Below are 72,089 nucleotides of genomic sequence, written 5' to 3'. Positions count from 1 at the left end.
ATACAGGTCTGGAGAACTTTCCCTTCTGACATGCTTCACAAAGAGCATCTGATTTGTATTTCAGATTTGGGAGCACCCAGAGTCCAGGTACCATGACATTTTGTGCTTTGTCTTCTTTGCTGCTAAGGATATCTGCAACAGAAATTATCTTCTCCTTAGGTACCCACAATTTCTTGGGTCCTTTCTTGTTAGTTTTCCTCAAGTTTTGATTGAAATTGGGTTTAACATTATAAGTAACAGGAGGAACAACATGATATTCTTTAGGTTTGGCAGCATGATATTTTTTAGATTGTGTCACTTGCTTTTTGGTGTGTGTAGTGTTAAAGCTTTTGGCATGTGAAGTGAGCCTAATATCATGTGAGTGGCCATATTTGAACTGATCATACAATGGCTTGTATGTGATTTTCAAATCATCAACAGATTCAAATTTGTGTGAGGTATCACCCTCATAGCCAAAACCAAACCTTTTGTTTCCAGAAACACCATATATCATAGAAGCAAGATGACTTCTGCCAATACTTCTAGATAGGAACTTTCTGAAGCTCGAGTCATATTCTTTCAGAATATGATTGAGACTAGGAATGGATTTTTCTGATTCAGAAGGAGATCCAATATCTTTGGATAATTTTAAAACTTTTTCCTTTAGTTCAGAATTTTCCACTTCCAGCTTCTTAGTTTCAAATTCAAATTGCTTTTTCAGCTTTTTGTATTTGATACTAAGATGAGCCTTGAGTTCCAGAAGTTCAGTTAAACTGGAAACTAACTCTTCTCTAGATAGTTCAGAAAATACCTTTTCAGAATCTGATTCTGATGTAGATTCTGAACCATCATCCACTGTGGCCATCAGTGCAAGATTTGCTTGCTCTCCTTCAGAGTATGATTCTGATTCTGATTCAGAATCATCCCATGTTTCCATAAGACCTTTCTTCTTATGAAACTTCTTCTTGGGATTCTCCTTCTGAAGTTTTGGACATTCATTCTTGAAGTGTCCAGGCTCATTGCACTCATAGCAGATGACCTTCTTCTTGTCAGATCTTCTGGCTCTAGAAGATTCTGCTCTTTCAGGCTTCTTTGAACTTCTGAAGCTCTTGAACTTACTTTGCTTGCTCTTCTAGAGATGGTTTACCCTTCTGGAGATCATAGACAGTTCATCTTCTTCTTCTGATTCTGATTCTTCAGAATCTACTTCTTCAGCCTGAAAAGCGTTAGTGCATTTTTTATAATTAGATTTTAATGCAATAGACTTACCTTTCTTCTGAGGCTCATTTGCACCCAGCTCTATCTCATGGCTTCTCAAGGCACTGATTAGCTCTTCCAAAGAGACTTCATTCAGATTCTTTGCTATCTTGAGTGCAGTCACCATTGGACCCCATCTTCTGGGCAAGCTTCTGATAATTTTCTTTACATGATCAGCCTTGGTGTAGCCTTTGTCCAGAACTCTTAATCCAGCAGTTAGTGTTTGAAATCTTGAGAACATCTTCTCAATATTTTCATCATCCTCCATCTTGAAGGCTTCATATTTCTGGATTAGGGCAAGAGCTTTGGTCTCCTTGACTTGAGCATTTCCTTCATGGGTCATTTTCAATGACTCATATATATCATAGGCAGTTTCCCTGTTAGATATCTTCTCATACTCAGCATGAGAGATAGCATTCAGCAAAACAGTCCTACATTTATGATGATTTTTGAATAGCTTCTTTTGATCATCATTCATTTCTTGTCTTGTAAGCCTTACGCCCGTAGCTTTCACTGGATGTTTGTAACCATCCATCAGCAGATCCCACAAGTCACCATCTAGACCAAGGAAGTAACTTTCAAGTTTATCTTTCCAGTATTCAAAGTTTTCACCATCAAATACTGGTGGTCTAGTATAACCATTGTTACCATTTCCATTGTATTGCTCAGCAGAGCCAGATGTAGATGTATTTGTTGGAATTTCACCAGACATCTTGACTTAAGCGTTTTTCTCTTCCTGAATCTTTTCTAAACACGGTTAAGTGCTTGCACCTTAGAACCGGCGCTCTGATGCCAATTGAAGGATAGAAAAACACTTAGAAAGGGGGGGTTTGAATAAGTGTAGCTTTAAAACTTGTAAGATAAAAACAGTTTGCACAATGATTTTTATCCTGGTTCGTTGTTAACTAAACTACTCCAGTCCACCCCCTTGGAGTGATTTACCTCACCTGAGGATTTAATCCGCTAATCACACAAGATTACAATGGTTTTCCACTTAGACAACTTCTAAGTCTTCTAGAGTATACTGATCACAACCTGATCACTCTAGGAACAATCTGCTTAGATACCCTCTAAGACTTTCTAGAGTATTCTGATCAACAACCTGATCACTCTAGTTCTTACAACTTAATGTAAACAAATTATAAGAGTTACAATGCTTCTAATAAAGCTTTTTATCACAACTGTGATTTTCTCTTAAGTTTAAGCTTAATCTCACTAATATATTACAACAGCAATGTAGTGAGTTTGATGAAGTTTGAGAGCTTTTGATTTGAACAGCGTTTCAGCAAGTTGGTTCAGAGTTCGTAAATCGTAACCTTGCTTCTCATCAGAACTTCATATTTATAGGCGTTTAAGAATATGACCGTTGGGAGCATTTAATGCTTTGCGTATTCCGTACAGCATTGCATTTAATGTTTCACTCTTTTGTCAACTACCTCGAGCCTTGCTTTCGCTGTGTCTACTGACGTTGCCTTTAATAGCTTTCAACGTTCCTTTTGTCAGTCAGCGTAGCCTGCCAGCTAGTACTTGCTTCTGATCTGATGTTTGTGTAAACAACGTTTGAATATCATCAGAGTCAAACAGCTTGGTGCAGAGCATCTTCTTGTCTTCTGACCTTGAAGTGCTTCTGAGCTTGATACCATGAGAACTTCAGTGCTTCTGCTTCTGATCTCAAGTCCTTCTGATGCTTCCATAGACCATGTTCTGATTCTGCTTGACCATCTTCTGATGTCTTGCCAGACCATGTTCTGATGTTGCATGCTGAACCTTCTGAGTCAGTGCTTCTTGCGCTGATTTTGTGCATACTCTTTATATAATTCCTGAAATGGAAATTGCATAGTATTATAGTACCACATTATCTCATACAAAATTCATATACATTGTTATCATCAAAACTAAGAATATTGATCAGGACAAATCTTGTTATAACAAAAAGACCTCTGCGAAAAAACATACGCATAGAGTGAGTTAGTATAAGTAATTTAAACACATTATCGTCAAGATAAAGCAAATAATAACAACCATATATGGTACCTTTAGCTCAGTCCAAATCCTATCTTTTTTCTCAACCAAGTTTTTACTTTTCCATGTAGGTACGGAGATTGGAATATGCATACGAACAAGAGTACCAATGTAGCTTGTCACCTTTGTAGCATTAGACCCAACTACTTGGTTATCAAGATTCCATTCTAAATTATATGTTACTCCTCTATCTCTATCACGAATGATTCCCCTCATAATGGTGATGCATCGTACAACATCTCTTTCTGAAGTATCAGCTGGAGGATTTGTATCTGGAGCATGTCTATCTTGTGAGTTTTCTTGATTACTAGCCATTTGACTTGTAAAAAAGAAAAATCTATAATCAATAATCCATAATATAAAAATAAAAATGGATATAAAAATGAAATGAAATGACAAATATAAAAATCTATACAAATTGAATATATATATATATATATATATATGTATAATGACATATATTTAAATTTTATTGAATGATATAGGCTATAATTATACTATTACCTTTTTCACTAACGTCTCTTTCTTTTCTTGGTAGGAATATGTTCTACTCGTCTCTTAACAACGCGGATGGTTGGATTGATCCAAATACCCTCATTATGATCATTTCTAGTACAAGATTCATTCTCATTTTGATTGTTTCTTGTACAAGATTCAATGTCAACACCAATATCACCTTGATCTCCAATGTTTTCATCAATTACTTTGTTAGATAAAAGCACTATAGACCATTTCGTACTTGTCGGATCATTGACATAGAACACTTGTTTAGCTTGAGAGACTAGAATGAAAGGCTCATCTTTGTACCCCATCCTATTGAGATCCACTTGCAAAAATCCTGACTTATCCATTCGTATGCCATTATTATTTTCAACCCACTTGTAACCAAATACAGGAATCTGAAACTTCTCGTAATCAAACACCAAAATGCGCTCGATAACCCCAAAATATGACATATTTGCAAATTTCGAGTTTAAGTCATTCACACTTGATATGTGCATTGCTTCAGCTACCAAGGTAACACCACTATTTTGCATAGTACTTTTATCATCCTGTTATTTGGTATAAAATGTGTATCCATTAATTGCGTATGCGCTATAAGAAAACACAACCATACTTGGACCATATGCTAAACATCTCAACCTTTTTATTACTAAAGCGGGATCTGAATGATACTTTGAATAAATATGTTCCTTAAACCACGGTATGAAACTTCGATTGTGCTCTCGTACTATCCAATTCTCATTTTTATTCGGATTTAAACCTTGGAGAACACCCTTGTGCATTTCAACATACGGCTCAACCTCAATCTCATTGTGCAGAACATACAAATGCACTTGATCCCGTTTGACCCTTGATACTGTCACAACTTTAATTACAATTAGCTTTTTTCCTTATTTTTTTCGACAATATGAGATTTGGGGAGTCCAATTGATTGTACATTTGACAGATATTCAGTACAAAACTCAACCGCTTCTTCAACAACGTATTGTTCAACAATACAACCCTCCGGTCAACTTCGGTTTTTCACGTACTCTTTTAATATTTTCATATAATGTTCAGCGGGGTGCTGTCATACCCCAAATTTTTCCTACCCCTTTCTATTTTATCTGGTTTATAACTTTTGAATCATCTACATACCTCCATTAGGGCATTAACATGGCCTCACATTCATTCATCAATTAACCATCTAAAGAGGCATGGGATCAAGGATTTTGAAAGCTTAGGGCTTCCTATTTAGTTTGAGGTGTGCATGACAATTAAGTTCTGATTCTTCTAGTGCTTCAAGCGGTGAAGTGTGAGATTAGGGTTTATTTCCCTATGGTTGATCCAAGCTACGGTTTTAACCTATTGTGATGGAGCCTAACAAAGTTTCTAACTAAGGATCATTGAATTAAGCTCTCTCATTTGTGGCTTCTTCAGGACATTGCTTTTATGCTGAACACAAGATGTTGAACTCGAAGAGGCAATATGTTAATTGCTTGATGCACAAGTCTGATTTAGACTGATGACTTAAATTGAGTCGGGTCCATTAAAATCACAAGTTGACTGGAGTTTTATTCATTAAGATTTAAGGTGGATTTGCGTTCAAAGATAAGTGTGACGTTCTTAAGTAGTTGCATGGGATTATTGATGAAAGTTGCAACATTCAAGTTCATCATAATGTTATTGCAAGTATCTACCTTTAATTCAAGTTCTATTCATTTCATGAGTCATTGGTTTGCAAAAGAGATTGAAGCTCTAATTGGAAGCCCATTCATGGTTCAAGTGTTATTCAAGTATATTCATGATTCAAAATTTCATGAAAAAAAAATAAAACATCTCTAAAGTCCATTGAAAAAAAAATTCCAAATTAAAATACAAAAGAATTATAAAAAAAGGAAGCCTAAGTTCATCTGCACTTTCTTTATACTTTAAGCTTGCTGCACGAATCGGTTCAACCAAGTAAAAATCAAACTAAGCTGGATCTTGCATCAGACCTGATTCAAAAATTTGATTCAAGAAACCTGCACTGAGCAAAAGAAACCGAAACAATTAAACCAATACAATCTCGCACAAAAAACCGGCACGGATAAATCCAACACAAGAATTTCACAGCATAACAGAAGGAAGAAAAAAGAAGATATCAGAGAAAAATTAATAGCAAGAAAAAAAGAAGAGAAAAAGAATCACTAACAGAATTTTCATAACAGAAAATTGAGAAGAAAAGCCTATAATAGAATCAGGAGAACAAAAAATAGAATGGTAACAAACTTTATAAAAACTCACCGATTCACAAAAACCTTCTTCCATCTTCTTCTCAGCTCTAACTGAAATCCTCCATTCTCCATTCCACCATCAATTGTAACACCCCATATTTTCTTTATATTAATTTAATAAAGATTTAAATTAATTAGTTGGAGTTTTAGTATTTTAATTGAATTAAATGGAGAAAATGAGAAATAGCGTAATTGGGCCAGCGTTGTAGTTAGTAAAGAGGGGGTGTCATTGTTGGGCCTTTTTACTAAAGATTGGTTTATTTTTCATAAAAGAAGGAAATTAGAGAAATTGGTAAAAAAATAGAGGAGAAAGAGCATTTTTGCAAAAAAGTGAAGAACGTGAAAGTTGAAGGAGTTCGAAAGTGCGAAGAAGAGGAAGAACCCTAGATCAACTACGAGGTAAGGGGTGACTCTTCCAATTACTCTCTTTTATCGATTCATAGGTGATAGGATTGATTGTGTTTTATTTGTTTCGAATTGAGTATATGTTAGGTTTGGGGTTTTTGGGAGATTTATGTCCAAATTCATGATTTTGATACAATTGAATGGTTGTGAATGATGTTTGGTGTTAGATAGAATTAATACACGATAGAATGATGTTAAAATGATGGAATTGGATCTGTATTGGTGTTGTTTTCGTATTGGTACGAAATAGAGATCATTGAAATGGCTGAGTTGCTGTCAAATTGTGTTTTTTTGATTCTGGTTACGCTGTAACCGGGTAGCAGTCATGCTGTAACCATTTACAGTGTTGTAAAATAGGCAGATTGGGCATTCTGAAGTCCAGTAACCGGGTAGCTGATCGCGACTTTGCGTGTCTATTAGTCGGGATAACTGCAAGTGCACAGTCGTGTCGTGTAGTTTTAAAAGATATCGAATCCACAGGGACTATAAATCGACCTACCGTTATCTAAAGTTACTATGTAAAGCTAAGGCTAATGATATTTGGGTTTTTTTATAAATGGGGAAACTAAAATCCTAAATCTAAATAAAATATAAATGCGCGGATATCGGTATGTAGTTCATCTGACTTAGGTGATCCGAAGTTCCATTGGCCAGATTCTAATTAAATCAAAGATCTTTACTAACTACATTATTTAAAAGTCCTCCTCTCAAACTGTCGCTCTATTGATTCAGACTACGATCCTAACTCTTAATGTACGCTTTCGCCATCCCACCAGATTTAGAAACGCTTTTTGAAAACAACATAGTTAATAAAATGCTTGTTTTATGAAGTCGTTATCTATTTAAATCTCCTAATCTCAAACTCTCGCTCTGTTGACTCGGAACATGCTAATATCCCTAACGTACGCTTTCGGCATCCCGCGCGGGTTTAAAAACACTTTTTGAAAATAAATAAGTTCTAATCAGTTCTAATATGCTTTCGCCATCCTTAAAACTAATGTCCTATGTCTACTATCCAGTTAAAGATCTCAAACTTTCGCTCTATTGATTTTAACCTTTGACCGTCTTAACCCCTCAAACTTTCGCTCTATTGGTTTTAAGACTTACTAATTAAATTAGACATACAAACCAAAAACAAGTGACATTTAATAAAACATAATTAAGCCAATTTATTTCGGATCCCTACGGTTAAATTACTTTACATACCGACATCTAAATAAATTAGCCAGACATATTAATATGGTTAAACATGCATAAATAAATTCGGTTCATAATATTAGGCATATTAATTGGCATACAATATATCATGCAAATAAATATAAATAAAGGCGGTAAATAATAAACCTGAATAAAATTAATCTGGAATAAATCTTTAGATCTTCAAGTACTCGAACCTCCACCACAAATCGATTGGATTGTTCTTCGATAAATTCTTCGATCAAATAATTATAAAAACAAGGAAATAAAATACTATGATCTAACGTAAGGTTAGATCCAGTAAAAGGTTCACAACAATTTCCGGTGGAGAAATTGTTGTGAGAAAAGATGAACGGGATAGAAAATAATTGTTGGAAATATAACGCTGGAAATAAAATACTGGAATAAAAATAATACGAAAGCTTAAAACTAAAATGTTGATCCTTGCTGAAAAACTCGGACACTGGAAATTGAAGTATCAATCTCCTTTTATAACTAAGCGTAGGCAGTTTCGTTCCGTGAATATAGCACCTTCTGACGCAGACATGGGAGACGCACGTCTCCACTACTTCAGGAAGACTAGGCAAACAGACTTGAGACGTGCGTCTCAAGTGGAGCTTTTTTAGGGAGGTTGGAGACGTGCGCCTTGTGTGAGAAAGGAGTGGAGAAAATAGTGGAGAGGTGGAGACGGGCGTCTCCATTTGTGACGTGGTCATTTGTGGGCTTTGGGCCTTTGGAGACGGGGGTCTCCAACTTTGGAGATGGGCATCTCAACTTTGGAGACGGGGGTCTCAGTTTGGAGACGGGGGTCTCCATTTGGAGATGGGCATCTCCCTCTATCTTCGTGGATTGGGCTTGCATCTATGCACAATTGGGTCTTCTTTGCACCCCTTTCTTACTTCAGCACCCCTTTTTCATCCTTTAAGCATAAATAGTAGAGGATTTAGCTCCATTTCTTCTCCTTTTCACAAATAGTCCTCAAAACGAACATAAAACCTAAAACAATGAAAATACCAGCATAATACCGACATAAAGCAACATAATTAAGATAAAATAGGGAAATAATATATGTAAATCAAGCCAAATATGTGATACATTTTCGTGTTATCAAATACCCCCACACTTAAACCATTGCTTGTCCTCAAGCAATCAACCACACGGTAAAAGAAAATGATTAAGCAAGATTTGAAACAAGGGCATGACACGACTCCTAATCATATTTATGTTAGGCAAATTTTACATCGATAGGAAATAGATATCAACACCAAGGATACCGTAACGACACAATGTTCAAAAACTCCCTCCTTATACAAACCAATTCGAATTATGCCATTATAACTCAACCTACATCTCTTGTTTTTCCTTTCACTCTTTTCATTCAAGCGCAATCACATTAAGCCCGTTATCCGTACACTCACATAGTAGGGGAAATCGGTTAGCGACTATGATCCTTTTCTTTTCTTTAGCACGGGGTTCTGGTTTTTTTTAAATGGTGAAGCCCCATCTTTCCCAACTGCGGTTGCGGGGGATCGGACCGTAGTCCACCCTACCAAGCCCAGTACCAGTGACCTCTAGGCCAACCAACAGTGGGTGCTAATTATTAAATCCTTATAGGCGTAATAACCGTTGGGCTAAATGACCGGGTGAGGGTCACCTAACTTAGAGGGTTATTTTTCAATTAAAACATTTATTTATTAAAAACTGGATCATTCACTTATATTCATCGACTCCCTACGTAGTTTGTGCTTAAGATGGTGTCGACTGCTAATATAAACTACTTAAGAGCTACTTTGAAAACTTGAGCCTAAGGTCTCGGCATAATGGGTACTCAAATTGATATCACATAATTAGGGGGTTTAGGGTGTCAGGACGGTATCAATGTTATTGAAACATTCCCAAGTCTTTCCAACAAAGCCTAAAGTGTGACGACCTAAATACTTTCAGAGCGTGCATGCCATGTATCAAAAACCAAATAATTTTTGTTGGTGGAATAAAATTTTAAATTTCGGGGAAATTCAATAGCAACAGAAAATCACGTATAGGAGGTGGGCCCCATGTTTATATATATATATATATATATATATATATATACCAAATGTGACGTGGTCACATTTATTACCTGTGTGACGTTTAGTCACATTGTTGATGATGGATAAATGGAGACGTCCGTCTCCTACAAAATAGGGGGCCACGTCTCCTTTTTGGGACGCACGTCTCCTTCAACTAGGTCCACTTGAGATGCACGTCTCAAGTCTCTTTTGAAATTGGAGAATTACACGCCGCAACGTACTTTTGCAGAGTCAATTAATGTGCTACATTTTAGGAGAAAAAAGGGGACCAACTAGAACGAGCAGTTACCACAAAGAGGACTATATAAAGAACCAGGTATTCACGTAAAAGTTGTTGGACCATGCTTAGTCCCAGCCACCATTTTTAGTTCAGTATTATTTCCCTTTCATTCCAGCATTTTTAATTCCAGCTTTTATTTCTACTTTCGTTCAAATTTTCTCACAACAATTTCTACACCGGAAATTGTTGTGAATCTTTAACGGATCTAACCTTACGTTAGATTTGGTTTTTAATTTCCTTGTTTAATTTACGCCGAATAATTTCTGAAGAACAATCCAACAAACCTGTGGTGGAAGTTCAAGTACTCCAAGATTCAAGTTTTATTTCAGATTTATATTATTCAGGTTTATTATTTACCGCCTTTATTTATATTTATTTGCATGATATATTCTATGCCAATTAATATGCCTATTATTATAAACCGAATGTATTTATGCATGTTTAACTGTATCAATATGTCTGGCTAATTTATTTAGATGTCGGTATGTAAAGTAATTTAACCGTAGGGATCCGAAATAAATTGGCTTAATTATGTTTTATTAAATATCACTTGGTTTTGGTTTGTATGTCTAATTTAATTAGTAAGTCTTAAAATCAATAGAGCGAAAGTTTGAGGTCTTAAGATGGTCAAAGGTTAAAATCAATAGAGCGAAAGTTTGAGATCTTTAACTGGATAGTAGACATAGGACATTAGTTTTAAGGATGGCGAAAGCGTATTAGAACTAATTAGAACTTATTTATTTTCAAAAAGTGTTTTTAAACCCGCGCGGGATGGCGAAAGCGTACGTTAGGGATATTAGCATGTTCTGAGTCAACAGAGCGAGAGTTTGAGATTAGGAGATTTAAGTAGATAACGAATTCATAAAACAAGCATTTTATTAACTATGTTGTTTTCAAAAAGCGTTTCTAAATCTGGTGGGATGGCAAAAGCGTACATTAAGAGTTAGGATCGTAGTCTGAATCAATAGAGCGAGAGTTTGAGAGGAGGACTTTTAAATAACATAGTTAGTAAAGATCTATGATTTAATTAGAATCTGGCCAATGGAACTTCGGATCACCTAAGTTAGATGAAATACATACTGATATCCGTTTGTTATTATATTTTACCTAGATTTAAGATTTTAGTTTCCCCATTTATAAAAAATCTCAAATGTCATTAGCCTTAGCTTTACATAGTAACTTTAGATAACGGTAGGTCGATTTATAGTCCCTGTGGATTCGATATCTTTTAAAACTACACGACACGACTGTGCACTTGCAGTTATCCCGACTAATAGACACGCAAAGTCGCGATCAAGTTTTTGGCGCCGTTGCCGGGGACTATTCAAGTCGATATCGTAACTCTCTGTTACACCGTAGAGACTAAGGTATTTTTTTTCTTTTCATTTACTACTATGTATCACCCAAACTTTTTCTACAACCCCCAACAACAGTATTTCGAGGGATACCAAGAATCCCATAAATCCGACCTCGAAATACTGTTGGAAAATTTCAATGCATCACAAATTCATTCTCACCCAAATTACCTCTGCAACCACCAATCTCAACATTTCGAGGAACCACAAGAAACCTACAATCCAAACCTCGAAACATTAATTGGGGATTACAATTTGACACTAGCTTATCCTCAACCGAATTCCCTCTATAATCACCAATCCCAACATTTTGAGGAACCACAAGAATTTTATTCCAACCAAACCTATCCTCAACCAAATTTCCTCTACGATCACCACAATCAATATTTCGAGGAGTCACCAGAATCCCATAAATTCGACCTCAAAATAATAATGGAAAAGTTTAATGAAACATCTATGATGACAAGGGACTTTGTGGAAACACAAAATGCAATGCTAACCTACTTCGAGGAACCATAAGAATCCTATAACTTTAACCTTGAAGCATCAATAGAGGATTTCAATGCAACGCAAACTTATCATCATCCGACTTTCCTCTACGATCACCACGCCCAACATTTTGAGGATTCGCAAGATTATCATAAATCCAACCTCGAAATCTTAATGGAGGAATTCATTGAAGCACAAACTATCTCTAGGCTAGAATCTATGATGACGAGGCACTTTGAGGAAACGCAAAATGCAACGCTAGCTCCCTTTGAAGAACCTCAAGAATCCCATAATTTTAACTTTGAAACATCAATGGAGGATCTCGACGAGACGCTGACTCACTCTAGATTAGAAGCCATGATGGAGCACTTTGTAGAGACACAAACCGTCCAAAACCAAGAGTTTATCAAACAAAGTCTTCATAACAATGAAACCCTTAGGCAACTGACCACTATGGTTGAGTCCCTCGCTACCCACAACATGGCATTAGAGACTCAAATCTCCCAACTTGAACAAAACCTTCTAGGACCCTTCCTTGAGAAGCATTTGGATGTTGAAACAACCATTAGTGAAGAACAAATTGAAATTCCTGAGGAGAGTGATAATGAGATTGTGGAGAGTGATTATGAGATTGAGAAGAGTGATAATGTGGTTGAAGAGATTTCTAGTGAGAAAAGAGTGGAGATTGAGAAAAATCCACCGACACCATCTGAAAGGGAGGTTGTAGAAGAGATAGAGAATGACTCCTCGGTTGAACTTTTAGTAAACCTCGTTTTCCATGGCCATTTATCAAGCCATCTCACATATCCCTCACCTTTTCTTTTCTTTCTTCTGTGGGGTGGTTCATTCTTTTGAAATCGTGGTGGCGGTTCTGGATCGATCCTAAGTATCAGCTTTTCAAGTTCGGGCTTAGTGATATTATCCACCACCTCAAAGATTAACCTTACCCTCTTATCACTAACGATATCCTTAGTTTCATGGTCGTTTAAATTTCTCTTTTTATGCAAGACTTCAAATAGGGGTGCAGTAGTGTGGATATTTTCCAATATCTTCACATACATTATGGATTTGGAGTCTACCTTAGCTTCCACAAAACTTTGCGGGAAAGAAATTGGTGGGGTATAGGGAAAAGGAATAACAATAGGTGCTTCCTTCTCTATCTCTTCTACAACCTCCCTTTCAGATGGTGTCGGTGGATTTTACTCAATCTCCACTCTTTTCTCACTAGAAATCTCTTCAACCACATTATCACTCTTCTCAATCTCATAATCACTCTCCTCAATCTCATTATCACTCTCCTCAGGAATTTCAATTTGTTCTTCACTAATGGTTGTTTCCATATACTCCTCAAGTAAGTGTCCTAGCGACTTTTGTTCAAGTTGGGAGATTTGAGTTTCTAATGCCATGTTGTGAGTTGCGAGGGACTCAACCATAGTGGTCAGTTGCTTAAGGGTTTCATTGTTTTGAAGACTTTGTTTGATAAACTCTTGGTTTTGGACGGTTTGTGTCTCTACAAAGTGCTCCATCATGGCTTCTAATCTAGAGTGAGTTAGCGTCTCGTCGGGATCCTCCATTGATATTTCGAAGCTAAAATTATGGGATTCTTGAGGTTCTTCAAAGGGAGCTAGTGTTGCATTTTGCGTTTCCTCAAAGTGCTTGTCATCATAGATTCTAGCCTAGAGAGAGTTTGTGCTTCAATGAATTCCTCCATTATGATTTCGAGGTTGGATTTATGATAATCTTGCGACTCCTCAAAATGTTGGGCGTGGTGATCGTAGAGGAAATTCGGTTGATGATAAGTTTGTGTTGCATTAAAATCCTCTATTGATGCTTCAAGGTTAGAATTATAGGATTCTTGTGGTTCCTCGAAGTAGGTTAGCATTGCATTTTGTGTTTCCACAAAGTCCCTTGTCATCATAGATGTTTCATTAAACTTTTCCATTATTATTTCGAGGTCGAATTTATGGGATTCTGGCGACTCCTCGAAATATTGATTGTGGTGATCGTAGAGGAAATTCGGTTGAGGATAAGTCTGGTTGGAATTATAAAATTCTTGTGTCTCCTCAAAATGTTGGGATTGGTGATTGTAGAGGGAATTCGGTTGAGGATAAGCTAGTGTCGAATTGTAATCCCCAATTAATGTTTCGAGGTTTGGATTGTAGGTTTCTTGTGGTTCCTCGAAATGTTGAGATTGGTGGTTGCAGAGGTAATTTGGGTGAGAATGAATTTGTGATGCATTGAAATTTTCCAACAGTATTTCGAGGTCGGATTTATGGGATTCTTGGTATCCCTCGAAATACTGTTGTTGGGAGTTGTAGAAAAAGTTTGGGTGATACATAGTAGTAAATGAAAAGAAAAAAAATGCCTTAGTCTCTACGGTGTAACAGAGAGTTACGATATCGACTTGAATAGTCCCCGACAACGGCGCCAAAAACTTGATCGCGACTTTGCGTGTCTATTAGTCGGGATAACTGCAAGTGCACAGTCGTGTCGTGTAGTTTTAAAAGATATCGAATCCACAGGGACTATAAATCGACCTACCGTTATCTAAAGTTACTATGTAAAGCTAAGGCTAATGATATTTGGGTTTTTTTATAAATGGGGAAACTAAAATCCTAAATCTAAAGAAAATATAAATGCACGGATATCGGTATGTAGTTCATCTGACTTAGGTGATCCGAAGTTCCATTGGCCAGATTCTAATTAAATCAAAGATCTTTACTAACTACATTATTTAAAAGTCCTCCTCTCAAACTGTCGCTCTATTGATTCAGACTACGATCCTAACTCTTAATGTACGCTTTCGCCATCCCACCAGATTTAGAAACGCTTTTTGAAAACAACATAGTTAATAAAATGCTTGTTTTATGAAGTCGTTATCTATTTAAATCTCCTAATCTCAAACTCTCGCTCTGTTGACTCGGAACATGTTAATATCACTAACGTACGCTTTCGCCATCCCGCGCGGGTTTAAAAACACTTTTTGAAAATAAATAAGTTCTAATTAGTTCTAATACGCTTTCGCCATCCTTAAAACTAATGTCCTATGTCTACTATCCAGTTAAAGATCTCAAACTTTCGCTCTATTGATTTTAACCTTTGACCGTCTTAACCCCTCAAACTTTCGCTCTATTGGTTTTAAGACTTACTAATTAAATTAGACATACAAACCAAAAACAAGTGACATTTAATAAAACATAATTAAGCCAATTTATTTCGGATCCCTACGGTTAAATTACTTTACATACCGACATCTAAATAAATTAGCCAGACATATTAATATGGTTAAACATGCATAAATAAATTCGGTTCATAATATTAGGCATATTAATTGGCATACAATATATCATGCAAATTAATATAAATAAAGGCGGTAAATAATAAACCTGAATAAAATTAATCTGGAATAAATCTTTAGATCTTCAAGTACTCGAACCTCCACCACAAATCGGTTGGATTGTTCTTCGATAAATTCTTCGATCAAATAATTATAAAAACAAGGAAATAAAATACTATGATCTAACGTAAGGTTAGATCCAGTAAAAGGTTCACAACAATTTCCGGTGGAGAAATTGTTGTGAGAAAAGATGAACGGGATAGAAAATAATGGTTGGAAATATAACGCTGGAAATAAAATACTGGAATAAAAATAATACGAAAGCTTAAAACAAAAATGTTGATCCTTGCTGAAAAACTCGGACACTGGAAACTGAAGTATCAATCTCCTTTTATAGCTGAGCGTAAGCAGTTTCGTTCCGTGAATATAGCACCTTCTGACGCAGACTTGGGAGACGCACGTCTCCACTTCTTCAGGAAGACTAGGCAAAACGAATTGAGACGTGCGTCTCAAGTGGAGCTTTTTTAGGGAGGTTAGAGACGTGCGCCTTGTGTGAGAAAGGAGTGGAGAAAATAGTGGAGAGGTGGAGACGGGCGTCTCCATTTGTGACGTGGTCATTTGTGGGCTTTGGGCCTTTGGAGACGGGGGTCTCCAACTTTGGAGATGGGCATCTCAACTTTGGAGACGGGGGTCTCAGTTTGGAGACGGGGGTCTCCATTTGGAGACTGGGGTCTCCATTTGGAGATGGGCATCTCCCTCTATCTTCGTGGATTGGGCTTGCATCTATGCACAATTGGGTCTTCTTTGCACCCCTTTCTTACTTCAGCACCCCTTTTTCATCCTTTAAGCATAAATAGTAGAGGATTTAGCTCCATTTCTTCTCCTTTTCACAAATAGTCCTCAAAACGAACATAAAACCTAAAACAATGAAAATACCAGCATAATACCGACATAAAGCAACATAATTAAGATAAAATAGGGAAATAATATATGTAAATCAAGCCAAATATGTGATACATTTTGTGTTATCAGTAGCAGCCCTGCTGTAATCGGTTACAGCTGAGCGTAACAAATAGCGAATACAGTGACGGTGATGTGTAACCGGGTAACAGCCCTGCTGTAAATGGTTACACCTGACAACTTTCAGAAAAATCAATTTTTGTAAAACTCATAACTTTTAAACCGTAACTCCGTTTTGAGCGCCGTTTTGGGCGTTGAAACTGTAATTTAATTCTCTATCTAATAAAATGGCTTAGAGAGCAGTAGATTGATTTTATTTTAAAAACCCGATATTTTGTGGTGATGAGCTATACTTGTGTGTACAAGTAATATATGTGTTTATGTATCGGTGTTGTGGCTAAATAGCTTGCTATGTTGATGTGTGGTTGGCATGATGTGAATGGTTATATGATGGTTGAATAATTATTAATTATAGATGTATCATTCGGCATTAATTCGGTGAGTTGAATTGTGATAAATGGTGTGCATTTATTGTTATCGTTAATGATTAGCATGCTTATGATGGTGCATGCATACATGATCATAATTGTTGCTGTCCTGGTGTTGTTGGTTAGTGGTAGCTAATTCCAATTGTGCGGAATTAGTGAGTGGAGGTAGCTGTATCCTTAATGATGGTGGATCGGTGAGATGGGTTGATCCCATGAAATGGTACCACATGCATGTAGTTGCATTGCATTAGGTTGTATGTATGATTATAACATGAATGGAAGTTGTCCAATGTTATAATGTGTTGTAATTAATTTAATTGGGTGTTTGATATATCATTGTTGGATACCTGAATATGTTCGATTGGGTGAATAATATGCATGATGTCTTGTTATTTATGGATTTATAACATTGATTAATTGTGAATGAGACTCACCCTTACTATTGACATTTTTTCAGATTAAGGAGTAGCGGCTTGTGCTTGGTGAGGATAACTCGTAGAGTTACTTCGTTTAGTTTGGTTGTGTCTGTGTCATGCTCTGGTCTTGTCACACTGGGGGACGTTTATTTTAGTATTGTTTGACGGATTATTCCTTATGTTAGAATAATGTTTTGTTGGGTTGAATCGGTGAATTTTGGTGTGAAATCCGATTATTTATATTATTCAGCTGTTGAAGTATTTTCCGCTGTGTTAACATATTTACTGAATAATATGTGTTGATGATTACCCTAATTCATGACATGGTTAAATATTTTAAATATTTCGGAGTTGTAATACCCTTTTTATGTTTTACTCTGAACTTTAATTGATCATTATGCGGGGTTTTAGAAGGGTGTTACATCAATCACCACAATCTCTCAATTCTCGATTATCTTCAGTTCATCTCCCTCAATTTAATAATAGAATCTCCAAAAAAAGAAACACATGACAAAAAACTCCGAACCTCTCTCTCTTCCATTCACGCTTCTGCATCATCATCACATCCTCACCAACAATCAATCTTCACCTTCGCCTAACTTCTCACAATCTTGAACAAAAAAATCCGAAACTCTCTTCCTTCCCTCTTAGACAAAACCTCACCCTTCAAGCTCCATTGAGAACCTGCAAAAAGCTCATAACAGAAAGAGAGAGAAGTCAGAAAAGACAACAGAAATCACAAAAAACATGTAACTGACTTGAACTATCTCCCGATATTCATCATCAACCTCACTCTCCATAAAGATCACCATTCACCATTACTCCAGAATTCTCGCCTTCCTCAATTATCCACGACACTCTTTCTTCACAAATTAGGCATCCCTCTTCAATTCAATCAAAATTCGATCCTCTTTCCCTCCATTCATTCATTACAGAAAAGCTCTCATTCTTTTTCCAGAAAGACTTCTTCAATCCTCTCCATCCCTTCGATCTTCATCTTGCTCTCTTCGTCGACCTTCATCACTCACACTTCAACCCACTCATCACTCTTCATAAACCTCCCTCAATCCCCATCTCCTTCAATCGGAAAGAATCACCACGTTACATCAACCTCATCAATTGCTTTGACACCATCTGTCCGCTGATCTAATCTCCGCATCGGCATCAGCAATAAGGATGCGCAACAACCTCCATTGATCGCCACGCGATTCGTCTTCAACAAAGTTCAATCTGTACATTGCAAAAACACAGCAGGGTATCAAGAACTAAAAATCCTAAGTGCAGAAATGATGAATTGGAGAAGACGAAGGGATTATAGAGCACATCGAGGATTGAGACGGAGACGAGTGAGGGTTTAGATTAGAGGGTGGCGTCTTTGCGCCGGTGCCAGAAAGGGAGCAGGTCGGTGGCCGTTACCACCGCCACGAGTTAATAGGGAGAAGGAGGGAGTCTAAGTCGTAAATATGAAGGGCCACAAATAGATAAACCCTAATCACTTTGTATTATTTATTTAATTTTTTCTTTTAATTGTTATAAATTGATAAAATTGAAAATTGATATTATTGATAGTATAGAATTAGCTCTGGATTAAGGGAATTAATGGCTGATAATTATTTGACATTAAGGGAGATTAGTTGTGATTAACATAAAAAGTTTAGGTTAATTCTCATGATTTAAAATAACATATGGTTTGAAACAATAATTGAATGAAAATCTTATGGAATAAGGTTGGATTAATATGCAATTGGATCATAGACTCTAGGCCAACGAATTACTGATCTCACTGTAACACCCCATTTCTACCCGGAAATTATAATGTGGAAAATATCAGAGTATTTAAAAATTTCTTGACAAACAAATGAGGCGTCACATATTCACTTCAACAATAAATCAATTCATTGCATTTAGCGGATACATAGCACTTTCTAAAACAGAATAACTTCTTTTATTAATAAAACAGCGGAGTCATGATTCTTAATTTCCGATTCAAGTAACATCTTAATCACACAAACAACATCATATTAATAAAGCAACTTCACTTAACATATCATCCTAATAAACCAGGATAGTCACAGTAAACAACAACATCATAAACATTATAAATCGTCCCCCCGAGTGCTACGTATCAGAGCGACAACCGACTCAATTAACGACAACTAAATCTTCATACTCGAACACCTGCACGTTACCAATATAAAGGCAACGGCGAACAAGAGAAAAAGGTGAGATATCAAATCATATAAGTGAGCGCATGATAAATTGTATATTAGGATCCAGGCATATATAGTCATCACATCGCAAGTATCAATATCGCCATACACTTCATACTTTCACCAACTCACAAATCTCACGTACTTTTCATCACACCACAAGTCAAGACACTTCATATTCACATCAATTATATATCTTATTCATTTACTTTGTAAGCCAAGTCATGATACATCACAAGTATAAATGACAATTCCAATCCCAAAACGTCATAGCATATAAGTCATACATCTAGTCATAAAACATCACATAAACATCTAAACTCAAAACATCACATATACATCTAAACACAAAACATCACATATAAGTCACACCAGACATATTCAGTTAATCACATTCACAAATATTAATATCATCATACTAATCATAAAATCATCAATTTACATCTTCACATACTTCCATCATTTAACAAGTCATGGAATACAATCACGATATAGTCACAAAACGTCATAACTATGAATCACATAAGACACATGGGACATGACTCATGTATATGCATGTGGTACCAATCGGAGCTTCAGCCCCCGTCACCAATTTCCTGAATCTGAGCCACAAGGCATAAGCCTTCGTCACTAATTTGCCAATCCAGGCCGTCACAGAGTATGCATATGAAATGTGACTCGACGATCAAGACAACACAGCATACTCATCACAATCACATATCGTCACGAGGCATAAGCCTATATCACAATCAATTACCATTATACGAGGTAATTCACGTAACCATAATATTTCATCTTCACTTAGTCACACAATTATCATCACGAATATATACAACATCACGTATTACCAATCATCACAAACATCGTCATGTTTCAACACATCACGACAAACATATAACTTCACATATTAACAAAATCATTACAACAAATAGACACATTAAGTCAAGTCAAATTAGTCTTATAATCCTCCATAGGTTAGTCTTTAAATTAACTCACTAATCCATTATCAGTTAACCAAAATTATTCACCTAATAATCTTTAATTAATCGGGTATATCCTGCGTCACTATTGGTTATCTAATTTCCGGTTAAATCCTTAATATTCACGACTTTACGGATTTTCGGGTTATACTTCCAATTCACTATAAACACCACTCAACCGATTAATTCAGATACCATTCTATTCTTTACCGGTTATTCGATTCGTTCGGTTAAATTCTCAAGATATCGTAATTTACCGATAAACCGAATAGTTAATCTAAGTTCAAGTTTATTCTAATTAAATAGACTAATTGAAATTAATTCACTATTAATTTAATCGACCAATTAATATCACAATTCCGACAAAAGAACACCCCCACGTTAATGTACTAATTAAACTTAGCTACCACGTAATTTTTCATCAAATTCTGGACAACTAATTATACCTTTTAGTTCTACGGGTGCGACTAAAAATCCATTGTTTTCAACTTCCAACATTGCTATTTATTAGAGTATACGCTCCTGTCAATTTACCACTTCCTACTGTGAATTAAACCAACTATTATATAAAAAAAAATCATCTTATGCTAGTCATTCCCCATAACTGCTAACTATTTGTTCTGCTAAAACATGATGTAAATGTTTTGATACGGTCCGCTAGTTATTGCTACAGTGTACCACCATATTGAAGAATTTGCATCATTATTATTCACTAAAGAATTATTCACTTATTAATCTTACCTATATATATATATATATATATATATATATATATATATTCATCCTATGTGTGTAATCATGGAGTAATTTTCATTAAAAAAAAAACAATATATTAGTATGAGACAGCAAGGTGAAATGTATGGCACATAACATCATAGCATGTAACAAAACGGTGGTGGCCTAAGAGATTCACACAGAAACAGTTTCCATTACTAATTGTTTAGCAACACAACAGTATTCTAACGCAACAACATAATTCATATATCTTGGTAGCAGAATCCCAACTTTCGGCAAGAAATTAATACAAACAATTGCAATAACTTAAATCCCTAATCCCTCAAATACAATTGCTCATAAGCCCTATTATAGGAAGAGAACCCCACCCTTACCTTATTCAATTTGAAGCAACTTGTTGGGTCTCCGATTGCTCTTCCGATTTGGCACCATGGATGGAAATCTTCAAGCTCATTCCTCTTCTCCAAGACTTGCCTCTTTCTCTTCAAATGACAAAACACCTCTTCTCATATCTAAAACCCTAATTTTATTATTCCAATTTGGGCTTAGTCTTTCACTTCTTTTTCACAAACTAATTTAGGCCCAATAAGAATAATAACCCGAATAACCAATGCATCACTTAATAATAATAATCCATCAATATAATAATTCCGACTTATAAATAATATTATACTTAATATTATTTTCCGACTATCCGACTTCAATTTAATAATTCTAAATATGCCCTTAAATAACACCGACAATCCAAATTCGACCAATATATCATATTTCCGGTCTAATCTTAATTACTCAGAAAATTCCCAAACTTCAAATATTATTCCAATAATATTTCTAATACTGAAAATATCAAAATTCTTGATTAAATATCGATCCGCTATCCCGAAGTAATACAGACTAAATCGCCTCAAAATACGAAAACTTCACTAAACACTCTGAACGTCTAGATTAAGCGAATAATCAAATTTCTGGGCGTTATACTCACCACCTCTTGGCCCATCGCACCATTCTCTTTTTGGTGCTGAATAAAATCTGACAAAAAAAACAATGCTGGGCCATTTCCTTTAGGCCTGTGCGCCTGAGTTTCTTGTGCATACCACCATATTCAGACTTGCACCCCCTGACTCAATAAAAGTTGTTAGAATTAGGACTTCACTTAGATTTGTTTTCTCTATTATTTTTAGATAGTGAAATCATTAAAATTTGTTATATTTTTAGGTTTGAACTAGGATTCCCTTAATACATAAAAACCCCAATAAAAACACATAAACATATATTAGTAGTTTTAGGTCACTTTCTTACTCCTTTTAATCATTTATATGCCATGTTTTGTATGATTGTTTTACTTGGTTTTAGATCATTTTTAGACTTATAATTTTTCTTTCAATTTGCATGTTCCCTTAGATTTTAGGGCTTATAGATCAACGTATGGATATTAGTTTAGATTTTTTCTCTTCCTCTACAACATCAAAATACTTAACAAATACTTGACTAATTTCCCCTTTGCATAATAACTACAAAAAGAAATCAAAATACCAAAAACATTAATAAAGGTTAAAAATAATAAAAAAAGGAGTGGAAGCTCTCGTCCCTCTTGTTTACGGGGATCACTTGAGTGAAAGTTCACACCCATAAAAAAACACAAACCAAGAGTCGCTCGAACCTCACTTATTTAAGGGAGTAACTCGAAACGCTCAACAAACTTCTCTCTTGCCTCGTAGGCATTCTTAAGGGCATTGTTATTTTCACTCAATCGCATCGTAAGTCATCCCCTTATGCAAGAGCGTGAACGTTAACACCGCCCAACTAAAAAACACACAACAAACAATAAAAACATAGAAAATCTTGAGCAGAACTACGATGCTCTGATTCTTCATAAGAGGATAAGTAAGCATAGAGGCAACTTTAGCAAGCACAATAATTATTAAAACACCTTAGGCTTAATCATGCATTGCATTTGTAAGTAGTAAATAGTACACACCCTTTAGATAGAAACAAACATAGGTGGATACCATCGAGTACGATGGGCGTGATGGGTGCTACTACCTTCCCCTTGCGTAACCGAATCCCGTACCTAGTTCTCTAGTCAAAAGAACTTGTTCTCATTCGTTTTAGGTTTGCTGGCGTTCCTTCTCTATTAGGATACATATGTTAGTGGCGACTTTGTTGTTCATTTTTCGTGAGCGTGCGACCGTTGGCGACTCTGCTGGGGACGTCGACCTATTGCGAGTTCGTACTTAGCGAGTCGATCCTAGCCTTTGTTTGTTTGTTTATTGGGTGTGCTTATATACTGCTTATGTGTTGCATTCATTTATTTTATGCTTGCATATCATGTTTATTTTATGCTTGCATATCATGTTTACTTTCCACAAGCATCTGGATATATATTTGGGCACCCGTCGGGGCCACATATTTTCTTCTATTTGTTTTGCAGGTGGGGGTTTTTTGTGAGGTAAAAGGCCCACTACCCAGGCTAGTGATACTTCAGATTAGCGTGGATGCCCATGTTAACTCCCGTAGCTTTTGATACGATCGAGCTTGACATGGGGTACAGTAGCGGGGAAAATCTGAGATCAGAGCCATAAGATTGACTCGACTCAATATTTCAGTGAAAGTCGCCACCGCGCTTTATTGTTTCCAAAGGAAAAGGGAAAAGAACGAATAAAACCCAAAGTTTGTTTTTAAAACAAAAAGAAGAGATCTTAGGTACGGGTGTTGTTTATACAAGGGGAAGGTTTTAAGCACCCCTCATATCTGTGGTACTCCATAGGAACCTTTTTGAAAATCTGTGTCGTGTGTGCTAAAAAAGGGTTTGTTTTATTTTTAAAATAAGCTCGGCAAAGCGTTAAGATTTGTGCCTACATACCTCCTCGGTGCAATGGAGAAGTCAGAGCTAATGTAGTTCCGCTTAAAAGGGAAAAACGTTTTAAAAACGAATAAACACTTTATCGTCGTTGGAGAGAAATACTCAGCCATTGATCTTGAGCATGAGAACAAATGAGTTCTTTGCATCACAAATGAAAGAAGGGCTCCAACTCGGATAAAATCAACGAGTATGCCACTAGCTCTCTCACGCGGAAAAGATCTCATTATATCAATCAATTTCAAAATCGTGGGGTATAACCACTCGTTTCGACAATTAACGGTGTCTAAACTTTTTGAAGAAAAAGGCCACTAAGGGCAAAAGATGTTTTTAAAAGAAAAGGTTTTTGAAAAGGTTTGCAAACATAAGAAGGTTTTTGAAAAAGGGAGAAGATTTTGAAAATTAAAGAAGGGGAGGAGATGAAGAGGCTATCCTATTGCGTAAAATAAAAGCTAATGAAAGAAACGGTCTAACCGAAGAAGAAGCCAACACTTGACATTATGAGTCAAGGTAGATTTCCCATCCTTTGGAGTTATCAATACCAAACCAACACATTATCACTTGGGGATCTAGATGAACTTATTATCTTAGCACCACTTTTCATTAAGCGCATTAAAATTCTGACGAAAATCGGGCAGAGTAACGGCTGTTTTCGGGTAAAATCCTTATCTCAATGCCTTGGAATTAACCATCAAGGGCTTTCAAGGAAATACCTGCATACACAAACAGACAACAATCCAATGCCAGACAGACAGAACAATCACAGAGTAATAACAGAATAAGGGTACAGAGGTCCTAAGTCCATAAGTCCGAATCTCCAAAATGCCCGGGATAGTAACCAATAGTCCAAAAGAGAACCTTAGGTGTTTTTTTAGATTTTTGTTATTTATTAGTGTTTTGGCATAAAACTAAAGTATGGTCCAAGTGGACAAAAAGAAAATAGCGGAAACATAAACATAGCGTCCAAATGGACAAAGAGAAAATAGCGGAATATAAACGTCCAAATGGACAAAGAGAAAATAGCGGAAACATAAACATGATGAAATGATAAAATAAAGCAATAAGGCGAGAAATATAAAGAGCAATATAATAAAATGCGAAAATTAAAGTCAATTGTTAGATGTTAAAGATAACCATCTTGAAACTTGTCAAGTATGTAAACAAAGTTAGTAATAAAGATCGATGGTGAGTGAAGGATGTTCTCGGATTTAAATTCAATGGACATTTATCAGAAGCTTGATAAAATCATAGCGACTACACGATAAATCTCCATAAGTCTTAAATCAACCGCATACAATTCTCTTCCATATTTGATCTTTTTTGAATCGGGACACGAAATATTGCGCTATGTTAAGCAGATCGCCAAGTGATTTATGTAGAAATCACCCTACAACGAGGCCGGTCAAAACTTTATGTGCTAATGCATGCGAGAGAAGCGATATGTAGATCACTCTCCAAAAGCAATACCGCACGAAAAGAAAATAGGGAGCGATCTCGTCTTTACCAAGAATCCATAAGAATTCTCAAAGTATTAAGACTTTCATCGATCAAAATAAAGAGAAGCAAAGATGGAACCACATTAAAAGCTCCTTTCATCCATAATTTCAATCACTTAATATTGCGGATTTGGATTCTCATCCTATCGACGCCCTAAGTCCATTGAAATTAGAGAGAAATTAGGCCTCTAATTTGTGATTCAAAGAAAATATCAAAAGAAAGGAGTAGAAGAAGAGTTAGAACCAAAAACAAGTCAAAAATAACAAAAACAAGCATTCTGCCTCACTGGAAATCGATTTACCTCTGTAGGAAATCGATTTCCTGCCTGCAGAATTCAGATCTGGCGCAAAAAACAGAGTGGAAATCGATTTCCCTCTGTAGGAAATCGATTTCCTGCGCACAGTTTTCAAAAAAGCAGCATTATAAACTTTGAAACTTGATTTAGGCAAACATACAAACACCTTATGATCACATATCCATTGGAGCACGAATTTTCCATCAAATCACCATCAAATAGGACCAATAAAGCATCAAAGATGCATTGAACACAAGCAACGAAGAATCACATTATGGTAGATGGAAAAGGATGATGAAAATGACCAATTCTTGAGCAAAACTTAGATCCACTTCAACAATCACCAACACAAATCTTGATCTCTCAACAATTGAAGTAAAAAAAAAGTGAAATGGATGGTGGTTTAGCTCAAAGTTTGTGAGGTTCAAGGTGTGACTCACAAACTTTTATGAAAGAATAAAGAGCTTTGGTGAATTTGGTAGGGATGAGGAGAGAAATTGCAAGGGGTTTGTTGGCTCTCAAAGCTTGAGAAATGAGAGAGTAGAGGTCTCTATTTATAGAATTGGAACAAGAGTAGTGGCAAATTGGTCTTTTTGTATTTGGTAATTAATTTGTGGTTAATTGGTAATTAAAGTGGGATTCAAATGGCAAAATGATGTTTAAGTGGGTTTAATGAAGGAGTTAATTTTGATGACGTGGAAAATTGATAAAATGATCAAATAAAAAGGTGCCAAAATGATGTCAAGCTTCCCTCCTTATTTTTTTTTTTGAATTTTGCGTACAGGAAATCGATTTCCCACAGGGGTAAATCGATTTCCACCTTCAAATTTTCAAAAATTGTTTTCTTGCACTGTTTTGACTTTTTCCCGATCTTTCACCTGTAAAATATAAACAAAAGAGACAAAACACATATTTTTTTGATTTTTGGTTAGCACTAAACAAATAAAAATCTAAAAGTGCTTGATGATTCCCCTCAGAGACAATCACAGTATCAAAGACAAAGCCTCACAATGGTGCTTTTGATTGATGATTGAATGCAATTGATGTATGATCTTAGGGTCAAAAATTGGGGTATGACAGATGCCCCTAGTTAAGTTTCTTTGATCCATAAATACGATGATTGAAAATCTTCGTTTTGACGAGATTGAAGAGACTTAAATATATAAAACACGCAATTTTTGAACCTAAGATGCAATGCAATTTTTAATGAATGCATATGATGATGAAACAACACTGGGGAGAAAAAGAACTCCACTGGGGAAAGCACATGTCTTGTGGGAAGAACTCCAATGAGGAAACAAGATTTTGTTGGAGAAACGAAACTTTGCTAGGAAAAGAAACTTCACTGGGGAAAACATTTCGCACCAGAGAGATTAAAGCATCACCTTTCACTAGGGTGAGAAAAGGGGGCATCCTCTTTCACTGGGGATGAGAAAATATGCATCCTCCTTCACTGGGGAATCATAAGATATGCATCCTCTTTCACTGGGGATGAGAAAGTATATCACCTTTCACTAGAGAATCAGAATACCCATCTTTCATTAACAGAGAACACACCATCGTTCCACTGATGATAAAAATGCATCGACGTACCACTGACGATGAAGATATAATAACATACACCAATGTTCCACAGAAGGTGAACTACCAACGTTCCACTGGAGGTAGAAAAGAGATATATCGCCGTGCCATTAACGATAACAAGATAACAAGATACACCACCGTTCCACTGAAGGTGAGCTACCAACGTTCCACTGGAGGTAGAAAAGAGATATACATCGACGTACCACTGACGATGAAACAAGATAACAAGATACACCATCGTTCCACTGAAGGTGAGCTACCAACGTTCCACTGGAGGTAGAAAAGAGAAATACATCGACGTACCACTGATGATGAAACAAGATAACAAGATACACCATCGTTCCACTGAAGGTGAGCTACCAACGTTCCACTGGAGGTAGAAAAGAGAAATACATCGACGTACCACTGACGATGAAACAAGATAACAAGATACACCATCGTTCCACTGAAGGTGAGCTACCAACGTTCCACTGGAGGTAGAAAAGAGATATACATCGACGTACCACTGACGATGAAACAAGATAACAAGATACACCATCGTTCCACTAAAGGTGAGCTACCAACGTTCCACTGGAGGTAGAAAAGAGATATATCGCCGTGCCATTGACGATAACACATACCAACGTTCCACTGAAGGTATGAAGAGATGCCCCTTTGTACCAATGACGGTGAAGAGCAATCAATAATACTTTTTCAATGATTTGAGGATGCAAACACAAATGCATAATCTCAACATTCATCATCCAGCGACCAAAGTTCAATCCATGACCAGATGGAAAGAAGCTGCCAAAAAGACTGGACCGAGTGAGGGAGAAACTCACTGGTCTTCTGTTCGTAGACATCTGAACTGAAACATATTATCCACCTAGAAACAAGTTCAGTGGGGATTTTCAAGGAAAGTGAGCTTTTTCTGCTTAAGATACTCTAAATGAAAGAGCAATCTGTTTGACAGTAAACTTCATGATAGCAAGTGTGAATGTATGACTGTTTTTGATGCATGTTAATGATGCATATGCTGCCAAAACTTAGCACAAGAAATGAACTCAAGAGATGGAGTACGAAAATAGCATAATCAAGCGTGTCTCAAGCTGAACACCAGAGCAAAAACAGCTATAACAATCTTTTGATTGCTTCAGAATAAATGCTACCCGACACTGAGGGAATATTGGAGCTGAGAGAACAAAAATAACTGAGTTCTACATCATATTCGAACCAGGCCAAAAGTTCATTAAGTGGGATATATTCTTCCCCTTTTGTATATGGATACATCAACATATCCGTTCCTTGTAATGCACTCATGAATCAAAACAAAACTTCTTTTATATTTTTTCAAAAAAAAATTTGTTGAAATCAATTTTCTCTCTGTTTTAATAAGTATTATCGACAATAAATGCCATTTTGAGGGATATGAAAGAAATAAGATTGCCAATAAAAGGTAAAGGCTCAAACTTTTTTAATAGAATGGTAGCCTGCGAAAGGCAAGACCCCATGGATTATTACAAAGTTTGGAAAGTGGTAATTTTGTGGAAAAGGTACATTGAAATGTAATGACCCTATCCTCTCTCTCAACTTGGAATTCCTAAGCAAAGGCTTCCGTTGAAATGTGTTGAACTTCTCATGATAAACAGATGACTGCTGATGATCAAGTCTTGTCTGATGTAGTTACTTGCCATGAATCCCTAACTTCTGCCTGGACCGCCCTTTCGGGTTTTCAGTCCACCGGGTATTTTATTCTGTTTATGTCTCTAATTTTTGCCTGGACCACCCTTTCGGGTTTTCAATCCACCGAGACGCTCTTTTTTGCCTAAGCCGCCCTTTCGGTTTTTCAACTTAGCAAGCTGTTCTTTTATTATTTTTAGGCGAAGTATTTCTTGACTACATCAGCATTCACGGGACGTGGGAGCTCTTCTCCGTCCATAGTTGCAAGAATTAATGCACCGCCATAGAAGGCTTTCTTAACAACATATGGTCCTTCAAAATTAGGAGTCCACTTGCCCCTTGAATCGGAGGTGAAAGACAAGATCCTTTTGAGCACGAGGTCGCCTTCTCTGAATACACGAGGTCGAACCTTCTTATCAAAAGCTTTCTTCATTCTTTTCTGGTACAACTGACCATGGCATAAAGCCGTCATTCTCTTTTCTTCTATCAAATTCAATTGATCAAACCTGCTCTGACACCATTCAGCCTCAGATAACTTGGTTTCCATTAAAACTCTCAACGATGGAATCTCAACCTCAATGGGGAGCACTGCTTCCATACCGTAAACCAAAGAAAAGGGGGTTGCCCCGGTTGAAGTACGAACAGATGTACGGTACCCATGCAAAGCAAATGGGAGCATCTCATGCCAGTCCTTGTACGTAACAACCATCTTTTGCACAATCTTCTTAATATTCTTATTTGCTGCTTCAACAGCTCCATTCAACTTTGGCCTATAAGGCGAAGAGTTGTGGTGTTCAATTTTGAAACTTTCACACAATTCTCTCATCATGCTGTTATTCAGATTCGAGCCATTATCAGTAATGATCTTGCTCGGTACACCATATCTGCAGATGATATTATTCTTGATAAATCTGACCACAACTTGCTTTGTTACATGAGCATATGAAGCAGCTTCTACCCACTTGGTAAAGTAATCGATTGCTACCAGGATGAATCGATGTCCGTTCGAAGCCTTGGGTTCAATCATGCCAATCATATCGATACCCCACATGGAAAAAGGCCATGGAGAGGAAATGACATTGAGAAGTGTCGGGGGCACATGAATCTTGTCAGCATACACCTGACACTTGTGACACTTCTTTACAAACTTGTAGCAATCAGATTCCATTGTCAGCCAATAGTAACCTGCTCTAAGCATCTTTTTAGCCATCGAATGTCCATTGGCATGAGTACCAAAAGAACCTTCATGGATTTCATGCATCAACATGTCTGCTTCGTGTCTATCCACGCATCTGAGAAAAACCATGTCATAATTCCTTTTATACAAAACATCAGCATTGATGAAGAAACTGCCAGTCAATCTCCTCAAAGTTTTCTTATCCTTATTTGATGCCCTAAGTGGGTACTCTTGAGTCTGAAGGAAGTGTTTAATATCGAAATACCAAGGCTTTTCATCTGTTGATTCCTCAACGGCAAATACATGAGCAGGTCTATCAAGACGCCTGATTGTAATCTGAGGTTCCTCATTATGAAAGTTCACTTTGTACATGGAGGACAATGTGGCTAATGCATCAGCCATCTGATTCTCATCTCGAGGGATGTGGTGGAATTCAACTTTGTTAAAGAACGTCAATAGCCTTCTGGCGTAATCTTTGTAAGGGATTAAACCAGGATGACGAGTTTCCCATTCTCATTTAATCTGATTAATCACAAGCGCAAAATCTCCATAAACATCAAGGATCTTAATTCTCAGATTAATGGCCTCTTCAAGCCCCATGATGCAAGCTTCATACTCCGCAATATTATTTGTACAATCAAAACATATCCTTGCAGTGAAAGGTACATGTGACCCATGCGGAGTGACAATAATGGCGCCAATTCCATGGCCATGAACGTTAGAAGCTCCATCAAAAATTAAACCCCACTTGGATTCAGGATCTGGTCCTTCTTCTGGCAATGGTTCATCCCAATCTTGAGATCTGAAATACATTATATCTTCATCTGGGAAGTCCATTCTGATAGATTGACGATCATTAATTGGTTGGTGAGCGAGGTACTCTGCCAACACACTTCCTTTCACAGCTTTCTGAGCTCGATATTCAATATCATATTTTGATAACAACATTTGCCAGCGAGCGATCCTTCCAGTTAATGCAGGTTTCTCAAATACATACTTAATTGGATCCATTTTGGAAATCAATAGGGTGGTGTGGTTCAACATATACTGTCTTAGTCGGCGAGCAGCCCACACCAAAGCACAACAAGTTTTCTCAAGCAGCGAGTATCTTGTTTCGCACTCGGTAAACTTTTTGCTAAGGTAGTATATTGCATACTCTTTTCGACCAGACTTGTTATGCTGACCCAACACACATCCCATTGAATTTTCAAGTACTGTGAAGTACATAATCAAAGGCCTTCCCTCAGCTGGAGGGAGGAGAATGGGAGGTTCAAGCAGATATTCTTTGATGTTGTCAAAAGCTTTCTGACAATCTTCATTCCACACACATCCCTGATTTTTCTTTAACAACTTGAAGATTGGCTCACAGGTTGCAGTCATATTGGAAATGAACCTGGAGATATAATTCAAACGTCCGAGGAAACCTCTCACTTGTTTCTCAGTCTTTGGTGCTGGCATTTCCTGAATTGCCTTGAATTTATCAGGATCTACTTCAATTCCTCTCGGACTGACAATGAAACCCAATAATTTTCCAGAACAGACACCAAAAGTACATTTGTTTGGATTTAGGCGGAGATGCTACTTTCTCAAACGCTGAAACAACTTTAACAGATCCTCCATGTGCCCTTCCTCTGACTGGGATTTGGCAATCATGTCATCCACATAAACCTCAATTTCTTTGTGCATCATATCATGGAAAAGAGTGGTCATGGCCCTCTGATACGTCGCGCCAGCATTCTTCAACCCAAAAGGCATCACTTTGTAACAGAATGTCCCCCATGGCGTAATAAATGTTGTCCTTTCCATGTCTTCAGGTGCCATCTTAATCTGATTGTATCCTGAAAAACCATCCATGAAGGAGAAAACCTCAAACTTTGTCGTGCTATCTACCAACATGTCAATGTGAGGTAGAGGAAAATCATCTTTCGGACTGGCTTTATTCAAATCTCTATAATCAACACACATACGAACTTTTCCGTCTTTCTTCGGAACAAGCACTATATTGGCAATCCATTGAGGATATACAGAAGTGACAAGGAAACCTGCGTCTATCTGCTTCAAGACCTCATTCTTAATCTTTTCCGTCATATCAGGATGACTTCTCCTCAACTTTTGCTTGACAGGAGGACATTCTGGTTTCAACGGCAAACGATGCTCCACAATATCTGTGTCCAGCCCAGGCATATCTTGGTAGGACCACGCAAAAATGTCAACATACTCTTTAAGAAGCTCTACCATCCTCTTCTTAACATCTTGACCAAGCAGTGCTCCAATCTTGACTTCTTTCTTATCTTCTTCAGAACCCAAGTTGATGACTTCTAACGGCTCTTTATATGGCTGAATGGTGTCTTCCTCGTGCTCAAGCAGTCGGGAAATCTCATCAGGAATACATTCATCACTCTCTTCTTCCGCCTCATACACAGGACACTCGAAGTTAGGAGAGGGTGCAGGGTCATTACTTTCAACGGTTTTACTGATTAATCTGCACAAGTGATTATTATTTCAGGAAAAAGGGAGGATATATGCAAACATGTAATCGTGCAGATTATGGCAAATGAAAACAATTTTTAAGGTTTTTTGTGTTACCACTTTCCAGAAAAAGCAAAAAGATAAAAAGCATGTATATGCAGAAACAAAATGACTTTTATTGATGATTTTAATGTTTAAAACAAACAGAAAAAAGAGCCCAACAACTTCACTTTCATCTTGGGCAGAATGAAAGGGTTTTTGAAAAACATAAAAGCAAATTACTTTGAAGCATGAGTACACTCAGGAATGTCAATGGTGATCCAATTCTTAATCATCTTTCCCCGAGTCACAAAGCTTGGCACTTCTGGCTTTGGTTCGTCTTTAATAATAGCGTTCACTTCTAGAAGAGTCGGATGTAAAAACCCAGCACTATGGAACATCTCCTGATAAGGACGAAAAGCAGATTCAGGCTTCATCATAGACTTGTCTGAGGCAGAAAATCCCAGACCAGCTCTATTCTTGTTCTCTTGCAGACTCACCACTTGTCCCCATACTCCTGAATGTCCATTCTGAACTACCAGTTGAGCATCTTTGAAGGAGGCAATGGAAGCTTCATCCTTTTTGAATTCATCATTAACAGACAGGGCTTGGAATGCAGTTCCAATGACTACTTCATCAGCCTCTATGGTGCGGAACGAAGAGAGATGACTAATCAGCAAAGCTTGTTCTCCATTTACAACAACCATCTTTCCATCTTTCACGAATTTCAACTTCTGGTGGAGAGTCGAAGTAACTGCCCCAGCCTCGTGGATCCATGGGCGTCCCAATAAGCAACTGTATGCAGGGAAGATGTCCATCACTTGAAAAGTAATCTTGAAGACAAATGGTCCAATACCAATAGGCAAATCAACCTCTCCAACCACTGATTTCTTCGATCCATCAAAAGCCTTGACAATCACATTACTAAATCTCATTGGTGTGCCACCATAAGATAGCTTAGCAAGAGTGGATTTTGGCATGACATTTAGAGATGAACCAGTATCGATCAACACATTGGACATTGAGTCCTCTTTGCAACCGACAGAGATGTGCAAAGCCAAATTATGATTTCTCCCTTCCTCAGGCAAATCTTCATCACTGAAGCTCAGATTGTTACATGCAGTGATATTACTCACAACCCCGTTAAATTGATCCAGCGTCACATCATGATCCACAAAGGCTTGATCAAGTATTTTCATCAAAGAATCTCTATGAGCAGGAGAACTCGTCAGCAGCTCCATTATAGAGATCTTGTACGGAGTGCGATGCAACTGATCCACAATTTTATAATCGCTCATCTTGATAAGCTTCAAAATCTCATCCATCTCCTTTCCTGAAGATGATCCAGCATTTACTTTTGTCACATCATTATTGTTCACAGGCACTTGAGTGGGATTCCTCTGGACATCCACAACTGTTTGGGGCTGGGTAAAAACTCGTCCACTTCTAGTCACTCTACTAACATCTGCTATATTCTCAACAGAAGACAGAGGCTTAATCTCAACTTCTTTTCCAGCTTCCAACATGGTGGCATTGTATCTATAGGGTACAGCTTTATCAGAACTATAAGGTACAGATCCAGGCAAACATATCACAAGAGGTTCTACAGCAGTTTTGCCATAATAACCAATCTCTACACATTCCGGGATTTCAAAGCATGGTTCAATCACATTGACATCATCTTCATCTCTATCCCTCAGAATCTCAATGAGCCTTTGATCTATCATCTCTTGTAAATCTCTTCTCACAATATAACACCCTCGAGGATTATCTGAACAAATCCTACAAGGAGCATGATTATGCTCATAATGACTGTATTCACACAGAGTGGCATGCATCTCCACCAATGATCCTCTGATGTGTTCCACACGATAAATCTTATACTTCCCAGGGCATCCATGCACCATATTCACAGCAGACGCTTCATGAGTCGGCAATGGATTTTTCTACACATTTGGGCCAATATCACGGAAGGAAAGCATACCAGAACGAACCAATCTCTGAACTTCATTCTTCAAAGGCCAACAATTCTCTAAGTCATGCCCAGGAGCGTTCTGATGAAAAGCACAAGTGGCATTAGCTTTGTACCACCAAGGGAGTTTCTCTGGAACAGGAGGTGGTGACCTTGGTTGAACCAACTTCTTATGAATTAGAGCAGGATACAGTTCAGTGTACGTCATGGGGATAGGATTAACATTAACCCGAGGATACGGATTCCACCTTGCTGGTTGTTGATTAACAGGAGCTACAGGCACTGAATTCACAACAGGAGTGTTATACCCCAAAATTTGCCCGCATCTTTTTTCAAGAAAACTCCAATCTGAAAATTAAGAGTCTCATATAATCATGGATTTTTATTTCAACAAATATCCTGACATATGAAACACTTAGTTTTTAGAATTTTTCTTATACAGTAATTTGGCTTGCAGTTGAATTTATTCTTACGCAAACGCCAAATACTGTTTATTACTTCACACATGCTATTTATTTATTTACAGATAAATAGTACTGACACAATTGGTACAGAGTTAAATCTTTTGCAGGCGCAGAATCAGGAAACTCAGACTGTACTGGTAACAGTAAATATTAGTTATTTATTATGTCTGTGTTTTTTTAACAAGTCATGTAAATAAACTTTCATTTTTCACATAAAACAAAAACAAAAACAAAAACAACAAAATAGAAAATTAACTTTGACTGTTGATTTTTCACTCTAACTGCTACGTCAATACCTGAACAGTCAGTTGACAGCCAAACTGCTGGCAGTACAATTCACAGTGTTTTGTACCATCAATCAAATCAATCTTTCACAATTCAAATTTCCAAGATTTTTGTGTTAGAAGTCTTCTGAATATCACGCGATTAGCAGAAACTCAACACTGCACAAAAATCAGGTACGCTTAACTGTCTCCTACACAAACAGTCCCTAATCAGGGTTTTTCTTGTTTTTACAGGAGCAACAAGTTTTTGAGAGCTCAAATGGATTTCATACACATCCATATATCTCAAAGTACCATCATACAAATTTTCAAACTTCAATTCACTCAGACGCACCGTCAGCAGCTCAAACAGTCAACAGACGACCCGTTTGACCAAAAAAGTCAACAGACAGTCAAAAATGAAATTTTTTGTCAAAGTCCATATTTTGTCAAAGGATTCATCATTTGATCATTGGATGATCATAATTCATCAAGGAAAGATCAAAAATCAACAAAACCCTAAGATTCAAAATTAGGGTTTTTACCTGAAAAGTCAACTCAACTTTGACTGATCATAACTCTCTCATCCTTCATCCAAAAAATTCAAACCAAAGCTTGTTTTGAAGGAAATTCAATTATCTTTCAAATGCCATTGATCCCATGGTCATTGGATTCACCATTTGAAAAATATGATCAAAGACATTACAGGTCATTTTCAAAGTCAACAAAAAGACACTTTTTTCAAAAGGACACACAAGGAGCTTCAAAAATCATTTTGACATGAGACCAAAGGCATTGGTTAGAGGACTCTTTGAGGTTTCCAAAAAGTGCAAGATCTCCTTCATATGACAAAAATTGAAGGATTTACACCTTGTTGAAGTTGGCTAAATTTTGGGAAAATACATGAAATCAACATTGTTCAAAAATGCATTTTTTCCAAATGGGGCCAAGTTTTCAGCATTCAAACATCATTTCCATGTTACTATGGGCCTCCCACGACCAAGGCTAAGCCCATACCTTTTTTTATCCATTTTTGCATGATTTTATCTTATTTTAAGATTAAAATTAAAAGGAAAATGCATGGATAATGGTAGCTTAACTTCCAAGCATGACTCACCTCAAAGAATCTTCATCTTTCTGCAGAGAATTGAAGGACAAGGCAGGTGCATTGAAGGCAAGATGACTTGGTCAAGAATTCAAGCTTTTTTTATATTAAAAAATGCAAAGTTTCAACAAAGGCAACTAGCTGCAAGTTAGCTTCAATTCTAAGCACACATAGCTTATAAATAAGCTATCATAGTTCAGCAAACAAGGAGAGACAAGTTCAGAAGCAAAGCTAAGCATAACACCTTTGTAATCACTTGAAAAAATTCAAAGAAAATTCAAATTCGAATTTGTAATTTCTGCTCATTTCAATACAAACTAAGCATTCATACACCTTCCTTGAACATCACTGAAACTATCTCAATCAATTACAAGCCTTGAAGCTCACTGAATCGAGCTACACAGGTCAAAAATTGTTCAAACTAAAATCAATTCGTATCTGGCTATTTACACATGTTTAACAAGATGTAGACATACTATTGAGTTTGGTTTGAGGTGTAGATCATTTCTGGAGCTTTAATTAAGTTTTAGATGCGTATACACGAAACCACCATTTTAGGGTTCTTCATCCCAAAATTAGGGTTTTCTAAATTAGGCGAAATTACAGGTTCTGAATAGTACCATTGAGTTCGCATGAACAATACGAACTCAACCATACCATCGCGCAAAATTTATACTCACGTTTGCTTGTATTCGCTATTATTACCAGGTGTAAAAGATTGGGTTTTTTACACCACCTGCAAATGAACGGTGTAAAAACCCATCTGAAGGTTGAAGATGTTGCGTGGCGCCCTCTGATTCGCTGGGAGGCGCGCGCGTGTTTTTTAAACTGACTTGGAATTCAGTGTTTTGCAGGTGTTCCACGTGTTATGGTCCCTCACCATCTGGGCCTTCTGATTCATCCATCAACTCATCCAACGCGCCAGATCACTCTTCCTCACCATGCTCCCTCACTGATTACCACACAGGATCAGTATCCTTTTATTTTCTATTTTATTTTCTATTTTATTTTAATTTCTTTGTTAAATTAATTAAAAATAGTTTTAAAAATCCAAAAAATACACAAAAAATATTTTTAGACTTCTAAAATAATATATTATTTTCTGAAATAAAAATATTTTATTTTTCTTCAAAATTTCAATATTTTGCATAATTAATTAGTATATATTTATATATTGGCTTTTTAATTATTTTAACCAATCAAAAAATCATAAAAAAAATTGTTCTTTGTGTTAAATATTGTTTATATATTATAAGCTAATTTTGTACATATTTTGAATAATTTTCTTCTTAAGTTTTAATTATTTGTATAATTATTTGCATAATTATGTTTTAATTAACCTAAATCAATTTCAAATCAATTTCAAAAATTCCAAAAAAATTTGTTTTGTTTTAAAATTAATTAACAAATATTTTGTACATATTTTAAACTTAATTTCTAGGTTTAAATCTATTTTCATCTTTTTCCTTCATTTTAATTTAATTAATCATGCATTAATTATAATTAAAAACAATCATAAAAAATCCAAAAACATGCCTTTTATTTTTCTTGCAATTTAAATTCCTAGATAAATGTATAGGATGTCAAATTCATGTAAATAGGCTAGTTTACGTTTCCTGCAAAATCGATGTAATAGCGTAGATTTACTTTCCGCACTTTACATTTCTGCATTTTACTTTCCAGCACATATAAACTGCGTGTATGTCAAAGATAAAATTGAACCGTTAGATCACTAACTTCAAAGATAAATATCTGAATCCAATCACAATCACATTTGCACCTCTTCAGGTAATCCTTTTTCATTCTTTCAAAATCAAAGTCAAATTCTACTGTTTTGAGTACAAAATCGAACCTTGCTTTTATATCCGGTGAAAGGATAGATTTTTAAAGGAAATAGGATAAAGACCTTACAACTCAGGGTAGACCTCCTAGTTTGCTTGCTCAAATCAAAACAAACAAAATTCTCATACACTGTTGATTTTTCAAAACTTTCAAAAAAGACAATACTTTGTATATATCCAAACACGGGTTATTACAAAGTTAACGTTCTTTTCAAAACATCTTTCGAAAGATAAACAAGCATTTTGTATACATCCACACACGGATCATTACAAAATTCAATTTACAAAAGTATTTGAAACCACATATGAGCAATTTCAGAGCAATTGAAAAGTGATCGAAAAACAAGTGAGCTAAGCAAACTTAAGAGCCCATGGATAACCATGGATACAAAGGGTGCTAACACCTTCCCTTTGTATAACCTACCCCCTTACCCAGAATTTCTTAAAGGTCTTTTTTCTGTTTCTTTTATAAACCTTTCCTTAATTGGATAAAATAAAAGGTCGGTGGCGACTCTGTGATATTTTCAAAAATGCGAAAGCATTAAGCGACAAAAAAGAGTCAGTTCACGTATCTCTACAGATCAGAGGTATGGCCCGGTATTAAAAAAAATCGGAGGTCCACAAGGAGTTACTGACGCCACTTGTTGAGATTGATTTCTGAATCGACTATTCCTCCCATGAGAAACAGCATTAGCATCTGATTCCTTCTTCTTTTGGAATGAAGAACCAAACTTCTTCGCACCACCGGACGAATTGTCATTCCGAACCAGACGACCTTCTCGCACAGCTTCTTCCAATCGGACACCCATACCCACCATTTCGGTGAAGTCTACAGGAGCACTTGCAATCATTTTCTCATAGTAAAACGGACCAAGAGTCTTCAGAAAAATCTTAGTCATCTCTTTTTCTTCCATCGGAGGAATTACTTGGGCGGCAACCTCACGCCATCTCTGAGCATATTCCTTAAAGGATTCCTTCTCTTTCTGCATCATAGCTCGCAATTGATCTCTATCGGGAGCCATGTCCACATTATACTTGTATTGCTTCACAAACGCCTCAGCTAAGTCATTAAAAGTGCGAATATGGGTGCTATCAAGGCCCATATACCACTTAGAAGCAGCTTCAGTCAAACTGTCTTGGAAATAATGGATCAACAGACGTTGGTCATCAGTGTGAGTGGACATCTTCCTTACATACATCACCAGATGTGCCTGAGGACAGGAATTTCCTTTATACTTTTCGAATTCAGGCAGCTTGAACTTAGCAGGTACTTTCACATTGGGAACAAGGCAAAGATCATGCACATTCTTTCCAAACAGTTCTTTTCCACGGAGAGCTTTCATCTCTTTCTGCAATTCTTCAAACTGATCTTGGAAACCATCCATTCTGTCATGAATTTCACTTGGAGCAGCATCATAAATGGGCTCTGGGACAAAAGGACCAGTATGAACAATAGGAGATGTGTTGACCATAACAGGAGTCAACGGACGAGTCATCTCAGGAACAGACAAATAACCTTCAGGCATGCCCCAGGGATATCCATTAGGCATACGTTGCTGAGTAGCACCAACAGGAACAACAGGAATGGTTGTAGCAGCAATTTCAGAAATCACAGTGGTCTGACCCTGAGCTTGGGCATTGGGAGAAGGAACCTGATTCTGATTCTGATTCTGAGCAGCCATCAATGTCTCAACCAGAGCAGTGAGACGATCCACACTAGATCTCAAAGTAACAACCTCTTCACGTAGCTCACGATTCTCTTGTTCAAGACCTTCCATCTTCTTCTTGCAGTTAGCTCGAGTATTATACCGGTGAGACAACTTGATTCTGTATGAAGAACACTGAATAAGACCTATGGAAAACTCTCGGAAGCAAGACCAAAAATGCAGAATGATGCATGAAATGCAATGCAAATGATTTTTATTTTTATTGGTTTTCAAGGAACTTTAAGACATTGATTGTAAACATTTAGCAAAAACAACATAACAACATTCTCCATTAATAATAGAAAAGCTTACAAAAGGATTCAAAGATCCAAGATTACAAAACAATGGAAAATCTAAAAACTAGAAGGGAACACTTCTGATGAAGATCCAACTCCTCTCTGCAGCTTCCTACGGATCCTCTCCAACTCATCTTCATAAAAGGCCTTCAAATGAGCATTCTCGACCATCAGCTTATCAGCAACTTCTTTCCGTGCAACTGAATCTTCTTGTTGTCTCTTTCGCTTTTCTCCATGCTGTTGAAGCAACTCTTCTTGACGACGTATTTGATCATCCTTTTCCATCAACCAACCATCTTGGATATCGAGCATTTCATCTTTCTCTTTCAAATGTATCTTCAACTCTTTATTCTCCACTTCCAAAGCATAAAACTTCTTCTCCCAAGCATCTCTTTCCAATCTCATCTTAGCCACGAGCTCTAGATGCTCATCATTACTTTCAACAGGAGTAGTGAAAGACAAAGGTGGAGTAATGAGTAGAGAAGGCTCCTCGAGTAAATAAGGCATCTGAAAAGTGTGAGCTCTAGCTTGAACCCAATCAGTGTAGTCTTTGAGAGCAACACATTGTTTCGTTCCCAAATGTCTCTTCCTATCAACATGGTGCCAAGCATGCACAAACCGATTTCTCATATCCAAATTTTCATCTTGATTAAGATAGAAGATTCCTGACACGAGAATACTAGCGGGTCGCTCCTTCATGGGATAGCAAAAGTGATGCCTTGCAAGAATGGGGTTGTAGGTAATTCCTCCTTGTATACCAAGAAGAGGTACATTAGGGAATTCTCCACAACTATCAATAATCTCACCAATGTCATAAGCAGGATTTTACCAATGGATATTCCCATTAGTAAGAGGCATGATCTTCTGAGACCATGAGAGACCATCAGGATTGTTCAAGAAACTCTTAGCTTGGGGTAAGTGCGAAATAAACCACTTGTAGAGCAAAGGAGTGCAACAGTTGATAAGTCCACCTTTCTTATCATTCCTATGGTGAATGGAATGATAAGTATCCCCAAGCAAAGTAGGCACAAGATTCCCAATTATGAAGATCCGAATAACATTAACATCGACAAAATTGTCAATGTTGGGAAAGAGTATCAAACCATAGATGAGCAAGGCCAAAAATGTCTCAAAAGCAATCATACTTCCTTTACTAGCCAACATAGAAGCCTTTCCAATCAAGAATTTAGAAGTCAACCCCCAAATTCCTCCTTTTTTGGTCATATTTGCTTTTACATCTGATATCTTCAACTGAAGGAGTTCTGCTATCTCATCAACCTGAGGCTCTTTCTCCAGACCACTAAACGGTATGTCATTAGTAACCGGAAAACCAATCCAATAAGAATACTCCTCCAAAGTGGGCATAAGCTGATAATCAAGAAAGGTGAAACAATGATAAACCGGGTCATAAAACTGCACAAGAGTCTCAAGAATCCCTTTTTCCACTTTGGTCTTCAAGATAGAGATCAATTTCCCATAACGGTTTTTGAAGTTTTCAAGATTAGGAACCAAAGTTGCTAGCTCTTTCAATTCCTTTGCACTAGCATTTCTGAAGGTGTACTTCTTGATGCTTCTCTTTTGATCCGTGGTACCTGTTATGTTTACAAAGAAAGTCTCTAAGTTCCTTGAAAACCATTTGTGAATGTCATTTTTATGAATGCATGAACGCATGGTTTATGCATCAATCACAATCAAGAGCACACAAAATCACAGCAAATCACACAAAATCACACAGTCTAGGTTCTTAGGTTCGACGTCACGAGCATGGAGCCATGGGTCTACCCATCCCACAAGGTGTGTTCTAGGGAATTTTGTACCTGCCAATCGGGTTCTACAAAGGTTCCCAGGGTTTTCAATCTTCTATCGGATATTACCGGCACGCACAATTTCTCATGGGCGCCAATAATATGCCTAAAAAGACCTCGTCTGAGCGTAGTATCGCATGTCAACAAGCTCAAATTGGTACTTGATCTTGTTTCTGCACTACATCCTAAAAAGGCTTAGATTGGTTAAAAGGTTCTAGGCCATTCAGCTTCTACGGACACTCACTATTGAAAGTAATAGCGTTATCACGATGATTCGTAACAACCTCTACTACCTTCCATGAGGTCTCCACTGATTGGGGTTCCACCATATGACGCTCATGGTAAGGATTGCTCCTGACATGCGACTATTGGTCCTACCACCTCCTATCTCAAGTTACTCACAAAAGTCCGGGTTAGAACTTTATCTCATCACAGAGGAACCATCGAGCACAAAAAGAAAAAGAAAAAGAAAATAAACAAACAAAGCACACAACAATATATACAAATAAAACACACAGATAAACAAAAATAGGCTTAACACACTTAAAACTGGGACCCCAGTGAAGTCGCCATTTTTCTGTAGCGGGGAAAATCTGAGATCAGAGCCATAGGATTGACTCGACTCAATATTTCAGTGAAAGTCGCCACCGCGCTTTATTGTTTCCAAAGGAAAAGGGAAAAGAACGAATAAAACCCAAAGTTTGTTTTTAAAACAAAAAAGAAGAGATCTTAGGTACGGGTGTTGTTTATACAAGGGGAAGGTTTTAAGCACCCCTCATATCTGTGGTACTCCACAGGAACCTTTTTGAAAATCTGTGTCGTGTGTGCTAAAAAAGGGTTTGTTTTATTTTTAAAATAAGCTCGGCAAAGCGCTAAGCTTTGTGCCTACATACCTCCTCGGTGCAATGGAGAAGTCAGAGCTAATGTAGTTCCGCTTAAAAGGGAAAAACGTTTTAAAAACGAATAAACACTTTATCGTCGTTGGAGAGAAATACTCAGCCATTGATCTTGAGCATGAGAACAAATGAGTTCTTTGCATCGCAAATGAAAGAAGGGCTCCAACTCGGATAAAATCAACGAGTATGCCACTAGCTCTCTCACGCGGAAAAGATCTCATTATATCAATCAATTTCAAAATCGTGGGGTATAACCACTCGTTTCGACAATTAACGGTGTCTAAACTTTTTGAAGAAAAAGGCCACTAAGGGCAAAAGATGTTTTTAAAAGAAAAGGTTTTTGAAAAGGTTTGTAAACATAAGAAGGTTTTTGAAAAAGGGAGAAGATTTTGAAAATTAAAGAAGGGGAGGAGATGAAGAGGCTATCCTATTGCGTAAAATAAATGCTAATGAAAGAAACGGTCTAACCGAAGAAGAAGCCAACACTTGACATTATGAGTCAAGGTAGATTTCCCATCCTTTGGAGTTATCAATACCAAACCAACACATTATCACTTGGGGATCCAGATGAACTTATTATCTTAGCACCACTTTGCATTAAGCGCATTAAAATTCTGACGAAAATCGGGCAGAGTAACGGCTGTTTTCGGGTAAAATCCTTATCTCAATGCCTTGGAATTAACCATCAAGGGCTTTCAAGGAAATACCTGCAAACACAAACAGACAACAATCCAATGCCAGACAGACAGAACAATCACAGAGTAATAACAGAATAAGGGTCCAGAGGTCCTAAGTCCATAAGTCCGAATCTCCAAAATGCCCGGGATAGTAACCAATAGTCCAAAAGAGAACCTTAGGTGTTTTTTTAGATTTTTGTTATTTATTAGTGTTTTGGCATAAAACTAAAGTATGGTCCAAGTGGACAAAAAGAAAATAGCGGAAACATAAACATAGCGTCCAAATGGACAAAGAGAAAATAGCGGAATATAAACGTCCAAATGGACAAAGAGAAAATAGCGGAAACATAAACATGATGAAATGATAAAATAAAGCAATAAGGCGAGAAATATAATAAAATGCGAAAATTAAAGTCAATTGTTAGATGTTAAAGATAACCATCTTGAAACTTGTCAAGTATGTTATCAAAGTTAGTAATAAAGATCGATGGTGAGTGAAGAATGTTCTCGGATTTAAATTCAATGGACATTTATCAGAAGCTTGATAAAATCAAAGCGACTACACGATAAATCTCCATAAGTCTTAAATCAACCGCATACAATTCTCTTCCATATTTGATCTTTTTTGAATCGGGACACGAAATATTGCGCTATGTTAAGCAGATCGCCAAGTGATTTATGTAGAAATCACCCTACAACGAGGCCGGTCAAAACTTTATGTGCTAATGCATGCGAGAGAAGCGATATGTAGATCACTCTCCGAAAGCAATACCGCACGAAAAGAAAATAGGGAGCGATCTCGTCTTTACCAAGAATCCATAAGAATTCTCAAAGTATTAAGACTTTCATCGATCAAAATAAAGAGAAGCAAAGATGGAACCACATTAAAAGCTCCTTTCATCCATAATTTCAATCACTTAATATTGCGGATTTGGATTCTCATCCTATCGACGCCCTAAGTCCATTGAAATTAGAGAGAAATTAGGCCTCTAATTTGTGATTCAAAGAAAATATCAAAAGAAAGGAGTAGAAGAAGAGTTAGAACCAAAAACAAGTCAAAAATAGCAAAAACAAGCATTCTGCCTCACTGGAAATCGATTTACCTCTGTAGGAAATCGATTTCCTGCCTGCAGAATTCAGATCTGGAGCAAAAAATAGAGTGGAAATCGATTTCCCTCTGTAGGAAATCGATTTCCTGCGCACAGTTTTCAAAAAAGCAGCATTATGAACTTTGAAACTTGATTTAGGCAAACATACAAACACCTTATGATCACATATCCATTGGAGCACGAATTTTCCATCAAATCACCATCAAATAGGACAAATATAGCATCAAAGATGCATTGAACAAAAGCAACGAAGAATCACATTTGGTAGATGGAAAAGGATGATGAAAATTACCAATTCTCGAGCAAAACTTAGATCCACTTCAACAATCACCAACACAAATCTTGATCTCTCAACAATTGAAGAAAAAAAAGTGAAATGGATGGTGGTTTAGCTCAAAGTTTGTGAGGTTCAAGGTGTGACTCACAAACTTTTATGAAAGAATAAAGAGCTTTGGTGAATTTGGTAGGGATGAGGAGAGAAATTGCAAGGGGTTTGTTGGCTCTCAAAGCTTGAGAAATGAGAGAGTAGAGGTCTCTATTTATAGAATTGGAGCAAGAGTAGTGGCAAATTGGTCTTTTTGTATTTGGTAATTAATTTGTGGTTAATTGGTAATTAAAGTGGGATTCAAATGGCAAAATGATGTTTAAGTGGGTTTAATGAAGGAGTTAATTTTGATGAGGTGGAAAATTGATAAAATGATCAAATAAAAAGGTGCCAAAATGATGTCAAGCTTCCCTCCTTATTTTTTTTTTTGAATTTTGCATACAGGAAATCGATTTCCCACAGGGGTAAATCGATTTCCACCTTCAAATTTTCAAAAATTGTTTTCTTGCACTGTTTTGACTTTTACCCGATCTTTCACCTGTAAAATATAAACAAAAGAGACAAAACACATATTTTTTTGATTTTAGGTTAGCACTAAACAAATAAAAATCTAAAAGTGTTTGATGATTCCCCTCAGAGACAATCACAGTATCAAAGACAAAGCCTCACAATGGTGCTTTTGATTGATGATTGAATGCAATTGATGTATGATCTTAGGGTCAAAAATTGGGGTATGACAGGTACCACAACCAGGCGAGGTTCTTTCATGGAAAATTGTGTCTAGCATGTTTGTTGCCTCAAACACATTGTACCCCATGGGAATCATTAACCATGGTGACCATTAGGGACCACTTGTCCATGTCTAGACTACATACCTGTGAGATTGGGATGGGACAGGAAACCTTGGCTCCTACATACCATTGGTTTTTCATATTTGAGGTCAGGCCTTTATTTGGTCTATTCTCATGGTGCTTGATATTCTGGTATTCCAAAAGGCGTCGAACCTTTGATCCTGCAACATTTGACTTATACAGAGTTTTCACATCAGTTATTCAGAGGATTGCACAATGCTTACTAAGATTATGTGGACCTTTTATCCCTTGCTATTGCATTCATAACATCATTATGCACATCATTTCCAAGGAATCCTAAAAGTCTGCTTTTTCTAAATGTGTTGGACACCAAAATCAAAGGTGGCTTGTTATGACAACTCGTGTTTCAAGACATGTTATGTTATTTATTTCAAAAAGTGTGTGAAAGGACTTGAGGATCCCTTTGAAATGAAACATTGCATTCATACCATCATGCATTTCATAGTTCTCTCAAAAGCTTACAGAATCCCTTCCTACTCAAACATCGACTTCAGCAACAAAGTTGACTTCTCACCGCTATGTGCCTGAAAGTTAACATTAGAACAACTCCGTGGGTTGACTAAGATAAGAACGGAAATGGGGGCTGACATGAATCAGTGTATGGAGTTTATTCAAGCCTTTTCTCTTTGACAAGAAGAATCGAGACAGGTTCCTCAGAGGCCAAATTTAAATGTTAATCTCACCTCAAGAGAAGATCGTATGAATCAGAATGTCCGAAATAATGTTGAGATTCCTATTCTTGGTAAGGAGAATTCACATCATTGAAGCTTTCAGGTTCTCGATCGAGGAAAAGGAGATAACGTTCCACCTCTTGGAAGAAAGGTTAAAATCCATAGAAGCTGACTCCATTGATTTAGACGTTGATGGTTTATTCCTAGTGCCCGATGTTAAGAAACTGCAAGGGTTATTTGCGCTCACTTCGGATGGTTTGGATATGAAAGCCAAAGTGGCAATCACCTCTTGTACATATGTGGAAGTTGCTTGGGGCTCCCGACCGAGGGATAAGCAAGACGTATTCTTATCTTAAGCTTTACATCATTTTCATTGCTCGAATCCCTTAAGGCATTACAAATTCTTGGGTGACATTTCCAGAATCTTCTGTCAGGCGGTAATCAAGAGGTTCTACAGAGAAGTTTCTCACTCTCAAGGTTCTACTTCATATCTCAGTTGCCTTTTCTCAGAATTTCCTTCTCAGTGGCTTTCGCTTGTTAACAGAGACAAAAAGAATATGAGAAACAAATTGATGTGATTCTATTGCCTTGTGCCCATTCGCTTCCATGTTTGTCGGAATTTCAGTTGGTTAAGATTCGTGTTTTGGGTCTTCTTCGCCACATATAGATCTCTTAAGTTTGATGACCATACAAGTTTCTTCCATTTATGATGGTGATTACTACTCTAGCAACTATACTTGGGGCTCCCGACTGAGGGATAAGTAAGAGGTGGTCTATCTTGAAGATTGCACCATTTGCATTGCTCGAACACTAAAGTAAGGCAAACATACAACTCTTAGGCGACTTCGTTGGAGTTTTCTTCTGGGAAGTAATCTAAAGTTTTATGCAAGAACCGATGATAATGCTAGGTGCCTACCATGCTGGAGCACCAGCTCATTCGATTGAAGATCATAAGACATTCAGAGACAAAAATTCAAAGATCTCATTGATTCTAGAGCAATCACATTCACTCCAAGAGCTTCATGCATAAATTGAAGTCTCGAAAGGGTATCAAAATTGCAGAAAGTATTCAAGAGCAATAACTCCAAACGGAGTCAAGTTTCCTCAACAATGGCATTCATTTAGTTCTTTACTGCATTCTCATTTGTAACATTTCATTGTTTGTTTAAGCATTGATTGCATGTAAAAACTTGTTAATATTTGAGTGAAAATTGTTGATGTTTTTATTGGCTAATTGGCATTTATGTTTGGCTAAAATATAATAGCAGCAAAATGTAATACAATGTATAAGTCTTACAAATATAAAATAACAAAACATGAACAAGCAAGATGTTATATGGAATGTCATGACATTAACTCATGATATCGCGCCTGCAGAACTGGAATGAAGATTCAGTCTAATACTTAACAGATACAAAATATTCTATGGAATATTATGTAATCCTATGTGGCGCAGATTTAAAGGTTAATAGAATCAAGTCAGAATATTGAAGAATCAAATCATAATATTGAAGATTCAGTAGTTTCTAATTTAGGAGATAAATTAGGAAACTTGTGATTGAAGACCTTTCTTATAGCATAAGATATCTGCAGATTTATAACAGGCAGTAGTGCTGCGATTTGTAAGCCCAAGTCCAATTGGGAATAGGTTATAAATAGAAACCTTTGTAACCTATTTTTAATATAGAAAACCTTGTTTAGAAAAGATGTAGTCATTAGGGTTTCTATAGGTAGACCACCCAGGTTGTGGGATGGCTGCCATGTCCTTCTCGAAACCTGTAGGTAAGAGAAGTGATTGTTCTCACTTGAAACCTATAGGTAAGAGTTGAGTATTATGTTCTTGATTGAAGCTATGAATCAAGATCAAGTTAGTGTTCATTGTTAATTGTTTAAATAGTCGTTGCAGGGTTGTAACAGTTTGGTATCACTAGGGAGTGAGCAGAGGTTCTCTTGTCTTAGATGGAGTTCTAAGATAAAGGTTGCATTGGGTAATGACTAGGTAAACCAGAGGTTGTTATCTGTAAACCAGAGGTTTTTTACATAAAATAGTAATACTGATAGTGAAATCTTCTTCCTTGCTTGGTAGGCCTCAGAGTAGGTAGTTAAACCGAACTGGGTTAACAATTAACTGTGTTTTTATCTTCTGCATTGTATTTTTTGTTCAATCTGGATGTTGTAACATCGTGAATAACATATGGTTCAAGTTTGATAGCTTGTCCAATTACAGAACCAATAAAGTTGACAATCTGGTTATGTTGACTGAACGAACATGATCCCAGTACTCAATGGACTCCGTCTTCTTAGGGGTAATCAAAAATTGGGGATCTTTCTGTTCTGCCTTTGCTAAGTTGTTAACAGATCATATGTCTTGACATCATGATTGACATCGTGAGTTTGTCATACCAGAATTTCGATTTGTATCAGAGCAGGCATCCTGTCTGTTTCTAGATGAGATCTATGAGGGATACTTTCTGGTTATGCTAACGGTAGAAGATTGTTTGAACAAGAAGTGTTCATATTGTATGGTCCCTTGAAGTGGAGGATGTACCTATATGTGGAGGATTAGACCAACCTGACCAGAGCTATTGATGCTGGATCAAGAAGAGCTAAATCCAAAGGCTTCATGCGGGAGTGAAGAAGTTGAATTGAACTGTTCAGCCTGTATCTGTGTACAGAGAAGAAAAGTATCAAAACCTTCATGCGGGAGTGAAGATGTAGATAAGGTGTCCTCTGTACCTATGTGGTTTTATCAGGTCAGGAATTTGGTTTGGTCTAGTCTGTTGCTTGGTGGAGAAGTAAGCATTGTGCAGGGTTGAGTTGAAGTTAATCCTTGGATGTCATGCTTACAATTGATTCATGGAGTAAGCATTGTGTAAGTTATGTTGATATATAGCTATTTTACGCTGCATAGCCTCTGATGCAACCCCTATTGCAAAAAAGAAAAATTCTAGGGTTATTTATTTTCAACAGAATGTATGGCAGAACCTTACAGCTGTAATTAAAGTGTCAACGATACTTGAGTAATCTCTCAAGTCCACTCATAATGACATGGTTTATTAGAGCTGATGAATGTCAACTAATCAATGATATTCATAATCATCTGCAAGTGTGAACCTTGAAGAATTTCAAGGCTGGAGTGTTCCTAGAAGGAGGAACAGATGTCCTACCGGATGTTGGGATATTAGCGCTGGTATGCAGCTACCAGCTAAAGAACATATGTTCTGGTGCTAAACTAATGTAGTGTGAGAACATTGGTTTGGAACCTACTCCTCGTCTGGAAGATGAGACATCTGATTATAAGTTGTTCAGGACACGTTCGACATGTACTTCAACTCCAAATCTTATTTTATGGAGTTTTGAAGTAAAAGCTCAGTGCTAAAGAAAACTCGTGAAGGTATTCCTTTCTGATCCTTTATGTTTAAATCAAGATGAGCTTACATCTGGTATTTTCCTCTGATCAAAGGAACCAGATATGTGAATTTTCATTCATAACCATAGAGCAGTTGTTGGAGCTGAATATTGTGTCTCAACCACAATGAAATATGGTCACGAATGCTGACTGCCCTAATTGTTATCCAGAAGGGGTAGTGTTTTTTTCAAGGAACTCAGGTGGCTCAGAAGAATCTGACTAATTCAGTGTTATGCCATGACTGAGTCTATTCCAGAAACCTAAGTGGGGGAATCTCATCTATAGGTACAAACTATGTCATCCATCATCTCAAAATCAGAATGAAAGTCTTAAGAAAAGCTTATTGAGATGCTAGCTATTCTATTCCTTGATATGTCTGGATGTTGCTGATAATTGCACTATTTTGTTTCAACCCCAAGTGCTATGAATTAGATATTAAGAATGTTAACCAAGAACCATGAATGATGATGTCATATCAGATGTTACAACATCATCTCAAGATCTTCAGTTTCTTTTTGTTGTTTTTGCCAAGAGAAAAATATATAAGCGTGAAGAGGTAATCAGTCATAATGATCTAGTGTGAGTAGTAAATTCTAACTGACTAACTGGTAAGTACTTTGATGGGAGACTTAGTACTTATTAGGTGTAGAACCTGGATGTAAGACTGAGAAGAAGAAAACAGTCAAGATGAACTAGTGTGAGTAGTAAATCTTACTGAGTAACTAATAAGTACTTTGATGGGAGACTTAGTACCTATTGGATGAGATGTCCTTCACAAGTTTAGAAGTATGGCAATGGTATCTGGTGAAGCACACTGATTCTGTTAAATATCTTGATAGGAGCTGGATATTTTGCAATGTCTGTATGGAAAGCTCACACTTATTTGCTGAAGACTGATTTATGGTTACACAATTATAGTTTCTTCTACTTCAAGTTGCAGAGTGTGGCAATCTGATTCTTGTATAGCAAGCAAACTGAAGATTCTAAATTTGGAAACCGTGACAAATTCCAAATGAAGGGTGCTTCAAGAACGAACATCAAAGATGTCCTAAATTTGTATACCTCAGGGGGAGTAAGAGAATATGAAGATCAGCAAGGACAATGTTATTCTGCTTCTTATCAAATGGAAAGTCTCTCAAAGACTAATCTTTAAGCCAGAAAAACAATGTCACACAAGATGTCAAAACATAACTCAGGACATGTTCATTCTTAAAGACCAGCAAGGATTATTCTTGTATTATCATCTAAAAACATGTATCGATGGTGTGTATCACTTGTTCTGACTTAGTGCATGTTCCAACCTATGCACAAGTCCACCTGATACAGTTCTTCTTCAAATAACATCTCTTGATCAAGACTTTTGTAAAAGTCCAAGTATGTTGTTTAAATTGCTCAGGTTTCTAGAGTCTTTTCCGTTTCATTCTTTTGAGTCTCTCGTGTTCTTCTTTCGGATATGAGTAAAGTCTAGAGTCTAGGTTATGTTTGTCAAATTGTGACAAGTATATGGTATAAGGGTAGTGTTCAAACATTGTTAAATCTGAGGTCATTCTCTACAATTGTTTTGTAAAGAGTAGAGTCTTGTTTCGAGTCATGAACATAAATTGTTTCTTGTGTTCTAAGTCATTCTATAGAGAATTGTTATCTCTATGGATAGTCAGAGTATTTGATTTTCTTTTGGTCTGGTAAACTTATGTCTTGGGTGATGTCAACATCACATTGTGTTGTTATCCTGGAAGAAGGTCTAGGACTGTGCATGAGAAGTTTGAAAAAGCAACATTAATGTCTAAAGTGGCAGTTCTGAATTAATGTGTATTAGAATGGGCAGGTTCTGATCTTGATGTTAGTAATATGATCCGCCAATACACAATTACTCTCATAATGAAAACTTCACTAAGTTAGTGTGACTATGAAGATAGAAGTTTAGTGATCTAATCAACATAGCTGAAGATAAGGAGGATCCGTCTTGTTCAAATAAGAAAGAGTGTTAATCATTGTGTAACATTGAGAAACACCATATCAAGAGGGATTTCAAATTGTCTTGGCAGACCATGATCTGATATAAACATGGTAAGATTATGCTCAGCAAAGTACAAGAAGTGGCAGTTCTTTATGTTGAGATTGTGGCAACCTCTATGTGTGTGCATCTAGTATCAAGAGGTCATCAATTGATCACTTCAGGTGGAGATAAGTTAGTAGGCTAGGATCTGTTGAAAGCACACTCTGACGAGATAGTGTTTAACTAACTCCCAATGAAGCGTGACACATCTATGTTGGTATCGTATGCTTGCTTTATCTTCCATATGCAAAAATCGAGGTTGTCTCAACTAGTGACCCATTCACAAGAGGTCGCAACCTCAATTCAATAAAAAGTTTCTTTAAACTTCAAGACTAACATACGCTTTGCATTAGAATTATCATTCTTAGCATTAGCATTTTTCTGCATGCAAAACATTTGCTTAACATCAAGGAAATTTTTAGTGAAGAGCTTGATCATGTCAAAGTAACGAGACTTGAGAACTCTGTGGAGTAAAAAGCCAATCTTTTCAGAAACTGATTATCAAGGGGTATGTTGCCTGAGAGCTCCGTTGAGCATGAACAGTTGATAATTTCGTTAATTGACGACCCTGAGGAGAAAGGCTTGAATATTCTGTTGAGCAAATACAGTTTGATTGATTATCATGAGGGAAAAGGTTGGACGTTTCATTGAGCGTGATAAAGTTGCTTCCATATGTTGCTTGATTGTAGTGGAACTTGAGGATTCAAATAAGATGTCTAATCTGGGGCAATCACGTTGATAAATCTCTCTTGAATTCCATCAACTTGGGGCAATCACGTCGATAATTCTCTCTTGAGTCCATCAATCTGGGGCAATCATGTCGATAAATCTCTTGAGTTCCATCAATCTGTGGCAATCAAGTCGAGGAATATCTCTCAAGTTCAGTCAATCAGGGGCAGTTACATCGAGATTCGACAAATCTCTTCAAGGATCCATTGATCAGGATGGACTACTTCAAACGCTTGAACATACTGGGGAAAATTATCTCGAGTATTTGTGGTGCAAGGACCCTTTGAGGAGAATTCCTCCGTAGGTCATGAAGCTTGGGACACAATCTTCTGAGTTGTATTGTTCTCTCCCCAATCATTGGAGTTTATTTCTCATGGAAATTTGGTCTCTCCCCAAGCACAGGAGTTTATTTCTCCTAGGAGTTGTTTCACTTCCCCAACATGGTCTCCTTATTTGGATTTCTCATCCCCAACATGGTGATACGAGGGAATCTCCTCAAGCTCACAATCCCCAAGCAGTTCAAGATGTGGGGAAAGTCAGGCCAAGTCACTTCCTCCCTAACAAAGTTGCATCTCAACCCTCAACACAGTTGCCAGTGATCTTTGGTATAGTAGGGTTTCCCACACTAATCCATATTAGTAGCTCAAGGCATCAAGCAACGGACCCCAATGATCCTGCTTCTCTATCAAGGCCTTCATTTCGCTCCTTGCATATAGTACTCATTGCATATAAATCCTCAAAAGCAAAGCATATCTGTCAAAGCAGATCATTACGCCATAGAAAAATTCAAACATGCATACGAAGCATAAGCTAGATAATCCGAACCAATGCTCAATCATGACAATGATACATCCCCACAGAGAATGTTATCCTTAGAAACCTTAATGATATCTGTTATCACATTACCAACCTTCTCAAGCCACGATACCAATACCTGGTATTCTCAATCCCTAGTGTTGATGTATATTATCCCTTCACCGACCTTAGTGTCGATGCCAATCATCATTTCCAACCTCAATGTTGATGTCTATCGTTTCTCGCTCCAACCTCAGTGTTAATGTCCTCCAACCTCAATGTTGATGTCTGTCAAATCCATTCTGCAACCTCAGTGTTGATGTCTACCATATTTTTTCTCAACAACAGTGTTGAAGTCGACCACTTCTTATTCCCAATCCCCGGTGATTCCATTTTTTAAGCATCTCATTATTTGCAGCTTTCCAAAACACTCATCCGTGTTAATCCTTATGATACTCGTCCGTATCTCCCCTCAATACTCGTCCGTATTGATTCAAACACTCGTACGTGTTAATCCTTTTGCTACTCGTCCGTATCTTCCTTCAATACCCGTCCGTATTGATCTAAACACTCGTACATGTTAACCCTTTTGATACACGTCCGTATCTTCCTTCAATACCCGTCCGTATTGATTTAAACACTTGTATATGTTAATTCTTCTGATACTCGTCCATATCTCCCTTAAATACTCGTCCGTATTGATCCAAACACTCGTCCGTGTTAATCCTCGATACTTGTTTGTACTTTCCTTCAGTACTCGTCCGTACCTTCCTTCAATACTCGTCCGTATTGATCCAAACACTCGTACGTGTTAACCCCTTTGATACTCGTTCGTATTGATACAAACACTCGTCCGTGTTAATCCCATTGATACTCGTCTGTATCTTGCTTCAATACTCGTCCGTATTGATCCAAACATCCTTTAGATAGAAACAATCATTGGTGGATACCATCGAGTACGATGGGCGTGAGGGGTGCTAATACCTTCCCCTTGCGTAACCGAATCTTGTACCTAGTTCTCTAGTCGAAAGACCTTGTTCTGATTTGTTTTAGGTTTGCTGGCGTTCCTTTACTTTTAGGATAGATATGTTAGTGGCGAATTTGTTGTTTATTTTTCGCAAGCGTGCGACAGGTACATCCATCTCATATATGCTGGTCCACACAATTGTGTCTCTTTCACAAGATAAACGACTAGATGAACCATGATGTCAAAAAATGAGGGAGGGAAATACATTTCAAGATCACATAAAGTAACAAATATCTCTTTTTGTAATGCTAGTAAGATCGTAGGATCGATCATCTTACTGCAAATTGACTTGAAGAAAAAACACAGTTTAGTTATTGCGCTTCTTACTTTTTTCTGGCAGAATAGAATATATACCTATTGGTAGAAAATATTCCATTATAGCATGGCAATCACGCGTCTTTAAACTCTTTAACTTGAGGTCTTTCATGGACACAAGTCTTCTAATATCTTATGAGTAGCCTTCTGGAACTTTAACTTCACTGAGGAACTTACACAATATTTTCTTCTCCTTTCTAGATAAAGTGTAAACAGTGTTAGAACAAGATTTGTTCTGATCAATATTCTATGTTTTGATGATAACATTATATATGAATTTTGTATTAGACAATGTGGTACTCTAATCCTTTGCATTTTCCATTTCAGGAAATACATAAAGAGTATGCACAATTCAGCGCTCAGAAGCACTGACTCAGAAGGTTCTGGATGGCTACATCAGAACATGCTCTGGCAAGACATCAGAAGATGGTCAAGCAGAATTAGAACATGTACTATGAAGCATCAAAAGAACATAAAGTCAGAAGCAGAAGCACTAAAGTTCTGAATGGTATCACGCTCAAGCTCTTCAAAGTCAGAAGACAAGAAGATGCTCTGCACCAAGCTGATTGACTATGATATTCAAACGTTGTATCTACAAATCTGAGTTCAGAAGCAAGTACAAGATGACATGCTATCAAGTCTAATCTCTGACTGACAAAAGTAACGTTAGAAGCTACAAAAGACAAAGTCAGTAAAAGCAGGAAAAGCATGGCTCAAGGTAGTTGACAAAAGTGTGAAACATTAAATGCAAAGCTGTACTATTCACCCAAAGAATTTAATGCAACCCAACGGTCATCTTCTCTCCAATGCCTATATATAGAAGTTCTTATTAGAAGCAGCTAGAGAACTCTTGCGCAAAATACCAAAACGCTGTCAAATTCAAAGCTCACGAACTTCATCTTCAACCTCACAAACTCTTGTAATATTTAGTGAGTGTTATGCTTAGAACTTAAGAGAAATATCACTATTGTGATTATATCTTTATAAGAAGCAATCTATACTCTTGTAAACATTATTTTTACATTGATTGTAAAAGGTTCCTAGAGTGATCAGTGTGATCAGTAGACTCTGGAAGACTTAGAAGTTTTCTAAGTGGTGATTTCCTAGAGTGATCAAGTTGTGACCTGTATACTCTAGAAGACTTAGAAGTTTTCTAATTGGATAACCATTGTAATCAGTTGGATTAGTGGATTACATCCTCAGTTGAGGTAAATCACTCTAAGGGGGTGGACTGGAGTAGTTTCGTTAACAACGAACCAGGATAAAAATAATTGTGTTCATTGTTTTTATCTTACAAGTTTTTAAAGTCACACTTTTTCAAACCCCCCTTTCTAAGTGTTTTTCTATCCTTCAATTGGCATCAGAGCGCCGATTCTAGGTGCAAGCACTTAATCGTGTTAGATAAAAGATTCAGGGAGAAAAACACAAAGTCAATATTGTTGAAACAACTACATCTACTCCTACACCTGAACAAAACAACAATGGTAATGGAAGCAGTAGCTTCAATGGCTATAATAGACCACCAATGTTTGATGGTGAAAATTTGAATATTGGAAAGATAGAGTCGAAAGTTACTTTCTTTGTCAAGATGGTGACTTATGGGATCTAGTCTTGGATGGTTACAGACATACTGTAAATGCTCGTGGAGTAAAGATGTCAAGACAAGAAATGAGTGATGACCAAAAGAAACAATTCAAAAATCATCACAAGTCAAGGACTATTTTGCTGAATGCTATTTCTCATGCTGAATATGAGAAAAAACAAACAGAGAAACTGCCTATGACATCTTTGAATCCCTGAAGATGACTCATGAAGGTAATGCCCAAGTCAAGGAGACAAAAACTCTTGCTTTAATCCAGAAGTATGAAGCTTTCAAGATGGAGGAAGATGAAAACATTGAAGCAACGTTCTCAAGATTCCAGACTCTGACTGTTGGATTAAGAGTGCTTGACAAGGGATGCACAAAGGCTGATCATGTCAAGAAGATCATCAGAAGTTTGCCTAGAAGATGGGGCCCAATGGTGACTGCATTCAAGATTGCTAAGAATCTGAATGAAGTTTCTCTTGAAGAGCTGATCAGTGCCCTGAGGATTCATGAAATAGAGCTGGATGCAAATGAACCTCAGAAGAAAGGTAAGTCAATTGCATTAAAATCTAATAATAAAAAATGCACTAACGCTTTTCAGGCTGAAGAAGAAGATTCTGAAGAGTCAGAATCAAAAGAAGAAAAAGATGAACTTTCCATGATCTCCGGAAGAGTAAATCAACTCTGGAAGAGTAAGCAAAGAAAGTTCAAGAACTTCAGAAGTTCCAAAAGGCCTGAAAGAGGAGAATCTTCTAGACACAAAAGATCTGACAAAAAGAAGGTGACGTGCTATGAATGCAAGGAACCTGGACATTACAAGAATGAGTGTCCAAAGCTTCAGAGGGAAAAGCCCAAGAAGAAGTTTGAAAAGAAGAAAGGCCTTATGGCTACTTGGGATGACTCAGACTCTTCTGATCAAGAGTCAGACTCTGAAGATGAGCAGGCAAATATAGCGCTGATGGCCACTGTTGATGATGAATCATAATCTACATCAGACTCAGATTCTGAAGAGGTATTTTCTGAACTTTCTAGAGAAGAGTTAGTTTCTAGTCTAACTGAACTTCTGGAAATCAAGGCTCAACTTAGTATCAAATACAAGAAGCTGAAGAAGCTCTTTGCATTTGAAACTAAGAAGCTTGTATTAGAAAATTCTGAACTTAAGGAAAAAGTTTTAAAACCATCTAAAGATGGTGAATCATCTTCTAGTTCAGAAAAGTCTATTCCAAGCATGAACAATATTCTCAAGGAATATGACTCGAGTTTCAGGAAGTTTTTATCTAGAGGTATTGGCAGAAGTCAGCTAGCCTCTATGATATATGCAGTTAGTGGAAACAAGAGAGTTGGCATAGGCTATGAGGGTGAAACCCCATATAAACTTGAAGTTGTTGATGAGATGAAAATCACATACAAACCTCTGTATGATCAATTCAAGTATGGCCACTCCCATGATATTAGGCTCACATCACATGCTAAGAGTTTCCACATTACACACACCAAGAAGCATGTAGCACACACTAGAAAATATCATGCTACTCAGAATAGGGAATATCATGCTGTACCTCCTGTTAATTTTCATGCTAAACCCAAGTTCAATCAGAACTTGAGGAGAACTAACCCAAAAGGACCCAGGAAAATATGGGTACCTAAGGAAAAGATAATTCTTGTTGCAGATATCCTTGGCAGCCAAGAAGACAAAGGAAAACATGTCATGGTACCTGGACTCTAGGTGCTCGCGGCACATGACGGGAAAAAGTTCTATGTTCCAAGACCTGGTGCTTAAGTCTGCTGGAGAAGTAAAGTTTGGAGGGAACCAGAAGGGCAAGATCATTGGCTCTATAACTATAAACATTAGTAACTCTCCCTCTATAACTAATGTTCTGCTAGTAGATGGATTAGCTCATAACTTATTGTCCATAAGTCAATTAAGTGACAATGGTTATGACATAATCTTCAATCAAAAGTCTTGTAAAGCTATTAGTCAGAAGGATGGCTCAATCCTATTTACAGGCAAGAGAAAGAACAACATTTACAAGATTGATCTTAAAGATCTTAAGAATCAGAAGGTTACTTGCCTTATGTCTGTTAGTGAAGAGCAGTGGGTCTGGCACAGAAGATTAGGTCATGTTAGTTTGAGAAAGATTTCTCAGATTAACAAACTTAATCTGGTCAGAGGACTCCCTAATCTGAAATACAAATCAGATGCTCTTTGCAAAGCATGTCAGAAAGGGAAGTTTTCAAAACCTGCATTCAAGTCTAAGAATGTTGTCTCTTCCTCTAGGCCGCTAGAACTTATGCACATTGATCTTTTTGGCCCATTCAAAACAGCATCAATCAGAGGGAAGAAATATGGATTAGTCATCGTGGATGACTATAGAAGATGGACATGGGTAAAGTTCTTGAAACACAAGGATGAGTCACATACAGTGTTCTTTGATTTCTGCACTCAGATCCAATCTGAGAAAGAACGTAAAATCATAAAGGTCGGAAGTGATCATGGTGGTGAATTTGAGAACAGATTCTTTGAGATTTATTTCAAAGAAAATGGTATTGCTCATGATTTCTCTTGTCCTATAACTCCACAGCAAAATGGGGTTGTAGAACGAAAGAATAGGACTCTACAAGAAATGGCCAGAACCATGATCAATGAAACCAATATGGCTAAGCATTTCTGGGCAGAAGCAATTAACACTGCATGTTATATTCAGAATAGAATCTCTATAAGACTTATTCTTAATAAGACTCCTTATGAATTGTGGAAGAACAGAAAGCCCAACATTTCTTATTTCCATCCATTTGGATGTGTATGTTATATTCTGAACACTAAAGATCATCTGCATAAGTTTGATTCTAAGGCACAAAAGTGTTTCCCTCTTGGATATTTTGAACGCTCTAAAGGCTACAGAGTATACAATACTGAAACATTGGTTGTTGAAGAATCAATCAATTTCAGACTGGTTGCTCAGGGCTATAGTCAGCAAGAAGGTATTGACTATACTGAAACCTTTGCACCAGTGACTAGGTTAGAATCTATTCGTCTTCTAATTTCTTTTGCCACTCAACACAACATCACTCTGTATCAGATGGATGTTAAGAGTGCCTTCTTAAATGGTTATATATATGAGGAAGTATATGTCCACCAACCTCCTGGTTTTGAAGACTCTAAGTCTCCAGTACATGTTTTCAAATTAAAGAAATCATTATATGGCCTGAAGCAAGCTCCCAGAGCTTGGTATGAAATATTAAGTTCTTTCCTTCTGGATAATGGTTTCACTAGAGGACAAGTGGATACAACTCTCTTCTGTAAAACCTTTAAAAAGGATATTTTAATTTGCCAAATATATGTTGATGATAACATCTTTGGAACATCTAATGCTACACTTGGAAAGGAGTTTGCTAAGTCTATGCAGGTTGAGTTTGAAATGAGCATGATGGGAGAACTCAAGTATTTCCTTGGGATCCAAATCAATCAAACTTCTGAAGGAACTTATGTTCATCAGACCAAGTATATGAAAGAACTTCTGAAGAAGTTTAATCTTTCAGAAAGCAAAGAAGCAAAGACTCCTATGCATCCAACGTGTGTTCTAGGTAAGGATGAGGTAAGTAAGAAGGTAGATCAGAAGCTCTACAAAGAAGATCTGAAGAATACAACTTGGTAGGATTTTGTGATGCTGACTATGCTAGAGATAGAGTTGAAAGGAAAAGTACTTCTGGAAGTTGTCAATTTCTTGGAAGTCATCTGATCTCTTGGTACAACAAGAAGCAAGCTACAATTGCCATCTCTACAACAAAAGTAGAATATGTTGCTGCTGCTGGATGTAGTACACAGATGCTCTAGATGAAGAGTCAACTAGAAGATTATCAGATATATGAGAGTAACATTCCTATATTCTGTGATAATACTTCTGCTATTTGTTTATCTAAGAATCCAATTCTTCATTCTAATGCTAAACATATTGAGATTAAACATCATTTCATTAGGGACTATGTTCAGAAGGGTGTTCTATCTTTAAACTTTCTTGATACAGACCATCAATGGGCTGATATCTTTACAAAACCCCTTGCTGAAGATAGGTTTAAGTTCATTCTGAAGAATATCAGTATGGATTTATGCCCAGAGTGAAAGGATGAGAAGTTCTGATATATGGATTAGAATTGAAATGATCATTTATTTTCTTATCATAAGTTCTAAAAATGTTGATCAATTAGATATTCAGATTCTATTATTGCTAACGTTTCATTTGTCTAAGTCAATTCAAAATCTCTTTTAAAGCAAAACAGCTGTCACCAGCTATTCCAGAAGATGGACACGTGTTCACTCTGAAGGGACAAGCATGCGTGCAGTTGATGAGACGCTGCCCTAGGTAACTGTGCAAATCATTTCAAATATCACGTTTTACCCTAACGTCACTCAACATTAAATGCTAACTTATTCAAACTCTGTAATTTCTTTCATTCAGAATCATATTGCATATCATTTCAAACCCGTGCCTACATAAACACATCTCTATATCCTTTCATCTCTTTCCATTCATCCTCATTATTCATTGTCTGTGTTTGTTCGTCTCTCTCTCTCTCTCTCTCTCTCTCTCTTTTCATAAACCCTAGTTACTAAACCCAGTAATCTCAGTGTGAATCTATGGATTCTTCATCAAATGTTCAACGCAAGGTCTCATCCTCAAACCAAGTTCAACAAAAGAAATCTGCAAACACTCCTTTGAAGACTTGTTTGATTCCTTATGACGAACTGGAGGTTCTCTGCGAAACTATGGTGGATTTTGAAAATCCTATGGCTCATGATTTCAAAATCAAAACTGGAATGCTAGTACAAGGATGGACAAACTTCTTTGAAAGGTTGATTGGACCAGTTTACCCTATTTTGGTTAAGGAATTCTGGACACATGCCACTATTACTTCTACTGCTATCATCTCCTTCGTGTTAGGGCATGAAGTTGTTGTGACTGAGAAGATGATAAGGAAAATGTACAGTCTTGATGGTATAGGTGGAATTACTGGAGCTCTCCCAGGAAGAACTAATTGGGATAAAATTGACCCTGAGTTGTTTACTTCTGGTGTTGCCTCTCCCTACACTACTGACTTGAAGCCTTCCTACAGAGTATGGGAAAAGATCATTCTGGGATCTACCTATCACATAAAACCAACAAACTCTGCTACCTACATCAATCAAGATCAGAAGTATGTTTTGTTCTGCATCGAAAAAGGCATGAGAGTCAATCTCCCACACATTCTATTTCAACATCTAAAGACAAATGTTGAAGAATCAAGAGAAGAAGAACGTCCGAAGAATCCCAAGCTTAAGAAGAATACTATTCCTTTTGGAAGAATGATATCAGATATTCTGACTGAGAGTGGTTTGATAGATACTCTGAGAGCAGCTAGCTCTTCTCAGAACTTGACTGCTATTCGTGGGAGTATTCTAAATGCTCAGTCTCTAAGAAGGATGCACTTGATTGAAAAGGTAACCACTCCTCCAAAAGTGTTTCCAGATATTCTGACTAGAAGAACTCCTGTTGTGAGTTTCACTCATATGTTCAAAGAAGAGCTAGACAAATCTGTTAAACGCTATCTGAAATCTTGTGTTAAAGCACAATCTACTGTTGATCCTGCATGGATTGTGGAAGAAGTCTTCCATATTTGGATGAGTTAAGGAAGAAGGATAAGAAGAAGAAAGAGAAGAAGCTGAAGAGAAAGGTCACAGAAGCAGGACCTGATGCTAAGAAAGCAAAGAAGCAGAAGAAACCTTCAGGTATTGCAATCTCTGACTTTGTACCTGCTACTAATTCTGAATGTGTATCAACAGAGTCTCTCAAAGTACCTAGAACTTCTGAACAGTTTCAGAAGCTCATAGAAGATGCTTTCAAAGAAGACTCTCCTAGCTCTCAATCTACTTCTTCTCTTCCCCCTCAGAAAAAGCCACCTCCTTCTGAAATTCCATCCTCTTCCACCACATCTAATGGACTCCATTCTCTACCAACTCTTGACCCCCAACCTTTAAACGTTGTTTTTCCTCAAATTCCTTCTGAAAATATATTCTCTACCACATCCATTCCTTCTGCAATCTCACCTTTAATTGGTCATTCAACCACCTCCACCGCAGATTCTTCATCCTCTTTATCCTCTTCTTTCACCCCTGCTTTGTTCTCAAGAGAATCTGAACCCTACTTCTTTCTTAACCCAGACTCTTCAACCACCAAATTCCAAACCAAACCTTCTGTTGGTGTTCGTTTTGAATTTGTTAAGCTTAAGATACAGGCAGGTTTAGATGCACTGAAGGTTGCACATAATGCCAACATGGATTATGTTGCTTCTAGGAATCTCTGGAGAGCTTTCAGAAGAGAGATTCAATCTGACCTTCTGAAGCTTCAAGAAGCTTGTATGGCTGATGCTCCTGGTCCTTCTGGATTTCTTAGGGTCTTTGAAGAAAGCTACTTCTATCCCATCACCTGCTAGAAATCTCTTTAAGAGAAGGAATCCGTTGATGAGCTCGAAGAAGTGCATCCTTTGGCTATGGTCGTGTGGAAGCCTCAATACAACGTTTTGACTGGAGACTTTCAGTCCATATTCAACTGGCTTAGGGAGAATCCCTTTGTTAAAGCACCAAATATGGTATATCCAGAAGTTGAATACCCATCAGAACTTGTTGCTCCAACACCTCTAGAGAATCTGGCTGACATTCTTCTGGCTCTTGAAAATCCAGATGCTGAGATCCCTGCTCATGTTTATTCTGAAGATGCTTTTGTATCAGAAGCTGATGCTGATAATCATCCTGCTGAAAAAACTCCTTCTGAGGAAAATCAAGATGATGTTCTCATGGTTGAAGCAAATGCTAAGAATCCTTATGTTATGGACAATTACATTGATGCTTCTCCTGCTGGACCTTCTACCTCTGTTCTCTTGAACACGATGAAGGCTCTTCAACAGAATCAAGCTGATTTGGCTACCCGTCTGGACAAGCACGAGGATACTCATGATGAGTTCAGATCATTCATGAAGAATCAGAAGGAAGACACTACTGAGATAAGAACCTTCTGGCCATCTTACCTTCTAGGCTTGGCCCTTCAAAGTCTGTCTTTGGTCTTAGTTTGTTTTCTTTGTTTCTATGCATCTGCTTGACTTGCATATGTTTCTATATTTTGTATCTTCTGTATTAATCAATGAAATTTTATCTTCTTCACTCTGTGTGTCTTTTATCATCTGAATCTTTTATGTTTTTTGATGTTATGACAAAAAGGGGGAGAAACATGATAATTGAATTGTTTTATTATATCAGTTGCTGGGATTAAGTCTCAACATTTCCTAACATTATTTGCAAGTTCTATGTCTTTGAGATTTTTTGCAGGATTGAAGATATTCTGAAAAAGCTCAACATGAGAAGCAAATACATGAGAAAAGCAATTCTATAAAGAAGCATGTTCTTAAAGATTTGAAGCAAGCTTAGTGCTGTGAAGCTTCAAGATCAGAAGGAAGAAAAATGCTCCGACACATTCATGCCCTGATATCTTTTTTAAGAATGCTCTGATACTATCAAACATGCTCTGATACATTCCAGAATATAAGAATGCTCTGATACATTCAAGAATGTTCTGATACAATCAAGCAACGTATGATTCAATTGATTACAAGGGAGAAATTCAAAGCTCTGAAGTTGTCCTATGGAAGCAAGAAGCAGAAGCTCTGAATATTTTGAAGTTCTATTCAAAGTGAAAGTCTCAACAGAAATGGAAAAATACTCAGGGAAGTCTTTTATTTATAAATTCTTCTAGTATTAATTTCAGGGGGAGATTGTTAATCTCAGGGGGAGACATATTCACGCACCCGGATTATATGCTTATGCTATATCTGTGTAATTGTCTTTTGTCATCTGATATTCCGGTTATAAATTCATATCAATTATATATGTTTTTGTCATCATCAAAAAGGGGGAGATTATTAGAACAAGATTTGTTCTGATCAATATTCTATGTTTTGATGATAACATTATATATGAATTTTGTATAAGACAATATGGTAGTCTAATCCTTTGCATTTTCCATTTCAAGAAATACATAAAGAGTATGCACAATTCAGCGCTGAGAAGCACTGACTCAGAAGGTTCTGGATGGCTACATTAGAACATGCTCTGGCAAGACATCAGAAGATGGTCAAGCAGAATCAGAACATGGACTATGAAGCATCAGAAGAACATAAAGTCAGAAGCAGAAGCACTGAAGTTCTGAATGGTATCACGCTCAAGCTCTTCAAAGTCAGAAGACAAGAAGATGCTCTGCATCAAGCTGATTGACTCTGATATTCAAACGTTGTATCTACAAATCTGAGTTCAGAAGCAAGTACAAGATGACAGGCTATCAAGTCTAATCTCTGACTGACAAAAGTAACGTTAGAAGCTACAAAAGGCAAAGTCAATAAAAGCAGGAAAAGCATGGCTCGAGGTAGTTGACAAAAGTGTGAAACATTAAATGCAAAGTTGTACTATTCACGCAAAGCATTAAATGCAACCCAACGGTCATCTTCTCTCCAACGCCTATATATAGAAGTTCTGATCAGAAGCAGCTAGAGAACTCTTGCGCAAAAAACCAAAACGCTGTCAAATTCAAAGCTCACGAACTTCATCTTCAACCTCACAAACTCTTGTAATATTTAGTGAGTGTTAAGCTTAGAACTTAATAGAAATATCACTGTTGTGATTTTAGCTTTATAAGAAGCAATCTATACTCTTGTAAACATTATTTTTACATTGATTGTAAAAGGTTCCTAGAGTGATCAGTGTGATCAGTAGACTCTAGAAGACTTAGAAGTTTTTTAAGTGGTGATTTCCTAGAGTGATCAAGTTGTGATTTGTATACTCTAGAAGACTTAAAATTTTTCTAAGTGGATAACCATTGTAATCAGTTGGATTAGTGGATTAAATCCTCAGTTGAGGTAAATCACTCTAAGGGAGTGGACTGGAGTTGTTTCGTTAACAACGAACCAGGATAAAAATAATTGTGTTCATTGTTTTTATCTTACAAGTTTTTAAAGTCACACTTATTCAACCCCCCTTTTCTAAGTGTTTTTCTATCCTTCAAACAGCAGGTGGTAGATATGTTCGTCTTCCTTTCGTCACGGGTCCCAATTCAGTTCTCATACCCATGTTTACCATGTCCTTCCTTATTTTAAGGCCATCCTTAGACTTTCCTTGTATATTGAGTAACGTACCAATAACACTGTCAAATACATTTTTTTCAATATGCATAACATCGAGGAAATGTCTCACGTGCAACGACTTCCAATATGGAAGTTCGAAAAAAATTGACCTCTTCTTCCACCCACTCTTGACAAGTATATGTGCAAAAGGCTTGCCAAACTGAGTACTCACATCTTTCACCTTTTCAAAAAATTGACCACCTGTCAATATAGGTGGAGCTCTACGTTGTTCGGTGTCTCCATTGAATGCTTTTCTCCACCCACGATATTGATGATTAGAATTTAAGAATATACGATGAACGAGAAAGACATTCTTCTGACAAAGTTCCACTTGTGTTGTATCGGTTCCATCTTCACAAACAGGACACGCTTTTTGACCTTTATTGCTGTACCCTGATAGATTTCCGTATGTTGGAAAATCATTAATTGTTCCAAACAACATTGCCTTCAAGTTGAAACTTTCTTTCCTATACCCATCATAAACCTCCACACAGTTCTCTCACAAAAACTTTAAATCTTCGATTAAGGGTGCCTAGTATACATCTAAGTCATTCCCTGGTTGTTTAGGCCCAGAAATTAACATAGATAACATCATGTACTTACGCTTCATACATAGCCACGGAGGTAGGTTATAAATCATAAGAATCACAGGCCATGTGCTATGCGAGATACTTAGAATACTGTGCGGGTTCATTCCATCAGTAGACAATGACAAGCGAAGGTTTCTTGCTTCTTTTCCAAATTCAAGATAATCATTATCAACTTTCATCCACTGTGGTGATTCTGCTGGATGTCGCAACTTTCCATCAATAATTCTTTCATCTGCATGCCAAGTCAAGTGTCTTGAATCGGTTTCACTATGATACATGCGTCTAAATCTTGGAATTATAGAAAAATACCATAAGTCTTTTGTCGGAGAAAACTTTTTCTTATATCGAGGGGCACCGCACTTAGGCACTCATTTAATGTTGCATACTCGTTTCAAAATAAAACGCAATCTTTTGGACAGGCATGTATCTTATCATAGCTCATGACAATAGAGCACAACATCTTTTTGGCCTCATATGTTCGATTGGGAAGAAGATTATCCTCTGGTAGCATATCTTTCATAAGGGCTAATAACTCTATGAAACTTTTATCCGACCATCCATCGCCCGCCTTTAAGTTGTATAACTTTAACACCGCAAACAATCTTGTGAATTTTGTACAACTATCATACAACGGTTTCTTTGCATCGCTTACCAACCTCTCGAACATTTTGGGATAATCCTCGAGATCTTCTTCAAGCGCTTCTACAACATCTTCGACTCGGTCATAACCGTATGTGTCTGTGCAATCGTCCTTTGAAGCAGACTTCGTATTATACCTCAATTCAACATTCTCGTTACTTTTCTCACCATGAAAATTCCAACATGTATAACTTCTATCAATTCCATGCCTCTTTAAATGCGATGCCAACTGAACCGCATCAACCCGACTCCCATAAGAGCAACCCAAGCAAGGACACGTCACTCGACTCGGGTCTTCGGCGTGCGCAACCGCAAACTTAACGAATTCCAATATAGCTTTTTAGTACTCTTTCGACAATCGATTTGAATGCATCCATGTCTTATCCATGTCTTAATTAAGCTAAACAAAAATAACTAATTAAGGCACAACTAATTTAAGTGGAAACGATCCATCATAGCAGTTCATTCAAACACAACTAATTAATTTGGCGAGAGAGAACAATTAATTACCTGTATAGAAGTAAGCAACTTCTAGACCCACACAATGTAAGATTCTTGAAAACGATCAAACTTTCACTCTTCACAAGTAACCCCTATAGCAAATTCACAAAGTTAGTAAGATCATCACTTAATGATTAACAAAATTGACATCAAGAATAATAACTATGGTGTCGTTTTTTTACCTCCCCGTTTCACTTGGGAGGACGGCACACTAGACCCTTCATGCGGAATTTGGAAAGAGGGAAGCGCCCGTTGCGGGATGAATTTTGTTTCAGTTCTTCCCACGATTGCACATGAACTTTTTAATTATCCTACGAAAGAGGAAGGGGAAAAAGATCTCAAATAAACCCTAGGAGTTTGCTAAGTGTGGGGATTCACCTAGACTAGAAATTATGGAGTCCGGGAGGTCGGTTATACATAGGGAAGGTTTTAAGCACCTTACATATCCGTAGTACTCTACGGGAACCTTCTCTGTGTCTATGTGTTTGGTTTGCTGCTAATGATTGGGAAAGTTTCTCCCTTGTGTTAGGAGAGAGAATTGAACTGTTTTAAAAAAGACAGACAGACTAACTATTTTTGTTTTTTGATTAGCTCTCTGAGATTCGTTGTGAACCTCATGCCTACGTATCCCTAATGGAAGTCAGAGCTTTTTGTAGTTTAGGGAACTAATTAGGGAAATTAATTGTTATTGGTGCCTTGCTTGAAGCTCAAGGTTGAAGCTTGAATTAAATCTCTGTTTACAGTAAAGAGACATGAAGTCATCTTTACAGAGAGGTATTTCTACTATTCCACCACAAACATTAAAAGTGACAGAAAAGCTGAGTTCATTTCATTAAGAGAGGGACCTTACTTGTATGTGTGCAAGTATGCCAGTCGCGTGTCTCTTGAATGCCTCCGAGCATGCCTTTCAAAGTCCTAAATGGGAGAATGATTAAAATTTAAATTGAAATGTTTGTTTGTTCGAATGTGGTGAGATAGGAGAAATATCTCTCTATAGAGATAAGCTATGTCTATCCACTGTTTGAAAGATTTGATTTTAGCTGGCTTGTATGAGGCCCAAGCTTGAGGCTTTTTAATTGATTTTATTGACTCCGAGAGATGACTCCACTAGGAATTAACTTAAACTAAGAAATTTTGTGTTCTGTACATTGCCCAGAATTGAGGCTGACTCTAGCTGGAGAGTGTTTATTTTGTTTTATGATTGAAAGGTTTATTTAGTGTTCTGTACAAAGCCCAGAATTGTGGCTGACTCTACCTAGGGAGACTCTATTTTATGCCTTGTATGAAGCCCAAAGTTGTGGCTGAGTCTTAGCTAGGGAAGTTATTATTTTCTGCCTTGTATGAAGCCCAAGGTTGTGGCTGACTGTTGAGGAAACTGAGTATGGATGACTCTATGGGGAAAAGATCCTAAAGGTTAGGAATCTTTTGACAAAGGAAAATGTGGTTTTATCTGCCTTGTACAAAGCCCAAGGTTGTGGCTACTTGATGGAGGAGGACTCACTGGGGAGACTCTATTATCTACCGTGTACAAAGCCCAAGGTTGTGGCTAACTCTAGATAGGGGAATACCTATGAGTAGGGTTTTGAATCTAAGGAGGAGTATGTGCCTTGTATAAAGCCCAAGGTTGAGGCTGACTTTTAAAATGGGAAAAGATCTACCAGTGTGGGATCTTTTGACTCAGAGGGGATTTTTGACTCTGTTGAGGATTATCCTATTGTTTAGAGACTAAAGGTTGACCCTTCTGGGGATTATGCTTTTGTTAAGTAGGAATTGATGAATGAAAGACCCAAGTTTGAAGATTGACTCTATTGGGGAGTTTGTTTGAGTGATTGACCTAGACTCTATTGAGGAGTTTTGAAGGTTTAAAAAGATGATTTTGGAAGCTAACCCTTTTCATGGAATTGGGATTTGAAGGATTGATTTTGGAGGCTGACCCTTTCCAGGGGTTTACTCTGCTGGAGAGTTTATCTTTTAAAAGCTTAATTTTTGGAGGCTGACCCTTTCCAGGGGTTTTTGTTAAAATGAAGAAATGATGTGGAGGCTAACCCTTTCCAGGGGATTTTTGAATGATGGAAGAGTGATTAACTATTTGAGACTTCTTGTTTAAAGCCTAAGATTAAGGCTGACTCTAACTGAGGATAGACAGATGTGGAACCTAGACTCTGCTAAGGAGGAAAATTATTGAAGTTTGAGAATAAAGGTGATAGAGACTGCCCATGTCTCTCATTCTAAAAGGTGAACTCAATATGAGATTGAGACTTTCATAGCTTGTTTAAAGTCTGGTTTGAAGAGTAGAAGAAACTCACCAGGGTAGGCTAAAAGGTGACTAAAGATCTGTTCCTATGTTTATAAGAAACCTGATGGGTCCTTGTATACAAGCTCAAGAGAAAGCTGGGAATGCTTTTAAGAAGCCTGTGGGTCCTTGTACAAAGCCCAAGAGGAGGCTAATCGAGGGTCATCGAGGGTCCTTGTTATAGCACAAGAGAAAGCTATGTTGGTTTTGAACTTATTTTGGCTCTAAGCAAATGGGTAAGAGGTTTCACCGGGAATAATTCCTCTTGGGTGGATGTATCCTATTTTTGTTCTAAGGCTTTTTTAAGATGTTTCACCGGGAATAATTCATCTTGAGGTTTGAACTAAAGATCTCTAATTAGGAAAGAGCCTTCACCGGGAAGACATTATCAATCCTAGGCCATAGTCCTATAATATATATATAGTTTATTTGTCCTAAGGTTGTACTCAGACGTAGTTCTAAACAATATATATATAGTTTATATTTGACAGTAATTTAAATGAAAGCTTGTAAATGGAAAGTTATAAAGCCTAACCTGGATGGAGTGGAGGGCTTTGAAGATGTATGTACAAAGCCTTACCATTAGCTTTATTGTTTATTGATAACAGTTGAATGATTTATTGAAAACAGTTGAATGTTTATTTTTGAAAACAGAAGAAGTGAAGATGGACACTAGGTCACATAGGTATCTGAAGAGTTTCACCGGGAATAATGCCCTTCAAATACCAGAAGAATGTTTTGAAAACAAATGAGAAGATTTTGAAAATACAGTCTTTGAAAATTGACAAAAGTCAACTTAATTAGGGTATAGACAAAGTCTATACCTAATTAAGACCTAAATAATTAGGGTTTTATCACAAAAAACTTCACAAGAGATTAGGTTTTGAAAATCAAGTAAAAATTGTATTTTTTTAAAGTATTAAGACATACTAAAATATGTGATTTTAAACCTAATTAAAACATGTTAAAATAATTTTTTTTTTATTACGATTTTTGGATATTCATAAAATAGATATATTAAATGAGAAGTGTGTGAAAAATCAAGTGGAAATGATTTAATTTGATAGGTTAAATAATTATGTGAAGTTTGTGAAGAAAATGAAAGAAAATAGTGGTAAAAAATATGGTTTGGTCTTGCAAAGGGTTGAACTCACGCCCTCTTGGTTATCAAACAAAACAATTACCAACTGAGCCACGCGCGTGGACTGATTAGCAAAGGTGCCCATGTGATTTTATGTGAAAGCAAATAATTAAAGTGATTTGGAAAATAAAATGAACAAAAGGTCTGAGGGGGGGATCGAACCCAAGACCTAAGGCAAGGCAAGAGTTTGGACGCGCGCTGTAACCATTGGGACACTACGATGAATTCGTAGATAACACACCTACCATTCAGAATAAAATAAACTTGTTCCTGGGAAATTTGAAAAATCGCGCCACCATCTTCATCTTCAACCTCAAGCTTCCATAACTTTTGAATTTGCTATCTCACTCGTTTCTCAACCAAACTCTAAGATGTAAACATGGATTTTGCTCGTTTTTTGAACAAGGATGATGATGGTATCCTTTGATTTCATTTATTTTCAGTGTAATTCAAAATTCGCACGCATGGACACTAAGAACCCTAAAACTGAAAATTAACATGAAATACTCTATATGCATGATATGATGCAATTGATTGAGGGTTAATGATCCTCAAAGATGCAGAAACCGACTGGTAACTTCATTTTTAATTTATCATGCGTGAATTATGGAGTTTGAAGTTCATGAAACTTACCTCAAAAATGGAGATTGAGCTCTGATCAAAGTGTGCTACAGAGTTGTTGCACTGATCCAGATAGCTTCAGTGATCCCCCAGGAAGGTGTTAAGATGCTTGGCTTGGGTTGAAACTCCCCAGAACTTCTTGCTCGACCCCAACTGATGTAGCTCCAAGTGAGAGGTGAAGATGATGATTCTCCACGTACAGAAGTGTTCCAGGTGTTTGGATCACTTCTAAATACCCCCTTGTGGTGTTTGAATACTTACTTTCAAAGGAAGAGCTCTGGTTTGAAGAATCCGATTCTTCTTGCCAAAGAGCCTTTGAAAAACCTAAGCATGGAGGAAGAAGAGAGAAAGCAAGAATTCTGTTGCTTTGGTGTGGTTTATTACTGAGGTATGCTCTCTTATTTATAGGTAAAAGGTTCAGAGCAGTTGGAGATAGTAAGGTTGCTTAGTGAGGGAGTTTTGGTTTCTTGGTCATGAAGAAATTCAAGGAATCTCCAAAATGCAATGATTGCAAATTCGAGCTAGCTCCCCATCCATTGATCTCTTCTGATCTTAGGGGACAATTCTGATGTAGAGAAGAGTCCTAATTGTTTGGGAAGAGATGCCTTTGATGATTCACCACTTGGCCATAAATTTCCCAAATGTAATCAGTACATAATCACATGCT

General features: G+C 37.2%; 1 pseudogene; it reads right to left on the bottom strand.

Annotated features, from left to right (window-relative positions):
* Window positions 1-32,982: 32,982 nt before the first annotated feature.
* LOC131620220 (uncharacterized) lies at window positions 32,983-39,941 on the bottom strand (annotated as a pseudogene).
* Window positions 39,942-72,089: the final 32,148 nt, after the last annotated feature.

This window comes from Vicia villosa, linkage group LG7, assembly GCF_029867415.1.
Source record: "Vicia villosa cultivar HV-30 ecotype Madison, WI linkage group LG7, Vvil1.0, whole genome shotgun sequence".
Lineage (NCBI taxonomy): Eukaryota > Viridiplantae > Streptophyta > Magnoliopsida > Fabales > Fabaceae > Vicia > Vicia villosa.
This window is presented reverse-complemented; position numbering and strand designations above follow the sequence as displayed.